Consider the following 55,901-nt stretch of genomic DNA (forward strand, 5'->3'; position numbering starts at 1 on the left):
TTCTTTCCTATTATATGAGATTTTACCATTCAAACAAGATATAAAATCTCAAAATTCAATTCTAAGCCTTAAATTTAAAAAAAAAAATACTTTTCCTCATATTTTTAACAGGTACTTGCTTTAAAATGTAAGTAAATTAAATATGTAGATAAGGTACATAGGTAGATCACGATACTTCCTCAGTATCGGGATCAAAATATACATTGTACACGTACCACGTGCATCGAGCGTGACCAGCTCAAACATTATATTATCATCTATATATGGAAACTAAGTCATGTTGAATTTGGATGGGCATATTGTCCGATATGTACACAATATTTGCTGAACACGAAAAAGAAACATTTACTGTGATGAATCATACAACGGGGATCACGTGAAGCTGTTTATACTCAGAGATTATGGTACGGGTGATAATGTAACGGGTTCAAAATATCGGACAGCGTTCAGCCGGGTAAGAATACCGAGTTTACTGTCTAATATCATAGCGACATAATAATTTGTCTCCAGAATGAAAGTCACAACAAATTCAAGATATCTCTGCAAATAGATCAAATAATCGTTTAGTTTAGATACAGATATCTTTTTATAATCATACATTTTAGTATGACATCCAATTGAGATCTGTATTTAAAGGCAATTGGAAGTACAATTTGTATAATCAGTGATCGCTGTATGCATCTATCTACCTTGATGTTTAATAAATAGGGATACACGTAAACCCCAAGATTATGGTTATATTCGTCCTCTTTTGGAATGCACCCCAGAAAGATCTCTTGCATTTTATACACTAGCGTCTTCTGTTTTTAGACTCTCAACACCAATACTTATAGTCCAGTTCACTTTCAAACATGATCCTCCAATACAACCTCCTGAAATGAAAAAGTGATAAATAACTAAGGTTTTGATATAATTTTCGTACACAGGTTAGAAAAAAAATCAGATATAAGGATATGTATATTATAGGATCGTATACTTCATACTTAATATTATCTCTATCGACATCAGCTTATATAAAAATAATATTTGTCGACACTAGCCAATACTAGTCAAAATCAAAGAATATTTGTAGATATCAGCTAATTATATAATATCAATTGAAATAAAAGAAATTCGAAAATAACGAAGTATACATTTGTATGTCACAAATCATGGCAAAAGGGGTTGGGGTAGCTTGTAGACATCGCTGTCAAATAAACTTATGCAACCCAGCCTATAAGATACATGTATTTCTTGATAATGATAAAGATTGCAACATCAAGCAGTCATGATAATGTGAAGCAATGACTCAATGTCACCTGACCTACTACTGATACTATACTTGGTACTACATTTATTAACTAACATTTCAGGACTCATTTTAAATGATTTATTATAAATAATAACTGTTAATAGGTTACCGAACAGTGACGTATGGTGATTATTGCAGCACACAATGTACAAGCATTCAGTGAACAAACTGAGACACCCCTGTACACAAATGTAATCGTCTGTTTTGTATAGTCAATGGAAAGGTCAGGGAAAGGGGTCACCTAGGTTGACGTATACTATACGTTTACTGTCGTAGTATAAACATCATAACTCCCACCGGTGTAGAGCAGACGTCAACAAGACAGACAGATAGAGGTACAGTAGGTATTGGTAAGTATTACACATATATTATTATGGTTACAATTGAACGTGTCAGTAATATAATATACTTGTTACAACGTAGTGTTGCATGCTGGCAACTCCCCTCGACAATTAGTTAGTACATGGACATGTATAAGGCACTATGCTTGACTGAAATAGCATAAACCATATACTGATATACACTGTATGGTACAGTGGGAAGTTATAACGAAGTGTTACAAATTGTTTACTCAAGGGATTAACCATGAAAGCAATAGCAATTAACAATGAAGGTTATGTATGTTTTGTTTTTTATGTTCTTTAATTTTGGCCAAAGAAAATGACCATCATACTGAATTGATGAACAAAACCAAAATTACTTTTTTTTTTTTTAAATCTTTCAAAAATTGTAGGATATATAATTCATTGCACAATTTATGCCATGCTCAATATTGCATCATGCTAGTCTATTTCAAGAGAATAATAATAATGCAAATCAACATTATGTAAGAATATAAATAGGACCATTTATAATAGATATTTGTAAAATCTTATGAGTTTTCTTTTTCCGAGTTTTAACATGTTAAATCTATCAAACAGTGTCATAAGTTATTTTGATTGGTAGTGAATTTTTTTCTCTGGGTAGCTACGATAGTAATGTACCTACTTGACCTTGAATGCACGATAATTGCATGGCTATCGTGTGTACCTGCGTTAGTCCCTGTTTAGATAATGATATTTTGTATGTTTTTATCTATATTTTATTCTGGGTGTACTAGAACTAAGTTGATAAAAAGAGTGTATACATACATCAGGGCTAACATTCGGTAGTATTGTTGATTCGTAGATGGTTGTGTTGCTTTTAAATTTAGACAATTTTGACAAAAATATAACAATACATGGTAAAAAGACCACTGTTAACAAATTAACAAATAATAACATTAATTACCAAAATTGACGACTAGTACTATAGGTAATCCGTCATCATATTCACCGATCTCTATATTCAACTTCATTTGTTTAGAATTGGATAACTAAGCCGAAAAAGAAAATGGCACAATCCCCGGTTGCGCGTCACCTTAAGAAACTTCTGGAAACGGCTAAAACCCAAGGAGCTGCAGGAGACATTTTAACACAGATACAAAACTGTTTGGACTGTGAAAAGGTGAGTTTCGACAGATTTGTACAATATCTATCTTAAAATGTCTACATTCTGATTCAATGTAGCAAATTAAGCAATATCTATCTAACACACAGGAATCTGAGAATCAGTAACAGCGTATATCAATACGGACCCAATGAGTCCTTATATATCATTGGTGTTTTCAAATCGACATTCTCAGATCCCTGTGAAACATTGCATCTAAGTTTCGAAATTTGTATTGCAACACCCAGACCTAATACAATAGGATTAACGTGTATAGTGGGTGTCCTGCAGGTAGAGCATTACCATTGTACCTGTTGTCCCATTGTATGATTATAGAAGCCGACTTCATCGATCTCTTCTTGTTTTCCTAACTGATTTCTTCCTCCTCAAGTCGTTCATGTAAGGGAGACTATTGTTCACAGCGAACCATAGTCGATCAAGGTGGCAGGTAAATGAAGATGGACGATTGATTTATCAGTATAATGGGGTGTGCTGTTCGATGTATTTGGCAGCATGCCCCAGTGAGCACTATAAGGAAAAGACAACAATCTCCTAAACCATAAAACATCATATTGTATACAGGAGAGACCTTCCTTTAATTACATTATGACAATTAGCCTAAATAAACCAATCCAAACCGAGTATATATAATAATTTATTCAGTATATGTTATTTACTTGATGCATATTTTTACTGTCTCTGTAGGCACGGGATGACTACTGTGATACTATCACTAGTCCGTCCAGTGAAGCCATCACAAACCTCATTACAGAGACTGAGAACCACCCCTGGCAGCATGCTTTTGAGGAGGGCAAGATCCAATGGAGGGTGGGACCTAGGATGTTATCAGGCGCCTTAGAAGGTAACAACTTCCACTTTAATGTACTGAAGTGCTATATATCAACCCATATTAAACCCAGTATCGGCGGAGAAGATTTTCTTCTTATTATTAATATTAATGAAAGAAAATACATTTATAAGTACATGTTGAAAACAGAAATGTAAAGCAGCAATAGAGAATGTTTTCTTGAGAAACTTCTCCAATATTGTAACCATGGTCAAATGCTATTATTTTCAGGCTCATTCTTGAAGATGCTCACTGGTATGTCTAATGCCAAACGGGTTCTTGAAGTTGGCCTCTTTACCGGATGTGGTGCACTGGCCATGGCGGAAGCACTTCCAACGGATGGTCAGGTGGTAACTTGTGAGATAACAGAGTATGTTGCTGACGTTGCAAGAAAATTAGTCGACCAATCACCACATGGGAAGAAGATTCAAATCATGGTTGGTGGGTATATTTTAATTGCTGATCACTTTTTTTGCAAACACGTAAAGGTTTATATATTTTCTAAACCAATCACGACAATTCAATCTAATCTCACCATTATTGATTTTATATGATTTTTTAAACCAAATTAATCCACAACGTTGGTGGTTCTATTATGACGTCACAATCTATGGATTAATTTTGCATTGAGGTACGAGAAAAACACAGTAAGCTGCAATTGTATATCTAATATCTATTCATATTGTTTATACTAACCGAAACACGTGTATATTTTGATATTGCTTTCATGATAATAACTTGTTTGTAGGCACAATAATGCTTCCATAAAAAACACCAGTAAATAGAACGAAAAGGAGACGTCACTGGCGTCATGGTAAAGTCCTCATAGAAAAGTTGACGTTGCGCATTTATTTGGAAAAAAATCCATTAATAAATTTAGAAGTCAATAAAATCAGATACATTTATAAGGATATGTTTTCACTATCTTATTTAATATCAAAGTGCATTTCTTCGAAACTCTTTTTATATAACTTAATAAAGTAAAAACAAATATATCTGGAGTGAAAAATTCAATTTTGATATTTTCACTCGCTTTTGACCAATCGGAATGCAGTATTGACAGTGAAAATGTCATTTTGATTGTAACGTCATAAGTTTTTGCACAAAAACGACGTCAAAATTTTGTATAGAAATATCACGTTATGCTCACAAAATTACGAAGTAATAATCTCAAGAGCAAATAACTCTGTGAAATACAATGGCGGAATAACCTTGGCGGAACTAGTAGTGATGATCTTCTATAAATGGAAGCCAAAAAACAAATGTAATGAATAGAAAATGCTTTGTTTCTTGATGAATACCAGTAATATATAATCTTTTGAGGTGGAAACTTTGGTATTTTTTCACCTCACTCGATGAAATATAACTGGTATTGTTCAAGAAACAAGGGATATCCTGTATTGACTGTTATAATATCTTGAAAACATCACTGCATGTATGTAATATAAATATTTTCACAGGTCCAGCTACAGAAAGTATCGAACAACTGGCGAAAGAAAAACAGAAGTTTGACATTATCTTCATAGACGCAAATAAAGAGGGATATATAGATTACTACAAGGTTTGTAATTTACATTAACAGTTAACATTAACCTAGACATATTTTGATCTACGAGACATTTATCTTCTAAAATGCAGTTAGGACTTGTTTGTTTGATTATTTTAACGTCCAATTAACAGCTATGGTCATGTAAGGACGGCCTCCCATGCATGCGATGTGTTGCGTGTATGTTGTGTGAGGTGTGTGTTTTAGGAGACTGCGGTGTATTCATGTTGTGTCTTCTTGTATAGTGGAACTGTTGCCCTTTTTATAGTGCTATAAAACTGAATCATGCCGCCGAAGACACCAAGCAACACACTCCACCCGGTCACATTATAATGACAACGGGTGAACCAGTCGTCCCACTCCCGTTATGTTGAGCGCTAAGCAGGAACAGAAACTACCACTTTTATAGACTTTGGTGTGTCTCGGCCAGGAGACAGAACCCAGAGCCTTCCTCACAGGGTCGAGCGCTCAACCAAAGGCCAAAAGTGAGGTGATGTCAAGGGAGACGTTAGGAAAAATAAAGTCAGTTAGGAAGAAAGAAATAAGATCCTAAATTTAGTCGCCTTTTACGATCATGCAATAGGGGCAACAGGTACAATTTTAACGCCCTACCTGTAGGGCAGTTAGGACACAAAACTACTTAACCACGTTACTCTTTAATACTTATCAAGATACAGATTCACAAATCACTTAGCTGTTGGATTAGTTTGACAACTATCATGAATCAAAACAGGTAACGACACATGTAAAGTTATATACAAGATTTACTGGTAATAAGGAGGTTATTTCTCAGCATTCGATTTCGATTCGGCCTGAAATTCTGCAGGTTGTATAAGATTAGAGATTATCCGATATGTCGCGAGCGTTCTTGATATGGAGCCTGATGTGAAGAACTATGTAATTAATTAGTACACTTATATTTATAGTTATACTTATTCTTTGTATGTAGCACATTTTAAAATGCGCGATATCTTACAGATGATAATGGATAATGACATGCTGGCCTCCCGTGGAACAATACTCATAGATAACGCCTTGAATGGTGGTACGGCATATCTACCTAAGGAAAAGTTACTGCTGGACGAAAATAAGCTTGCTCAACATGCCGTGATGAAGGAGTTCAACGATTACGTATACAAGGACGCCAGAGTGTCCCAGGTAACGTTTTAAATGAACATGTTGTCATGGAGATAGCAGTACAGCATTATTGTATTTTATTAAACTTAATCATTATGCAGTTGCCTTTGATTGTGTTGTAAGGGGGATGAGAGGAAGGATCTAACTGTCTCTTGAAGGCAACCTTAGAGTGAAATGAAAATCAAATACATATTTTTTTATTTTTTTTTCTTTTTGTGCTCAGATATTGGCTCATTACACCTGTATCTAATCTCATTCATATAGTCTCATGCGTATATAGAACAAGTATCATATTTTCCGTTTTGACTCTTGGATTTTACACATTCATGTTCAATACAATTCTTATACATACATCCCAGCATGCTCTCTACTTATCTCTCTCCTCTCATTCCAACTAACATCTCGTATATGTATCAACCATCATCTCATCATTTCATTTTAGTCATCCCGTCTCAGTCGCCATATATCACTCCACCATCTCGTCTCAACCGCTATCTCACTTCTCCCGCCATATCACTTCTACCACCATCTCGTCTCTACCGCTATCTCACTTCTGCCGCCATCTCACTTCTACCATGCACCATCTCGTCTCAACAGCCTCTCACTTCTACCATCATCTCGTCTCAACCGATATCTCACGTTTACCACTATCTCGTCTCATCTACCGTTTCACCTCAACCACCTTCTCTCCTTTACAACTATCTCTTATCAACAACTACGATCTTATCTCGACCACCATCTTTTACATTTAAAATCTATACATTAAACTGTTATAATTACATTTACAAATATGATAATGTTTGTATATTGTATAGCCAATTAAGGACAAAAGAACATTAAATTCGCTGTAATTCTGATCAGCAATCTTATAGCCTATAACAATGAACATCATTTTCCTTAATTGTACATTGTAGTGATATTTTTCTAAAAATATATGAATTGAATTCCACAAAGCATCTACACATCGACATTCAATAAAATAGTGTTTATAATCATCCTTAATTTTACATATCAAACATGTATCATCCTCAATAATATTCCATCTTTTAAGCAAAATTCCATTTGGAAGGATATTATTAAATAATTTCCATTTGTATATTTTTTCATCATTCTCTATGATGTTATTATTGATAAATTCAAATAAACCATGATAAATCGAACCAGTATTTTCTAGCTGAAAAATACCTTCCCACATACCTCTACAGTACGAAAGAGAATTCTTTTTTCTAATAAAAGTAGAATAAAGAAATTTATTATTCACATTTTGCAATTTAACACCAACACCTTTATCAAACACCAGAAGATCAGAACATGTTTGTACAGTCGTACGTGCGTTATCTCCCTTCAGCTTATCTTTCCATTCTTTCGGAATAGCTTTCTTTACCTGAATTACCTCACTTATCCAATTTTTGTTTCTTTTAATTGTCGATAAATTTTCAATTCATCTATTCCGTCATTACCAATTATATCATTAATGAAGATTAGGTTAGATTCAATCCATGTATTGTAGATAAGGGAACTTCCATTAATTTTGATGTATTTGTTTCCCCAAATGACCTCCTTACAAATATCTCGATAATTATAATCAACAAATGGTTTATTACTTTCCCTGAGTTTCAACCACGATTGCAATATATTGATGTAAAATTTTGGAACATCGTTTTTTGGAAGATTGCGTATGTGTCCCGGAAACATTTGAAACAATATTCTGGTTCCACCTAGTTTGTCTAAATAATAATTTGGAATCACTTTCCAAGACGAATCTTCAGTAGATAATAACCTTTTTATCCAGGATACATTTAAAACATCAATATGGGATTCAACATCCCGAATAAATAGACCACCTTCCGATTTATCACCAATCATTACACTACGTTTAACCCGCTCTGGTCCATCGTTCCAAATAAATCGATAAATCTTCCTTTCAATTTCCTTAATTTGATCGTTACTTATATATTGGACACTTGCTAAGTACGTAATTTGTGGTATCAATAAAGACTGCACCACAACAGATTTTCCTAACATTGACAGTTTTCTTTTTTTCCAATTTTTAATTAGGGCATCAATACTTGTTATTTTGTCTGCCCAATTAAGATTTGAACATACCTTTAAGTTTGTACCAAAGTGTATACCTAAAGACTTGATTTGCTTAACCCAGTTTATACCCATAAAGGTATTATTTTTATTTTTGTTACAACCCAAGTATAACCCCTCCGTTTTAGATTTGTTTAATTTTAAACCAGATACTTTCCCAAACTGTTCAACAATATCTAATGCTCTATTGATATCTCTATACTTCAGAAATAACGTAGTGTCGTCGGCCAGTTGAGAGATTATTATTTTCCTACTTCGTATTTTGATACCACTAATGTTTGCATCAGTTTTCATTTTCTGAGCCAGTATTTCCGTTGCTAGGACGAAGGTCAAACATGAGAGGGGGCAACCTTGCCGGATACCACGTGACACCACGTAACTTCCGGTTAACCAGTTATTATTTTTAACACAGCCTTTGATATTGGTATATAATACCTTAACCCATTTAATAAAAGATTGGCCCAAACCGAACTTATCTAAACATCCAAACATAAAATCCCACTCTATCGTATCAAACGCTTTAGTGAAATCTAAAAAGAGCAAACACGAATCAATATTAAATTTCTCGGAATAATCTATAATGTCCTGAATTTGTCTTATGTTATAACCAATAAATCTGTTTTTAATATATCCGTTTTGATCTGTACTTACCAGGCGTTGCATCAGTGGTTTAAGTCTTGTTGCCAATACATAAGCCGCTATTTTATAATCTAGATTTAACAAAGTAATTGGTCTCCAATTTTGTAGCAATTTTGGGTCATTCTTCTTATAAATGAGAGTTACAACTCCAAGTTTCTGCGTATTACTTAACTCACCTTTCCTGAATCCGTCATTTAGAGACCCCAAAACGATATTTGCAATGTCATTCCAAAAAGTTTTATAAAATTCACCAGTAAGACCATCACTACCAGGACTTTTGTTCAACTTCAAGTTCTTCACTGCGGCTGTACATTCCTCTAATTTCAACTCACCTTCACATGATAACTTTTCGTGTTCCGATAACGTATAATTAACATCACAGCTATCAATGTACGTAGTTATCTCCCTTTTATCAATACATGAACATCAAATACATATAGCATGCGTAGCTTGTAAATGAAGATCACACGTATATAGAGGTTTGATGACCAATTTTAAAATCTTTACATGCTTACCCATTTTGCTGATGCTTTTCCTGTATTGTTTTTTTTCAGGTGATGGTGCCAATCCGTGATGGCGTTATGATGATCAGGTGGAGCCAGGACTTTGAAGGGAAGGCCTGAGTTTGGAGTGGACAGGAGTATTCAGAAATCGAACAAAACCCACAATGTGTTTCAGACTTTACAAGCAGCTCACTACGAAGTCATATTACTCCATAACAGTGTAAAGGAGATAGTGCTATTATTTATAACATCATTTCTCGTTATATTTAATGTACATTATACATACGATTTCTAGTTATGTGTTTAAAATTGCATTAATATATTCCACATGCATCAGCAATACGTAGCTTCAGATTCTAATAATTATAAAGTATTGAAAGAAATCAAACCACAAAACACATCCATGTTTATTTTAACAATGAATAACCTTTAATGCGAATTACATATTCACATAGTCGCCGAGCAGTCAATAAGATATATTTATAAAACCAAAACTGTTTTTAACAAATTCTTAATGTCTACTTTATACATTTATATAAAGATCTCATTAAGATTTAGTCTCGTGAGAGCCGAAGTGGCTAAAGCCAGGATAGCTAAAGACAGGGGAAATCAGTCTAAATGTGGCGATTATGTAAAGATGAACATCACATCATATAAATTATTCCAAAAATAATATGAAGATTCTTTATAAATGACTTGTGTTACGAACGAGTTTATAATGATAATGATGACAAGAAAAATAAACATGATGAAATATATATTTACCATTGATACTTCAAATATTTTCATGAGTCATTGGTAATACTCCTTTTGCCTCAGCAATAATAAAAAAGAATTAACTTTACATTGGCCTGTTTATGTAAAATCGATAATGATTAATCAAACGGCAAATTACGACACCGTGTACATAATGCTTAACTGAGATTAATCGCATATAATGAATATTTGCATTAAAATGTTACTAACAATTGGCATCGAGTGGTTGGACTTATCTTCTTTAAGTTAAACTTTGAACACTTCAAATGGTATTTTATCCCCCGCGACACGCGTTTGCAGGGGATATTGTTTTGGGCTTCGTCCGTCCGTCCGTCCGTCCGAGATCCTTTTCCGGGTTATAACTAAAAAACCGTTCAATGCAGCTCCTTGAAACTTTCTGTATACATCAGACACGTGTACTAATTGTGCCTTTTGCTATTGAGGATCTTCACTTTTGGGATTTTTTTTCTGTTACCATGGAAACTTAATAACAAATACAAAATTACTGTTTCCTTTTGTTTCCGAACTATAACTCCAAAACCTTTTAATGCAGCTCCATAAAACTTTCTGAATATATCAGACAAGTACTCTTGTTGTACTTATTGCTGTTGCTAACCTTCAGTTTTTTTTGTTTTTTTTCTGTTACCATGGAAACTCAGTCTAAAGTACCAAATTACAGTTTCTTTTTGTTACCTGCTATAATTTTTTATTCTGTTTTACAATACTCGCATACATTTAAAGTTATACTGGAATAATTGTTACTTTGACCTTTTTGTATTTGGGTTTTATTCTGACTGCGGCCAAAACATGGCCAAAAAGATTTGACCCTTATTTGACCATATCTGAACCGTAACCAATGACTAATCGCACTTTTGATAGTATGGTGGAATACTTGCCTTAATCTCTAACCGTTCTATTATATACTGTTGTGGAATAAGAACTGTGTTGCAAGCGTTTTACCACTGTCCATCTATGCATACTGTCCTACCGGAGAAAGTTAAAATAATGAATAAATGTTGATAAATAAGGTATCGATATTTCACACACCTTGTGTTAGACTCATAAAAGGGGTCGCTTTAAATGTAAATAAATTGCTTTCTGTCGCCTAAGATTGGCAGTTCAACTGTCAATTTTGCAGAGCAAACAAAACAGGGTCCAAATGTTAGTAAATCATATATACGTCAAATCTAATCCCTGACAAACCATGGCCAAATGGTTAGTGAACTATCGGCCACGGGGTGTACAGACTATGTTTAATGCATATTCATAAGATGATTTGTGTCGTGAGCAGATGATAGTATATATGAGGTACATGTAGCAGGCACGTTAACCAACACTAGACTGTACACACGTGTACAACCATCTTAAAGTGTATTTACACAGAACGAAGAAAAGGTACGTACGATGTTAAAGCTTGCTTATGTGTTAGTTTGGAGCAGTTTACAAATGTGTGTATTATATAAGTCATTTTTAGTTATAATTTGGGTGTTACCTTAGAATACCAGCTTACATCGGGTACCTCGGTACACATGTGACCGATTTAAATCACAGCAGAGTACCTCGGTATGTAATAGTCGGTTGTTATTTAGATAGCTAGGTCTGTTGAAATCTGGCGGTCGTTCAGAGTATATAAATTCTTCTTGGCAGCACTTAGACTGACATGGCTTCCCTTTTATGAATATAGCAAATTTATTTGTGTCCAAAATAAACTAAAAGTTCTTGTTTTATTGGTGTTCGATCCCTCCCTTCCATCTTTTTGGTATCTTTGTGCAGATCAAATGATACATTGTGTACATTATAACAAACTACAATATATGTTCGTTAAAAAGCCCATCCATGTTTACATGTTACCACATGACTCAAAAAGATACAGTATATGTTTTAACATGCGAGATGCATGACTAGCCATTTTGTTAGATAACAACCAGCTTTTCACACTATAGCTATCTAATCTATCTTGTAGCCCGGAGTTGAAATGGCAAATTATGAAACCATAAAGGACACAGTATAACTTACCAAGTGGTACAGACGTATCGGCTTCAGATAACATCATTTTTGAGGGTTGATAAATATTTATTTTGTATTCACAAATATCATAGAGATTATTTCATCGAGCAGAGGCGCTACTCTTAATAATTTGCAGAAGCTGAAAATTTTGAAAAGGAAAATGTAGAATGAGAATATAAACCAAATAGAAACAAAAACCATATTCTGTAAAAAGTGTTTACTTACTACATCATGCATTTGAATAATTCAATTTTGCTTGTAACGTCCATATTCTTAAAAAAACAACTTAATCATAGAAAGCCTATCATGGAAAAATGGCGTCGTCATTTGTAACGTCGCTTCTGATTGGCTAATATAACGGCGTAATGATTTCATAGAAAAAAAAATCCAAAATTAATTTCAAATTTTGAAGAGATTATCTATAAAATGAATTATTTAACAACCATTTATTTTTACAAATATAAGACATTCATGCAATCATAAAATCAAATGTAGAACGATTTTCTATAACGAAATGTGTATACCAGTGGCAATGTAAATCATGAGTGACAGTGTACAAAAATGAAACCTATAAAACATGGGCTTTTTAACTTGAGAAACAACCAACGTCTGCTATTGTACAACAAAACACAAATGCTTGTCATCACAGCGGCCGTCCAAAGGTAAAGACACCATGTCAAAACAAGGTAACGACACCATGTCATAACGAAGCCACACCAATTAAAAGTAACGACACATCGACATAACAACACCACGTCATAACGACAACACGACATAACAACGCTACGTCAAATCAAGATTAAGACACAACGTCAACGACGCCACGTCATTAAGACGCTACGTCAATACAAGATAACGACACCACGTCAATACAAGGTAAAGATGCCACGTCAATACAAGGTAACGACATCACGTTAATACAAGGTAACGACACCACGCCATAACGAAACCTCGTCAATACACGGTAACGACACCACGTCAATAGAATGTAACGACACCACGTCAATACAAGGTAACGACACCACGTCAATACAAGGTAACGACACCACGTCAATACAAGGTAACGACACCACGTCAATACAAGGTAACGACACCACGTCAATACAGGTAACGACACCACGTTAATACAAGGTAACGACACCACGTCAATACAAGGTAACGACACCACGTCAATACAAGGTAACGACACCACGTCAATACAAGGTAACGACACCACGTCAATACAAGGTAACGACACCACGTCAATACAAGGTAACGACACCACGTCAATACAAGGTAACGACACCACGTCAATACAAGGTAACAATACAAGGTAACGACACCACGTCAATACAAGGTAACGACACCACGTCAATACAAGGTAACGACACCACGTTAATACAAGGTAACGACACCACGTCAATACAAGGTAACGACACCACGTCAATATAAGGTAACGGTAACAACACCACGTCAATACAAGGTAACGACACCACGTCAATACAAGGTAACGACACCACGTTAATACAAGGTAACGACACCACGTCAATACAAGGTAACGACACCACGTCAATACAAGGTAACGACACCACGTCAATACAAGGTAACGACACCACGTCAATACAAGGTAACGACACCACGTCAATACAAGGTAACGACACCACGTCAATACAAGGTAACGACACCACGTCAATACAAGGTAACGACACCACGTACGAAATACAAGGTAACGACACCACGTCATAACGACACCACGTCAAACGACACCACGTCAATACAAGGTAACGACACCACGTCAATACAAGGTAACGACACCACGTAATACAAGGTAACGACACCACGTCATAAGACACCACGTCAATACAAGGTAACGACACCACGTCAATACAAGGTAACGACACCACGTCAATACAAGGTAACGACACCACGTCAATACAAGGTAACGACACCACGTCAATACAAGGTAACGACACCACGTCAATACAAGGTAACGACACCACGTCAATACAAGGTAACGACACCACGTCAATACAAGGAATACAAGACGACACCACGTCAATACAAGGTAACGACACCACGTCAATACAAGGTAACGACACCACGTCAATACAAGGTAACGACACCACGTCAATACAAGGTAACGACACCACGTAAACAAGGTACAACGTCATAACGACACCACGTCAATACAAGGTAACGACACCACGTACAAGGTAACGACACCACGTCAATACAAGGTAACGACACAACGTCAATAAGGAACGACACACTCAATACGTCAGTAACGACACCACGTCAATACAAGGTAACGACACCACGTCAATACAAGGTAACGACACCACGTCAATACAAGGTAACGACACCACGTCAATACAAGGTAACGACACCACGTCATAACGACACCACGTCAATACAAGGTAACGACACCACGTCAATACAAGGTAACGACACCACGTCAATACAAGGTAACGACACCACGTCAATACAAGGTAACGACACCACGTCAATACAAGGTAACGATGACACCACGTCAATACAAGGTAACGACACCACGTCAATACAAGGTAACGACACCACGTCAATACAAGGTAACGACACCACGTCAATACAAGGTAACGACACCACGTCAATACAAGGTAACGACACCACGTCATAACGACACCACGTCAATACAAGGTAACGACACCACGTCAATACAAGGTAACGACACCACGTCAATACAAGGTAACGACACCACGTCAATACAAGGTAACGACACCACGTCAATACAAGGTAACGACACCACGTCAATACAAGGTAACGACACCACGTCAATACAAGGTAACGACACCACGTCAATACAAGGTAACGACACCACGTCAATACAAGGTAACGACACCACGTCAATACAAGGTAACGACACCACGTCAATACAAGGTAACGACACCACGTCATAACGACACCACGTCAATACAAGGTAACGACACCACGTCAATACAAGGTAACGACACCACGTCAATACAAGGTAACGACACCACGTTAATACAAGGTAACGACACCACGTCATAACGTCACCACGTTAATACAAGGTAACGACACCACGTCAATACAAGGTAACGACACCACGTCAATACAAGGTAACGACACCACGTCAATACAAGGTAACGACACCACGTCAATACAAGGTAACGACACCACGTCATAACGACACCACGTCAATACAAGGTAACGACACCACGTCAATACAAGGTAACGACACCACGTCAATACAAGGTAACGACACCACGTCAATACAAGGTAACGACACCACGTCAATACAAGGTAACGACACCACGTCAATACAAGGTAACGACACCACGTCAATACAAGGTAACGACACCACGTCAATACAAGGTAACGACACCACGTCAATACAAGGTAACGACACCACGTCATAACGACACACGTCAATACAAGGTAACGACACCACGTCAATACAAGGTAACGACACCACGTCAATACAAGGTAACGACACCACGTCATACAAGGTAACGACACCACGTCAATACAAGGTAACGACACCACGTCAATACAAGTAAACAAGTAACGACACCACGTCAATACAAGGTAACGACACCACGTAATACAAGGTAACGACACCACGTCAATACAAGGTAACGACACCACGTAATACAAGTAACGACACCACGTCAATACAAGGTAACGACACCACGTCAATACAAGGTAACGACACCACGTCAATACAAGGTAACGACACCACGTCAATACAAGGTAACGACACCACGTCAATACAAGGTAACGACACCACGTCAATACAAGGTAACGACACCACGTCAATACAAGGTAGACAACGACACCACGTCAATACAAGGTAACGACACCACGTCAATACAAGGTAACGACACCACGTCAATACAAGGTAACGACACCACGTCAATACAAGGTAACGACACCACGTAATACAAGGTAACGACACCACGTCAATACAAGGTAACGACACCACGTCAATACAAGGTAACGACACCACGTCAATACAAGGTAACGACACCACGTCACGTACAATAACGACACCACGTCAATACAAGGTAACGACACCACGTCAATACAAGGTAACGACACCACGTCAATACAAGGTAACGACACCACGTCAATACAAGGTAACGACACCACGTCAATACAAGGTAACGACACCACGTCAATACAAGGTAACGACACCACGTCAATACAAGGTAACGACACCACGTCAAAATACAAGGTAACGACACCACGTCAATACAAGGTAACGACACCACGTCAATACAAGGTAACGACACCACGTCAATACAAGGTAACGACACCACGTCAATACAAGGTAACGACACCACGTCAATATAAGGTAACGGTAACAACACCACGTCAATACAAGGTAACGACACCACGTCAATACAAGGTAACGACACCACGTCAATACAAGGTAACGACACCACGTCAATACAAGGTAACGACACCACGTCAATACAACGTAAACAAGTAACACCACGTCAATACAAGGTAACGACACCACGTCAATAACAAGGTAACGACACCACGTCAATACAAGGTAACGACACCACGTCAATACAAGGTAACGACACCACGTCAATACAAGGTAACGACACCACGTCAATACAAGGTAACGACACCACGTCAATACAAGGTAACGACACCACGTCAATACAAGGTAACGACACCACGTCAATACAAGGTAACGACACCACGTCAATACAAGGTAACGACACCACGTCAATACAAGGTAACGACACCACGTCAATACAAGGTAACGACACCACGTCAATACAAGGTAACGACACCACGTCAATACAAGGTAACGACACCACGTCAATACAAGGTAACGACACCACGTCAATACAAGGTAACGACACCACATCAATACAAGGTAACGACACCACGTCAATACAAGGTAACGACACCACGTCAATACAAGGTAACGACACCACGTCAATACAAGGTAACGACACCACGTCAATACAAGGTAACGACACCACGTCAATACAAGGTAACGACACCACGTCAATACAAGGTAACGACACCACGTCAATACAAGGTAACGACACCACGTCAATACAAGGTAACGACACCACGTCAATACAAGGTAACGACACCACGTCAATACAAGGTAACGACACCACGTCAATACAAGGTAACGACACCACGTCAATACAAGGTAACGACACCACGTCAATACAAGGTAACGACACCACGTCAATACAAGGTAACGACACGTCAATACAAGGTAACGACACCACGTCAATACAAGGTAACGACACCACGTCAATACAAGGTAACGACACCACGTCAATACAAGGTAACGACACCACGTCAATACAAGGTAACGACACCACGTCAATACAAGGTAACGACACCACGTCAATACAAGGTAACGACACCACGTCAATACAAGGTAACGACACCACGTCAATACAAGGTAACGACACCACGTCAATACAAGGTAACGACACCACGTCAATACAAGGTAACGACACCACGTCAATACAAGGTAACGACACCACGTCAATACAAGGTAACGACACCACGTCAATACAAGGTAACGACACCACGTCAATACAAGGTAACGACACCACGTCAATACAAGGTAACGACACCACGTCAATACAAGGTAACGACACCACGTCAATACAAGGTAACGACACCACGTCAATATGTCACCACGTCAATACAAGGTAACGACACCACGTCAATACAAGGTAACGACACCACGTCAATACAAGGTAACGACACCACGTCAATACAAGGTAACGACACCACGTCAATACAAGGTAACGACACCACGTCAATACAAGGTAACGACACCACGTCAATACAAGGTAACGACACCACCACGTCAATACAAGGTAACGACACCACGTCAATACAAGGTAACGACACCACGTCAATACAAGGTAACGACACCACGTCAATACAAGGTAACGACACCACGTCAATACAAGGTAACGACACCACGTCAATACAAGGTAACGACACCACGTCAATACAAGGTAACGACACCACGTCAATACAAGGTAACGACACCACGTCAATACAAGGTAACGACACCACGTCAATACAAGGTAACGACACCACGTCAATACAAGGTAACGACACCACGTCAATACAAGGTAACGACACCACGTTAATACAAGGTAACGACACCACGTCAATACAAGGTAACGACACCACGTCAATACAAGGTAAGACACACGATACAAGGTAACGACACCACGTCAATACAAGGTAACGACACCACGTCAATACAAGGTAACGACACCACGTCAATACAAGGTAACGACACCACGTCAATACAAGGTAACGACACCACGTCAAATACAAGGTAACGACACCACGTCAATACAAGGTAACGACACCACGTCAATACAAGGTAACGACACCACGTCAATACAAGGTAACGACACCACGTCAATACAAGTAACGACACCACGTCAATACAAGGTAACGACACCACGTCAATACAAGGTAACGACACCACGTCAATACAAGGTAACGACACCACGTCAATACAAGGTAACGACACCACGTCAATACAAGGTAACGACACCACGTCAATACAAGGTAACGACACCACGTCAATACAAGGTAACGACACCACGTCAATACAAGGTAACGACACCACGTCAATACAAGGTAACGACACCACGTCAATACAAGGTAACGACACCACGTCAATACAAGGTAACGACACCACGTCAATACAAGGTAATGACACCACGTCATAACGACAACACGTCAATAAACAGTAACGACATCACGTCAATACAAGGTAACGACACCACGTCAATACAAGGTAACGACACCACGTCAATACAAGGTAACGACACCACGTCAATACAAGGTAACGACACCACGTCAATACAAGGTAACGACACCACGTCAATACAAGGTAACGACACCACGTCAATACAAGGTAACGACACCACGTCAATACAAGGTAACGACACCACGTCAATATAAGGTAACGTCATAACGACACCACGTCAATACAAGGTAACGACACCACGTCAATACAAGGTAACGACACCACGTCAATACAAGGTAACGACACCACGTCAATACAAGGTAACGACACCACGTCAATACAAGGTAACGACACCACGTCAATACAAGGTAACGACACCACGTCAATACAAGGTAACGACACCACGTCAATACAAGGTAACGACACCACGTTAAATACAAGGTAACGACACCACGTCAATACAAGGTAACGACACCACGTCAATACAAGGTAACGACACCACGTCAATACAAGGTAACGACACCACGTCAATACAAGGTAACGACACCACGTCAATACAAGGTAACGACACCACGTCAATACAAGGTAACGACACCACGTCAATACAAGGTAACGACACCACGTCAATACAAGGTAACGACACCACGTCAATACAAGGTAACGACACCACGTCAATACAAGGTAATGATACCACGTCATAAAGACATCACGTCAATACAAGGTAACGACACCACGTCAATACAAGGTAACGACACCACGTCAATACAAGGTAACGACACCACGTCAATACAAGGTAACGACACACGTATACGACACCACGTCAATACAAGGTAACGACACCACGTCAATACAAGGTAACGACACCACGTCAATACAAGGTAACGACACCACGTCAATACAAGGTAACGACACCACGTCAATACAAGGTAACGACACCACGTCAATACAAGGTAACGACACCACGTCAATACAAGGTAACGACACCACGTCAATACAAGGTAACGACACCACGTCAATACAAGGTAACGACACCACGTCAATACAAGGTAACGACACCACGTCAATACAAGGTAACGACACCACGTCAATACAAGGTAACGACACCACGTCAATACAAGGTAACGACACCACGTCAATACAAGGTAACGACACCACGTCAATACAAGGTAACGACACCACGTCAATACAAGGTAACGACACCACGTCAATACAAGGTAACGACACCACGTCAATACAAGGTAACGACACCCACGTCAATACAAGGTAACGACACCACGTCAATACAAGGTAACGACACCACGTCAATACAAGGTAACGACACCACGTCAATACAAGGTAAACGACACCACGTCAATACAAGGTAACGACACCACGTCAATACAAGGTAACGACACCACGTCAATACAAGGTAACGACACCACGTCAATACAAGGTAACGACACCACGTCAATACAAGGTAACGACACCACGTCAATACAAGGTAACGCCACCACGTCAATACAAGGTAACGACACCACGTCAATACAAGGTAACGACACCACGTCAATACAAGGTAACGACACCACGTCAATACAAGGTAACGACACCACGTCAATACAAGGTAACGACACCACGTCAATACAAGGTAACGACACCACGTCAATACAAGGTAACGACACCACGTCAATACAAGGTAACGACACCACGTCAATACAAGGTAACGACACCACGTCAATACAAGGTAACGACACCACGTCAATACAAGGTAACGATGCCAAGTCAATACAAGGTAACGACACCGCGTTAATACAAGGTAACGACACCACGTCAATACAAGGTAATGACACCACGTCAATATAAGGTAACGTAACAACACCACGTCAATACAAGGTAACGACACCACGTCAATACAAGGTAACGACACCACGTCAATACAAGGTAATGAACACCACGTCAATACAAGGTAACGACACCACGTCAATACAAGGTAACGACACCACGTCAATACAAGGTAACGACACCACGTCAATACAAGGTAACGACACCACGTCAATACAAGGTAACGACACCACGTCAATACAAGGTAACGACACCACGTCAATACAAGGTAACGACACCACGTCAATACAAGGTAACGACACCACGTCAATACAAGGTAACGACACCACGTCAATACAAGGTAACGACACCACGTCAATACAAGGTAACGACACCACGTCATAACGACACCACGTCAATACAAGGTAACGACACTACGTCAAGTCAATACAAGGTAACGACACCACGTCAATACAAGGTAACGACACCACGTCAATACAAGGTAACGACACCACGTCAATACAAGGTAACGACACCACGTCAATACAAGGTAACGACACCACGTCAATACAAGGTAACGACACCACGTCAATACAAGGTAACGACACCACGTCAATACAAGGTAACGACACCACGTCAATACAGGTAACGACACCACGTCAATACAAGGTAACGACACCACGTCAATACAAGGTAACGACACCACGTCAATACAAGGTAACGACACCACGTCAATACTAAGGTAACGGTAACAACACCACGTCAATACAAGGTAACGACACCACGTCAATACAAGGTAACGACACCACGTCAATACAAGGTAACGACACCACGTCAATACAAGGTAACGACACCACGTCAATACAAGGTAACGACACCACGTCAATACAAGGTAACGACACCACGTCAATACAAGGTAACGACACCACGTCAATACAAGGTAACGACACCACGTCAATACAAGGTAACGACACCACGTTAATACAAGGTAACGACACCACGTCAATACAAGGTAACGACACCACGTCAATACAAGGTAACGACACCACGTCAATACAAGGTAACGACACCACGTCAATACAAGGTAACGACACCACGTCAATACAAGGTAACAACACCACGTCAATACAAGGTAACGACACCACGTCAATACAAGGTAACGACACCACGTCAATACAAGGTAACGACACCACGTCAATACAAGGTAACGACACCACGTCAATACAAGGTAACGACACCACGTCAATACAAGGTAACGACACCACGTCAATATAAGGTAACGGTAACAACACCACGTCAATACAAGGTAACGACACCACGTCAATACAAGGTAACGACACCACGTCAATACAAGGTAACGACACCACGTCAATACAAGGTAACGACACCACGTCAATACAAGACACCACGTTAACGACACCACGTCAATACAAGGTAACGACACCACGTCATAACGACACCACGTCAATACAAGGTAACGACACCACGTCAATACAAGGTAACGATGCCACGTCAATACAAGGTAACGACACCACGTCAATACAAGGTAACGACACCACGTCAATACAAGGTAATACAAGTAACGACACCACGTCAATACAAGGTAACGACACCACGTCAATACAAGGTAACGACACCACGTCAATACAAGGTAACGACACCACGTCAATACAAGGTAACGACACCACGTCAATACAAGGTAACGACACCACGTCAATACAAGGTAACGACACCACGTCAATACAAGGTAACGACACCACGTCAATACAAGGTAACGACACCACGAATACAAGGTAACGACACCACGTCAATACAAGGTAACGACACCACGTCAATACAAGGTAACGACACCACGTCAATACAAGGTAACGACACCACGTCAATACAAGGTAACGACACCACGTCAATACAAGGTAACGACACCACGTCAATACAAGGTAACGACACCACGTCAATACAAGGTAACGACACCACGTTAATACAAGGTAACGACACCACGTCAATACAAGGTAACGACACCACGTCAATACAAGGTAACGACACCACGTCAATACAAGGTAACGACACCACGTCAATACAAGGTAACGACACCACGTCAATACAAGGTAACGACACCACGTCATAACGACACCACGTCAATACAAGGTAACGACACCACGTCAATACAAGGTAACGACACCACGTCAATACAAGGTAACGACACCACGTCAATACAAGGTAACGACACCACGCCATAATGAAACTTCGTCAATACAAGGTAACGACACCACGTCAATACAAGGTAACGACACCACGTCAATACAAGGTAACGGTAACAACACCACGTCAATACAAGGTAACGACACCACGTCAATACAAGGTAACGACACCACGTCAATACAAGGTAACGACACCACGTCAATATAAGGTAATGACACCACATCAAAACAAGAAGAAAATGCGACAGTAAAATTCGTCAGAGAAAGATAAGAGATGACACTGGTTGACGATGCTCGAGGGCTAGCAAACTTTGATTCCAGCCAGGGGTGCGATCCTGATACCGTGACAAAAAATGTTTATCTTCTTAGATAGTGCATTTTCATGAACATGAACGGCGATGGATTCCGCATCGGATGATTGTGACACGTATAAAATAAAAGCATTGGAAGACCTACCTTCAAGGTATGGGATGGGATTTGCCATATAAGCATTTGTTCTGGTAAAAGGCTGCAGATAGCAGATCTGCGCTGCAGTTGTCAGGTTGTGAGGTTATACGTCCAACGTCAAACACCACACAGCGAATTCTGCAATGAAACTATTTAAAGAATATTTTGCGAGAAAAAAAAAGAAAGTCAATAGTTTTTTTAGTGTGAATCTCATTGATCGTCCCTGAAACGAGATCCAAAAACAAGTGAATGAAGAGTAACCAATGGCATCATTTGCTGCTACATTTGGTATGGTATTTTTGAATATTAGACATGCTCTGATTTTTCCAATTCTCATTGTCTAATACATGATCATATGGACATCGATATTTAGCATATAAAATGTAGACTCGATATTTCCTTTTTTTAGCCAACACTCGTCAGATGGTGGACTATTCAAATCACTTTTCGTCCGTGGTCCGTCCGTCCTTTGTACCTCCGTCCGTCCTTCCGTCTGTTAAAAATTCTTGTTACCGCTATTTATCAGAAAGTACTGAAGGAAACTCAAATTTCATATGGATGTTACCCTAGGGCCCAAGCTGTGCATATTGGATTTTGGGACAGATCGGTGACTAAGATGGCCGATAGGCCGCCATCTTGGATTTTGAAAATTGAAGTTTGTTACCGCTATTTCTCAAAAAGCACTAAAACGATATGTCTCAAATTTCACGCACAGGTTCCTCTAGAGCCCTTGTATTGCATGTTTCATTTTGGAACAGATTGGTGATCAAAATGGCCGACAAGCAGCCATCTTGGATTTTGATAACTGAAGTTTGTTTTAGCTATTTCTCAAAAAATACGTTCTGTCTCAAATTTCATGTGCGGGTTTCCTTAGAAGCCTACTTTGTATGTTTCATTTTGGGACCAATCGGTGAACAAGATAGCCCACAGGACGTCATCTTGGATTTTGATAATTGAAGTTAGTTACCATTATTTCTCAGAAATCACTAAAGGTATCTGTCTAAAATTTTATATGTAGGTTCCCCTAGGGCCCTAGTTGTATATATTGCATTTTTGACTGATCGGTTCCCCTAGAGCTAGGGATGGGTATCGCGAAAAATTTTGTATCGCGATATATCACGATACATCATAAGTGTATTATGATACATATCATGATATTTTGGTATTATTTTTGTATAATAAGAATTGCATGTTTTTTTCTGTCAATCACCTAAAAAGAGTATGAAATAAATGTTTTGTCAATATATCACTTTTATTCTTGTTTTTATCTATAAAATGCGAGATAATGTCTGTGTTACCTCCGCTTGATGTTTTGCAAACACTTAACGTTACTACTGGACGGGACTCAGTAGCTGGGTGATGGCGACGCAAGCGAGTCGTCAGGTTCCTTGTTCCGCCACTACATTTAACAATTGCCGTACACAATCGACATCCAGCGATGCTTTCCTCGTTATTTCTTTCCCCTTTACGTACTGTAAGGCCAAAATGCTGCCATACAACCGCCTTTGCTTCGGATTTTTTACGAGGTTATCATTCGTGCCTATGAAGGCCGCCATTTTGAAACGTTACTAAGCACAAGATCAATCATAATCTACGTATGATAACATCCCAAAAATCCATCTTAACCTGTACATTTGTCTGAAATGTTGTTAAAATATAATATATATTTTAGTTTTAATTTTTATACAAATTCTCAATTTAAAAATATTTCCCGTCAAAAACGAAATTTTCACTGAAATATACGGAAAATCCCCGAATGATTCCGAGTGAACCGATACGACTAAATCGTACCGCGATACGTATCGTTTTCAAAATGAACCTGGATATATCGGTATACCGATAATACCGCACACCACTACCTAGAGCCCTAGTTTTAAATATTTCATTTTGGTATAGATCTGTGAACAAAATGGCCGACAGGCTGCCATCTTTGATTTTGATAATTTAAGTTTTTATAGCTATTTCTTAGAAAGTACAATCAGTCTCAAATTCCATGTGCAGGTTTCCTAAGAGCCGTTGTTTTGCATAGCCGACAGGACGCAATCTTGGATTTTGATAATTGAAGTTTATTACCACTATTTCTCAGAAAGCACTGAATGGATCTGTTTCAAATTTTATATGTAGGTTCCCCTAGGGCCCTAGTTGTGCATATTGTGCATTTCGGGACTGATTGGTAACCAAGATGGCCGACAGGATGAATGAGTTGCGCATGCGCGGTGAAGAGTCGTGTTTTCTTCAACAGTCTATGTCGACCGGAGAAAAATGTGAATTAATCAAAGTAATGTCAATTAATATGATGTGATACTTACCGGAGAACATTGTAAGTGCGTGATGATGTGATTCTGTGTAAAGTTTTTGTGATGTGAGAGGTATGTTCTGGAAAAATGTAGGATTTTTGTGACGTGAGTGAACGCTTTACAAAACAAAGATGGCGGCTATCGCGGCAAAATTTGACTTCTGTTAATATTAATAAAACTACGCAGTGCAGATGAACGAATCAAGCAGTAACAAATACTTAACTGAAAATAATGTATGTGGTGTTTCTGGAAGTAGTGAGAAACGGAAATTAATATTCATTGCCGACAGTAAAGGAGTAAAAATACGTAACAACGTTGCGGATAAAAATTTTGAGATGGAGTAATTTGGGCGTGCCAGGGAGGCAGAACAACAAAGCAGGCCATAGAGTATGCACTGTTAAATCTAGAACACTTCATCATTCGGGAATTCGGCAAAATATTTATATTGGTATGGACAGGTACTTGTGACCTGACAAGGAAAGAAAATATGGACATATCGAATTGAGTGAATTGCTGCCAAAGGATGTAATAGTTCAATACGAGAGACTTGTTGGTGAAGCTACCAAGCACAAAGGGAAAATTTCCGTTGCGATATTAGAATGCCCATATTATTCGATGTTGATATAGAACAAATTCAAGAACAGAGAGGCGCCAAAACCACAGCTGGATGACCAGAAAATTCTTAATGACAGAGTAAAAGAACTAAATAGGCTTATAAGAGATCTTAACACAAAAAATAATCTGGATACTCCGAAACTGTCTCTGGATTTAACAAGGAAGGTGAAAAGCAATAAAAGCCGCTACAGAGAGATTATATGCTTCAAGCAAATATATGATGGGATACATCCTAATAACTTAATGTGCAAACTTTGGTCAAGGAAAATTGCACTGAGGATTTGGAAAAAATATTGTAATTAAAAAGACCAGAACAAATAAAACCAGGATGGCCATGGCGAGGGTAGATCTAAAAAGGAAACGTAATGGTAGCGATGGGGATTCAACTGACCATCATGTGGAGTTATAGTGAAAACAGACGAACTCGATATGCAATGTGAAATGTGCAAAATATGTTACTGTTTGAAATGCACAAAACTCCGTGCAAGCACTTTAAGGGCTATGATGGAGGGCGAATCTGATGGAGGTCTAATGTGGGTTTGCCGTGTATGCAAACATAACTTTCCTCGAATGGTCAATATGGATAAAGGGATTCAACAGATTAAGGAAAATACAGATAAAGGGCTGACAGATGTAGAAAATAGGCTAAATATCATAGAAAACAGAGTTCCAGAGAATACAGAAAGTCAGATACAGTCCATGAACGGAACTATCCTAACAGAAGTCAATGAGAATCTAGGCCAAGCGGTGGATGAAAGACTTCAGGAAAGAGAGGATCAAAAGCGTAGAGAATTAAATCTCATGCTGTACAGCTTTCCAGAATGCGCATGCGAAGATCCTAACACAAGGAAGGTGGAAGATCAAAGTAAACTAAAGGAATTCTCAAAGTCTCTCGGTATTGAAGACTTAATGTACAAACATGTCATCAGAATTGGCACTCAAAATCAGAGGTGACAAAGTAGTCACAATAGGCAATAAAGAACCAAGTGAAGGCGGACAAGGGAAACAAACACCAAAAGTAGGAAGTCCTATACCGACAGATCCATCAAAGAAAGTAAAATTATGGAATAGGTTCATTCAGCAAGGTATTGGTATGAAACTACAAGAAGATAAACAAGCCAGCACCATGAATTTAGACTTGATGAGTGGCAACTGTGCTACCTCAGGTCTTCATGGTGAAAATATCAGGAAAAAAGTTAACATTACCAAGCAAGTGGTTCCACAGGGAACTCCGGATTGTGTGGAAAGAATGATACCTGATTCAGGACAGTATATCCATGGGTTAGATCTGATGAGATGAAACTGTTCTACCTCAGAAAACCTATTGGATCAATCAAACGACACAGATCCATTCATGGCACAGACGATTGTGGATGAGAAATGTGATGAAGGGAACATATCAAATATTGATAGCAGCGACTTGGATAGTGCGAATTCTCAGGATGGAGACGACGAACCCACAATTATCTATTCTCAAGACACGGACATCAGTAATCATGAAACTGAGTAGGAAGCAAGTTTTATTTTTAACAATTCACACATCATAATAAATTCGGATGCAGGAACACAAGTTCAGATTCCGGTACTTTATAGCAATGGAGATTCACTCCTTAACAAAAGAAAGGAACTGAAAACAGTCATAGATTATACAAACCCAAGAATAATAGCTTTAACAGAGACTCTACCCAAAAACAATCCGGGAAATATGGAATTATGTGAATTTGAAATTAAAGACTACGACATGTTTACCACGTCTTTGGATAATGGAAGAGGAGTAATAATTTATATAAAAACAGAACTTCATGGTGATATCGAAGAAGATTTCATGACCTCTAGTTTTCAGGAAATGATGTGATGTGTAATTCCCCTGAAAAAAAAAGATGAGAAATTAACTTTAGGTTGTATGCACAGAAGCCCATCTAATAGCGAAAATAACAACAAAGACTTAAATAAGGTAATATCGGATGTGTGTAGTAAAAGGGAAGACGTATTCATTGTCGGCGACTTTAATTACAAGAAAATAAACTGGGATCTAGAAAGTAGCATCGATGCAGAAGGATCTATGACATCAAAATTCCTTGATTGTGTTAAGGAAAATTATCTAATACAGCATGTACACGAATATACAAGATATCGACATGGAAATGACCCATCTATTCTAGATTTGGTGCTCACAAAGGAAGAGTGTGATGTAAAGGTACACCCAAAAAAGGTATTGCATTTACCGAGGAAATTACGACAACATGAATGAAGAACTCGGTTCTGTGGAATGGGAGAATAATATGGAAGATAGGGACATTCTAGATTCGTGGAGCTACTTCGTCGAAAAAATAAATATATGTATGGAGAAATGGATACCAGTGACAAGAAGTGGTCGAGGAACCAGATGTCGAAAAGCAAATATAAACCTTGAAGCAATTAAGTCGCTGAACGAAAAAAAATGGCATACCTACAAAAATAATTCAACAGCAGCAAATTTTGAAAAATACAGGCAAGCAAGAAACTCGGCAAAATCCTTCTTAAGGAAAGGATCAATTGAGTATGAATCCAAGATTGCTAAAGAATTCAAATCAGATCCTAAAAGTTTTTGGAAATTTGTAAAATCTAGAACCAAATCAAAAGGTGGAATACCAAACCTGGAATTAGATGATGGGACTTCAGTAGCAAGTGACAAAGAGAAGGCAGAGGAATTTAATAAATTTTTCGCCTGCATATTTACCAAGGAAAATATCAACTCTGTGCCAGATATTGAAAACATACTCGATGACACAATAAATCCTCTTGAGAACATTGACATCACTCCGGATTCAGTATATCAAAAATTATCTAAATTAAATACTTCAAAATCACAAGGACCAGATGAGATGCATCCAAAAGTTTTGAAAGAAACAGCAGCGAATATCAGCACGCCATTATCAATAGTATTCAAAAAGTCTATCAACGAGGGAATCTTGCCAGATATCGGGAAGAAAGCAAGTATCACACCACTATTCAAGAAAGGAAACAAAAGAAAATCAGAAAATTACAGACCTGTGAGCCTAACAAGTGTGATAGTGAAGTGTCTCGAGTCTATTATTAGGGATTATATAATGAAACATCTGGAGGAAAATATTCTTTTGTGTGACGAGCAATTTGGTTTTAGGAAAGGAAAATCTACAACTTCACAACTCTTAGAAGTAATTGAGGACATTACTAGTAAATTAGATGAAGGCAACAACATTGAAATTATTTATCTTGATTTCAAAAAAGCGTTTGATACGATGCCGCACGAGAGATTAATAAGGAAAATGAATTCATTAGGAATACAAGTGAAACTAGGTAGATGGATTAGATCATTTCTGGACTCGAGAAATCAAAGGATAGTGGTGAACGGAGTAAAATCAGATTGGGAAGACGTGGAAAGTGGCGTCCCTCAGGGAAGTGTATTAGGTCCCATTCTCTTCCTAATGTACATCAATGACTTACCAAATTCGGTTAGAAGTAACATTAAACTCTTCGCGGATGATACAAAAAATTATGGAATTAGTAACACTATAGAAGAAAAAGGTATGATTCAAGAGGATATAAATAAGCTTGGAACATGGTCAGAAAAATGGCAGCTACATTTTAATGTTTCTAAGTGTAAAACTCTGCACTTCGGGTCTCGGAATCAAGCACATGAATATTCAATGCGAAACGAGGATGGAAATATAACCATAAAAAATGACACCACAGAGAAAGATTTAGGCATAACATTTGACACGGAGTTGAAATTCAGCATTCACGTTGCCAATTGCGCAAAAAAGGCAAATAGATTGATTGGATTGATACGACGCACATTCACAATTATGGATAAAGAAATGTTTATACCAATTTACATGTCGCTTAACAGCGTGGTGCCCAATATTAAGGAAGGATATCCTGGAACTGGAAAATGTACAAAGAAGGGCAACAAAACAAGTCAAAGGTCTCCATGACAAAACATATACGGAAAGACTAAAAATACTTGGAATTCCAAGTCTACAATATAGAAAAATAAGATATAACATGATTCAGGTATTCGGGATACTAAATAAAATTGACGTAACCAGTGTAACATAAGAAGGCTTATTCATTCGCATTGAGGACAACAGAACAAGGGGTCATAGTAAAAAGCTGAGAAAAACAAGGACTAGGCTGAGATGTAGAACCAACTCATTTGCGATTCGAGTTGTGAATGTGTGGAATAGTCTCCCGGAAAATGTTGTCAGTGCAGAAACAATAATGCGTTTAAATCCAAACTAAACAAGGAATGGAGAAATCACCCGCTGAAATTTAGTCCGGATTGCTGCTGATGATACCATGTGAGGTCAAGATCACATCTGCCACCAAAGGATAGGGTTTGGATGTAATGGACATCGTATAGTGCATCCATAACCATATGGGAAATATAAGTGTTGTATACACAGGTTTTTATTTAAATTGTGGACAGTTATTTTTAACTTTAAATTGAGTATGTGGGCATCTATGAGTGTGACTCGACGATGTATGCACAACAAGTGAAAATCAAGTGACTCAAGTTTAAATTGGTAATTGAAGTTTGTTACCGCTATTTCTCAGAAAGTACTGGAGCGATATTTCTCAAATTTAATATGTAGTATGCAGTCAAAGTTTGAAAAGCAGAGAAAATATCCCTCTTTCCATTGTCAGACGTAGATCATTCTTTAGTGGGCGCCAAGATCCCTCTGGGAACATTTGTTTCAGAAACGCCGAGTATTATTGTGCTTGATAACTCACGTTGCCCAAGCGTTGGCCGAGGTCTTCATGGTGTTGTTCTAAGACCATCGTTCTTGTAATTGTATTACATATCGAATGATGATAGTGGTATATAACTTATCCAATATAACAAGGGGACTTTTAACTAATTAATATGCACGACTTCTTATGATGCATATAAAGTGTTTTATGTACTTATTAGACATATGTGTCTATTAATGTCATAATCTCAAGTATGGTCCAAACAGTTCTAAAACAGTTACACCAAACCTAATGATTTTTTTATATTCAAATCGTTGACCAATATAATGTGGTTCATTTTTATTACACCTGATTCCTGCTATTTTAGTTTCATTTTCTGAAATTACATGTGTTGTAGCTGAGGTCACCTTGAAACGAAGATGGAAAACACTCTTGCTCTTCAAAGACACTGCTGGGCTCACCCTGTACTTCGTCATCTCATCAAACTACAGGATACAGCAAAGACTGGAGGAGTTTCGGAGGACATCCAGGCACAAATCCAGACGAGCATAGAATGTGTCATTGTAAGTATACATTTCACTTCACTTCATGTAGTAGGGAGTATTTTGTTTTCTGCATTAAAGAAAAGAATAATTTCCATGCAACCATGTTATACTGAGAAAGAAAAAGCATAAGTATTTGAATAGATGTCCCTGAAATACATTTATTTGATAAAAGAAAGTTTCCAATCAACAAATACAACATAGATCTTGGGTTTAACATCCATATATTTGGTACATCTAACCTTTGTGTAACCTTTATAGGCACGGGATGACTACTGTGAGGCTATATCTAGCCCTATCAGTAAGGACCTTGACAACCTCATCACAGAAACAAAGAATCACCCATGGGACGAAGCAAAGAAAGAAGGAAAAGTTAGTCCGCAGATCACGCCTAGGATGCTTTCTGGTTCTCTTGAAGGTAGAGTTAGCATCCATATTTGATCTATGTCGTTTCAGCAGCACAAAACATTCTTTAGTCATTTTTTATTTCATCTGCAAAGTCGTAATCCTTTTGTTGTTTTACCAAATATTTAAGGTATCTTCTTGAAGACAATCACAAGTATGTCGAATGCCAAACGGGTCCTCGAAGTAGGTCTCTTTACTGGATGTGGTGCACTATCCATGGCGGAGGCACTTCCGGTAGATGGAAAAGTAGTCACATGTGAACTATCCCCGTATCTTGGAGATCTTGCGAGAAAGTTGGTGGATGAATCGCCTCAAGGAAAGAAAATTGAAATAATGATCGGTGGGTAAAAGAAGGTCAACGACCGACTGTTTTTATAAAATCAAACCTCAAATAAGATGGCAATCGTTTCTTGTGAGCAACAGGTTTCTTGTATACATACCGATTATTATAATGGAATATCTTCCTTACTCAAAGATAATAAAATTTACATGTATATCTGTAGCATGTTCAACTTAAGTGACGATAGACAATTGAAATTGCTTTAAAGCTTAAAAAGCCAATAGTGTAAGAAAAAAGGAATAATTGTTTTCAGTTAACGAATGAATCAGTTTATTCGAATTCAAGTTAATTTTGATAAAACTTTGTGTGATGAGGTAATTGCTATTCCCTTCTCACATTTTTAACTGATAACTACATTGTATATCCCCTTCATCACTAAAGGTCCCGCTCAGGACAGTCTGGAAAAGCTGGCCAAAGACGGACAAACATTCGACTTGATTTTCATTGACGCAAACAAAGAAGGCTACTTAGATTATTACAAGGTATTGACCGTAAACTACGGCTTTGTTCACATTTAATAGGACATTTTTAGAACAGTTAAATACGCAAACTTTTTTCGACACATCCAATGGTCCCTAATTTAGATATGTTGACTGATGCATATTAAATATTTTTGTTGTTACATTGTCTTTCGCTGCAATGGTTCCAGCAGGTTTTTTTTCATATCGTAATTGGCGGACCATCATAAAACTTTGCACAATTTCTCCGGTAGAGTTTGTATGGAGGATGAGGATTTCCGAACAACATACGCAACATTTCTTATATGATGGTGTAAGAAAAAGATTATACAGTTCATTAGGGTTATATGAGGGATAATTACAACAACTAGACTCACATTTTCCAGAAAATCCGTTGCTGTGATGCCACCAACTTCACAAGCCAAGGATATTCAGTTGGCTAGCTAAGGTGTGGTGCCATTGAATTGTCAATTTTATGGTATTAGTTTAAGATGAAAATTGATAGATTTATTTGGTTCATGTTGGATATCAAACACAATGATAGGTTATTAGGTTGTTCGAAGGCATCAGAAGTGGTTCCAATGTAGCACTGATATTTGTTTATTTTATTCTACAGTTAATAATGGACAATAACATGCTGACTCCTCGAGGAACCATACTGGTAGACAATGTATTTTATGGAGGTAAGGCCTACTTACCGAAGGACAAAGTAGAACTTGGTCCAAGTCAGATGTCTCAATATGAGGTAATGGGCGAGTTCAACGAATACGTCAGGAAGGACAGCAGGGTTTCTCAGGTAAAACTGTGCTTCAGATCTTCGTAAAATATATTAAATATACATTTATGCACTTAACTGATGGGAATTTCAAGCATATTTGTAGCCTGTCAAACTATTGATTATTACAACGTTGTGATCTTTCAGGTGATGGTACCTCTCCGTGACGGAGTTCTGATGATTAGAAGGAAGGAGGCATTCGAAGGGAAGGCCTAAACCGAACAGGAAAAATGTGTTCCAATGGAAGGCCTAAACCGAACAGGAAAAATGTGTTCCAATGGAAGGCCTAAACCGAACAGGAAAAATGTGTTCGAAGGGAAGGCCTGAACTTGACAGGAAAAATGTGTTCGAACTGGAGGCCTGAACCGGACAGGATGAAGGAGAGAGGTCACACACATATATATATTTATATATATATCAAAATTGTTATGGTTATACATAATTAAATCCAAAATCGTTAGATATTACTGTGTTTGCTTGTAAATGTTTCAATATGTTTTAAACTGTCAGGAAAGAAAATGCCCAAGGCGTCTAGTAATCGCCTTACAGCACTGCGGAAAGAGTTAAATCAAATGCAATTTTCAAATGTTTGTACCGAGAACACTTTGGTCAATCTCTACCAGGGTTGATTGTGCTTCCCTCACACACAGCTGAATGACGAACGGCTTCTTTCATTTTGAAATTAAAAATATTTTGATCCATTTTATGTTAAGCTATCGTAATATTGGTGAATGTTGAATAAGAATTTGATCTAAGAGTTTCATAAAATTCGTTTTATTGGTAATCCTTTCCTGTATGTTGTTTCTTTTCGTCACTAACAACATTCTCGTTAAAAAAAACAAATTGTACATATCTCTATGATTTGTTGTTTGTTTGTTGATTAATTAACGTCCTATTAACAACTATGGTCATGTAAGGACGGCCTCCCATGTATGCTGTGTGTTGCGTGTATGTTGTGCATGGTGCGTGTTTTGGGAGACTGCGGTATATTCATGTAGTATCTTCTTGTATAGTGGAACTGTTGCCCTTTTATAGTGCTATATCACTGAAGCATGCCGCCGAAGACACCAAGCAACACACCCCACCCGGTCACATTATACTGACAACGAGCGAACCAGTCGTCCCACTCCCTGTATGTTAAGCGCTTAACTACCACTTTTATAGACTTTGGTGTGTCTCGGCCAGGGGACAGAACCCAGAGCCTTCCTCACATGGGCGAACGCTCAACTCAAGGCCAAAAGTGAGGTGGTGCCAAGGGAGGCATTAGGAAGGATAAAGTCAGTTAGGAAGAAGAGAAAAGATAAGATCCTAAATTTAGTCGCCTTTTACGATCATGCAATAGGGACAGCAGGTACAATTCTAACGCCATACCTCTATGGAGTTACAAACAATTATGTGCCAAGAAGATCAAGCAGCCAGAAAGAATATGCCCATTACCATTCCTATGTACTTAAAAGCAAACGTGTGATTTTCGCGCGTGATCCCTCAACAAATTGTTATATTTATTATAATTCATCTCAACTTCGCTAGCCAAGGGCATTTAGTCTGATTCTCTTCCTACTACCATTGGCATATCTAACATTTGTGCCATTTGTTTATTAGTAAGTTTTTGTGTTTCATGCTTAAGTTCTGCTGTGCCAATTTTGTCACGAGATCGCAATGTATTTTTGAATTGTTAACTTTGTGAACAGAAACCACCCACATATTTACTTTCCTATCTGGTTGGAGAGCAACATATCCAAGACATTCATTTAGCTGGTCTAAAACATTTAATAGTTGATTAAATAGTCAGTAATATGACTTCGCTAGGAGTTGATGTTGACAGGCATGGCATTGCTAATGCATCAATATACAAATGTAGGTCGCTATATCAAAGCATCCAACCATCATATCGAAGACAAAAAGGAACACACCCACCCAGTCACATTATACTGATTACGGGCGATCCAGTCATCCCATTTCCGCGATGCTAAGCAAGAGCAGAAACTATCACTTTTATACACAGGGACGTGGCACGAAAATTTTTAACCAACGGTATCAATATATATATATTATAGTATCAAGGGTATGAACTCGGCGGTCGAGAAAAACGGACCTCTTTTAAACTGTGATTATTTTAATAAATGGGTTCTATATAACATTGACATACATCTTACCTTAAAGAGAAATAATTTATCTTTCCATTGAGTGCTTGATGAACAAAATTGACCAAGTATTGACGAAGCTTGATGAATCGGGAAATTTACGAAAAATATGCTAGGTAGACATTTCCCTGTCCGGTCGAAATGTCGTCTCGCCTCTAATGGGTACCTCAAAACCCATGCCAAAATCAAAAAATCTACGCTTGTGGTGGTAAACAGTACCCATAACTGTGTTCAATAACAATCTCCTTTGGAAGTGTCATGTGCCGTACTTTGTAGATACTCCATTTAAACATCGTGTAGCTAACTTACTTTAACCATCACCGCCATGTTCATTTGTTTTTCGGAACGCTTCTCGATTTTACATATCGTGACTACATTATGCAAATTATGTAGCGTTGTGTTTGTAATCGCTGTACATGTATAGAACCCATTTATTAAAGTAATCACAGTTTTAAAAAAAATCGGTCCGTTTTTTTCGACCGCCGAGTTCATACCCTTGATACTATAATATATATATATATATATATATATATATATATATGTATACTGTTAGTTAAAAATTTTCGTGACAGGTCCCTGTGCTTTTATAGACTTTGATGTGTCTCGGCCAGGGGACAGATTTTTTTGACCTTAAGGGCAAAAGATTTATTTACCTTAAGGGCAAAAGATTTATTAACCTTAAGGTTAAAAAAAGTTTTTTGACCTTAAGGGCAAAAGATTTATTTACCTTAAGGGCAAAAAATGTTTTTTGACCTTAAGGGCAAAAGATTTATTTACCTTAAGGTTAAAAAAGGTTTTTGACCTTAAGGGCAAAAGATTTATTTACCTTAAGGGCAAAGGATCTATTAACTTAAGGTTATTTGACCTTAAGCAAGGGCTAAAGATTTCTTGAATATACATGTAAAGTTACAACTTGTTTATTATAATTGTAGCAATACAAATGAATTATAACTAGATAGACTTCTAGTGTCAATTAATGAACAATTTTGAAAACAATTTTGTTAAATTATTTTATGGGATTTTCAATTTTCATCAGTTGTTTGGTGTTTTCATTGTTTTTTTTTCAACTTTTAAAGGACTTAAAATTTCATTTCCCTAGGTGTTTCATGTTGTTTAGTATGTGGACAAGTCCATTATGTGATTAGGGGTATGAATAGAATAGTGACTTCTACAGATTAATTATTTGCCATTATGTACATTTAACCTTAAGGGCAAAAGATTTGACCTTAAGGGCAAAAGATTTGACCTTAAGGGCAAAAAAGTTGTTTGACCTTAAGGTCAAATCTTTTGCCCTTAAGGTGAAATGTACATAATGGCAAAAAACAGTTTTTGCCCTTAAGGTCAAAAGATTTGACCTTAAGTATTATGTGTATTTTATGACAAAACGGCGTGCCATACAGAAACCATATTGGCGAGCTATCGCTTCAGTTCAGTTTTGTTGGCATAACATTGCCGCGTTATCATTGGTCGCCTGAACCTAGCCGCATCCAATCAGAATTTGAAAGCAAAGACATCGGTTTTGAAGTGAGATATGCCAAGGGTTGTAGCTAGGAAAACAATCGGACTAGATACCCTTAGCTAGCGAAGTTGTATTCATCTATACAGATATGGGATACAAGTACAATTAGGCCTAGTAAAGATTTGCATCAAGAATTTTTAGAGTATTTTTTATTACTATTAGGTACTACTAGAGATTAACCGGAAGTAAACGGGAAGTGGATTTGGTAGTAACTACTGATACACATTCACCTTACTTGTGCAATTCAAATTGTCTTATTTTCGGACAATGACATGTAATCTATATGTAACCCATATATGGGTATCTTAAAATGGTGAATTGTGCCCGTTTAAGAAATATTTTAAACAAAATTTCCAAATTTATGTTTTAGGACAAATTCATCGAAGGTCAATCATTTTTATGCAACATGCCCGTGATCACAGCAGCTAAATAATCCATAGAATTGAAGGGCCACTACCTTTCCGAAACGGCTTTTAATTTTTAAAATGGGAAAGTAAAATGAGATCGATCATTTTGTAGAGTCGCAAAAGTTATCAACTTACAGTAATGTACTGTTAATACTACATTTATGACCACCTTCTGAACAATTTGATTAAAATATATAAAATGTAAATTTTCATAACGCGGGTCGTTTCAGGTTTCCCGCGTCGTCATCCTAATTACGGCGCGTGAATTACACTGGTAGCCTCATTTCACCTTATAACATACCCGGTTTTACTAAAAAAAAAAATCAAGGCCTACCATCCTCGATATTCCAGGGGTTCCGTTCACTTACGATCTCTACACCCCTGGACTATCTCTTTGAGTGAAATTGAAGGCAGCTCAGTGGAAAACATTTGACCAATCACAGGCTAGCAAAGATTTCCTCTGAAGACTACAAAGAGAGCGACGCCTAACACGAAAGCCACACAGTCAACCACAGTGTACCGTTATACGGCTCTTTTGATGTACGTCGTACGACTAAATTACTTGTTCTATTTTGTTGCCTCCAGTTTTACTATGAGATAGTCCATTGTCGAGGGGTGTAGAGATCATAAGTGATCGGAACCCCTGGAGTATCGAGGATGAGTAACTACATGTAGTTATAGCTTAAATTTTATGTTGTCAACTTTGAAATTTTTATGTTTGCAATCGGTTTCTCTCCAGATTTTTTTTTACAAATGTAAAAACACAAAGAGTATATAGTAAAAACATCACTTGCGTACAGTTTTATGACCACTGACTGAACATGTATATCCGTAAAACACCTTACCGTCATGATATGATCACCTGGTTCTAATTTTATGTTAACCCGGAAGTTTACATTAACACATGGAACAGGTGCTCGCAGACAAAATGTAGACAGGTAAAAGTGGGAAAATAAGGGCGGGTATTGAAAATATTGTACCTGTATGCCTGTGACAATTGTCAGCTATGAATATGAGACTCAACACGAAACGCATTGCATGTTTAGTATGCATATGCTTTCTCGCGGTCACGATTTTGTTGATGTATAACTGGAAGCCTAGTCGTCATAAAAGTCCATTCGAAATCGACATCTATGACGATGGTGACTACGATGAAGAAGCAAAAGATGCGATAATGCGTCAACATTTGATAGACTATCCCCTGTTCAACGTCAAAGTGCAGGTAATGTATTGTGTATCAAGCGCCAAATGTTTTATTTTGTCGATTAAAAAGTATTTAATATAAATAAACTGTATATTACTATATTAAGTAGATATATTTATATGTCTAGGCGTATATGGTCATTGTACAAGATACTAAGTTGCAATTGTACAATACAACTTTCAGCGTATATACAGTGTATATAATAATGTTTATATAGAACTTATTATCTTATATATATATAAAAGTTACATAGATGTATACATATGATGTATATAGGTTCTTGTAATATTTTGTGTATGTACGACTGTAGCAAACTTGTACATGTATCTTGTACATATAAATGATATCAAATACTCACTGCACCTTACAATGTAGTACAAAATTTGGAAATACACCTACATGTTCATATACATGTATATACAATGTATATGTTCATGTATGAGTAAGCTTTCAATATTTTATCAGTTTGTAATGTGTGAAAATAAGCTCTTTCAAACGGTCACCAATCTTAAGTGAACTTTTATATATGATATATCCACCATTAAATCATTATTATTCATATCCTAGACTGATTAATTATAATGCTCAATGTATGGATCCCCCAAATTATCTTCTCACCAATAATTTTACTGTATATAATAATGATTATTAAATTTTAATTTATAAAATGTTATATTCTATAATCAAAGAACAATGCAATATATAACGAAAGCCAGCAATTTCATATAAATATATTATATTTATTAATGTTTCATAAATAATACAATATACACTGTCATGGTGATTATGTTATTAATGCTAGCTAGTACATATATAGCACTAGTATAAATACATTAGTAATACATTACACAATCGATCACATAAATAATTAAAACAAATCTTTTTATTTTCACATTAAATTTCATGATGTTTACACGTAGAAAAAAAATAAGAAAGAAAACCATCAAATAGTAACATCAGGAGCAGTTAACATATATTTGGCTTTCAAAAACATGCCTAAATTATAATACACATACATTCACCTCTAAAAATGTGGAAACGACCAAACGCTCATAAAAAATATTTTTTGACTTATTATTTGCATTCTGAACTGTTAAGGTAACATTATTGATTTATCAGCAACAGGTAAGCTAAAATAGATAAATGAACATGTCCTAAATCTCATTCAACTTATTATAGGCACCACAGTTTTACTCGGATACATACATGTAGAGCCTCGCATGTATATGCATACATTCAAAATTATATTTCACACAAATAAATAAAGTCTTAATAAATATGTTTTACATTACACATTTGTTTTACACAGGGATATATACTAGGACACACAGGGATATGTGAAGTCATGCACAGTTTTGTTTTACACTTAATACACATATAATTTAATCCAATCCAATTTTTACTAGGCCTACTTATGTATATAACAGCAGTAAGTTATGTTTTGTTTCACACATACATAGATGTAAATCACATGTATTTGAGTCCAATGATGCAGTCAGTTCAAGTTTTATTTTACACATAATTTACATATATTTGAATCCAATCAAATCTGCATTGCAGTAAACACATATATAAATAAGAAGTTCAACATCCAAACAACGTTGTGTCTTATAGACCAATTTGAGTCCTAATGATTGACTTTCCCCTACACCTGTGGACATATCCAAACAACATTTTGTCTTATAGACAGATTTAAGTCCTAATGATTTACTTTCCTCCTACACCTGTGGACATATCCAAACAACATTTTGTCGTACAGACAGATTTAAGTCCTAATGATTGACTTTCCTCCTACACCTGTGGACATATCCAAACAACATTTTGTCGTACAGACAGATTTAAGTCCTAATGATTTACTTTCCTCCTACACCTGTGGACATATCCAACACCTGTGGACATATCCAAACAACGTTGTGTCTTATAGACAGATTTAAGTCCTAATGATTGACTTTCCTCCTACACCTGTGGACAATCCTGACTAGAGAGACTGGGTTTGGTAGTCTGTGTGTGTCGGTCACCTTCAGCTTCCTAAGTACCCCCTTCACTATAGCTGAGGCAGACAGGTGTGTCTCTGACAGTGCTCGACGTTTTACCTGGAAAAAATAGAATGGTGTAAGAGCTTCACATACAAAATTAAATCATTATGTAATTATACATCTAGATTTGTATATACCGGTAACAATATCAGAGAGAAATGTATTATGAAGCTCTTCTATTGTTGCTGTTGAGTAAGTATTATATTTGTAGGGCAAGAAGTAAAATTTAGGTACAATGTATTACAATGTATCTTAAAAAGTACTATATACAAAGTTTTATAACATAGTTATAATGAATGTCTTAGGACCAAAAAATTTACCTTGTTATAAGCATAGTTCTTACACACATATTAAAAGAAACCTTGACATGAATGAATATGTCTACATTAAAGTCATGAATTTGTTGTAAGTAAGTTTTCTATAAACATTTCCCACTAGACCTATATGTGCATAATAATATGTCTTGGTATGTTTTTAACAATACAGTATACATACCATGCTGATTATGTTGAGTTTCTTGGCGAGGAAACGGTTGGGAGGGTGGATGTGAACTGCAATTCCCCTGGTGAAGCTTTCGCCTCTCTGTGTAACTGAAGCTGAACAATACACAGATTTGTTGCGGACACTGCATCCCCATGTTGTAGTTCCAGATGAAGATTTCTAAATAAAAAAAAGAACAGTTAATTTGTATCAACTAATTTTAATGAAATAATTTCATTTATTCTCTGTTGCCAAGCAATTCTTACATTATAAATACATACATATGAAACTAAAAAGTACATTTGAACTTAATGCTTTGATAGAACCGAAGAAAACCACTGCATAACTTTATATATTGCAATCACAATTAGCAATGAATCAATACCATTTCGGTTTGTGTTTTGGTCATTTGACTATGCACAATTACATCTTTTGTGACCTTGACCTGACCTAATTAACCTGATCACTGACCTGTAATGTGTAGGAATATCCTTCACTTGATATCAGTACCCTGTGTCGTTTGCTGTTCTCTATGATATCGTAAAGGATCCCATCCTCCTCCTCAGTTTCATCTGAACACATGTCTGTCCTCATATTGGAAGTCCTATTTACAATAAAACAATTCAATGAATGGTCTCATAGCTTAAAAAAGGTTTGTTGGTAAGGAAGTTGTTCTAATATTAAAAATTACATGTAGCTTGGGATAGTAATAAAAACGCAAACATTTAAACACTATACGTATGCGTATATCCTTTAGGTTTGTGATGAGGGAAAATTTGAAAAAAATGCAAGAGCTGTGCTATGCCATTGTTTATAATATATTGCATTTAATTTAATTGGAGATGTAATTGAAGATTTCTTTCTTTCTTTCTTACTTCACATATGGTATTGATTAATGAATTACACTCCTTACTTTATTGATATCAGTTTATAAAAAGCAGCTTTGTAACTATAAAACTGATACCAATGCTGTAAAATACCCACAGAGGCAGAAACTGAAATATATTCTACAGTACATACCACGTGTCCTCGTCAGAATCCTCCTCCAGGAAGGCTTTGTCCATCTGTCGCCGAGACTGGTCATCCAATCTGTGGTCATAAAAGCTGCACATTAAAGTCTTGTAATATGTCATGCTGATTACATTCTGATAAACAATTCAAAGTTTGAAATGGATAATTTCACAGCCAAAAGAATTATGGAAGTATGGTGTTATATCAGAAATTTCATTTAGATCTGTTGCCGCTAAAATTAGAACGATGCGACTTATTTGATAGTGGCCTGATTTATCATTATATGCTTTCATCCACGTTCATTTGAATAGAATTGGAAAATTTACTCAGTACTTTCAGTACTTTGACCTGATATTGCTTATTTTTAAGTACTTGAAGTGAAGTTATCTATGTCCTTCATGTATATTCATTACTTTAAAAAATTTCTTTGTATATCCTTAAACATTTGCTAAAACTAGACACCTATTTAGTTAGCACTTTCAGAATGCTACCACAACATCCATGTCCTACTATAATTTGTGACTATCTTAACTTATTATTCTTATCGTCAGACTTATTTCAGAATCTTTACTCTCATTATAATTGACTTACATGTTGTGGTGTTCAGTAGTGTCCTTCCATGGAAAGCGGCTTACCAGTTTTAGGAAATCAAATGGTCTGATAATTGGGACTGTCTTGGGGTTGGTCTCATCTGCCTCGTCACACTGAAATTTGTCAAATCAATTTTTACATATATACACACAAATAGTGAATAGTGAATTCAAAGTGGAAGATAGTTCATCACAAATTTCTTTATATTAATGTGAGATATTTAAGAGCAATATTACAACATCTTCTCATTTTCCTTAATTCATATATTCCAATGAAAAACCATACATAGTGTACAATCGCAAAATTTATTTTATTGTAATTACTGCATTATCTTAACAATTTGTTTGAGAAATGATATGCTACAGTCACATGTTCTGTCTTCTAACTAGAAAATCTACTATTGCGTAATGTTTGGTGCACATGCTTGCTTATAGTTTATATGTCACCTTCCAGAACTTTATGTCATAGCGGCACATACTTCCAGCGGTGAGTCTATTATACCCTTACATAACAAGTTTATCAAAGTGACTCAAAATTGCATGTTGAAAAGTTATTGAAACTGAAGTTTATGCTCATTGAATACGTTGTAAAACTTTACCTCATCTGAACTTGAGCTGGAGTCCATCATCACTAGTCGCTTATCCACAGATGCAGCAGACACGAAAGTCGGTGTAACTGGGCTCACAGAAACTGTTGGGGTGACTGGCCACAGACTCACTGTCGATAATACACATACTGGGCTCACTATTGATAAAACTGGGCTCATTGTCGATGATGACGGGCTCACTGGCGATGATGCTGAGCTCACTGGTGATGATGCTGGACTCACAAGCGATGATGCTGAGCTCACTGGTGATGATACTAGGCTCACTGGCGATGATGCTGGGCTCACTGGTGATGATGCTGAGCTCACTGGCAATGATGCTGGGCTTAGTGGTTTCTCCTTCCATGCAGGCCTGACTGCAGAGCTTTCTGTCAACCTGGGTGATCTCTGTGAAGATGTGGTGCCCGACGTTCCAGGGCACGGACAATGACTGCAGTACCATGTCTGTAAACCACACGGGTCTCCTCTCATAGTAGCTCTGTAGACTGTCTGGGAAATACCTGAATGGAAAGGTTTCTCATCGGAAAAATGTCAAAACAAAATACATGCTAAAACATGCTATACCCATAATCCAAAGGGAAAGACATGTGCAGGTTTATGTACAAGACTGACATTTCAGATGCGTTGAAGCTTTTACATGTACCATACAACCATTCGACAAATCACAACTGACATGGATTTCTACCTTGAGGATGTACACCTTTGATAAGTCAAAATTATTCCATCTTAAACTTTTTTTCTTGTATAGAACTTTAGAAATTAGAGTTCAGAGCATAGAAGAAAATGGAAGAAAAATCATATGTCCATGTGCTCGCTTTTGAGCTACCGTAAAAACTTGTGTAATTTGTGCACTTTTTCTGTTTTTGTTTTAAGTTAGGGTGTGCGCAAATTATATTGATAGAGGAGATTTAAAAATTTCACGTATTCAATGCTACTCAAAGACAACAATATTTGACATAATTTTCCCAACGCGTTGTATGATAAGTATGGATATTTACAGAAATGGTTGTACATGTACAATGGTTTTCTATAATGATATAGCAATTATGTTTATTAAGACTCTAATTTTTTCTTAGAATAGCAATTATTGCTATACCTCTACCCCTTCAGATGCTCTACCGATGACAAACAGTATTTTTTATTTTTTTCTCTATCAAAAACAGGAGCAGACAAATTATTACTTTTCTCCAATTATATAAAAGTTACTTACTTTACAACATTACAACTATTGAAAGGTTTGAGATTCTAATTTTACTTCAAGATAAAGATATTGAAGGCTAGAACTGTCGCCAGAGTGGACGACTTATTAATAGAAACAGATCCATTGATAAGGGACATTGCAGAACCCTATATAGTTTAACTTCTCTATATGCCAGGGTTCTGTATATCAAATTTTATCAAAATCTTTTGAGTTGTTTTTTATACAGGGATTTCAAGGAATGACCCATTTGGCACATTTTGAAAATGTGTTTTTCTTAGCTTTGTGTAGATCAAAATTTTCACCATTTTTTACTTACTTGTTTATACTTAAATCATCAGTGCACCATCATTTTTAGCTGTAAATTTTACTAAGCTTATTTTAATTGAATTATATACTAATGTGGAAAATAATACACTTGAGCACATTTATTTTCACTCTTATCCTTGGGGGAAGGGGAACAGAACTTGGCTCCGACACCCCCCCCCCCCCCCCAAGCCCCCCCCAAGCTTAATGAAACTTTGTATGTAGACTAACATCAAACGAGTTCAAAAATCACTTGATTCGACTCTTAATTAACTCAATTACAGAGTTATAAGCCTTTGCGATAATAATTATTGAACCTTGTGAACACGATACTGTGAGTTAATATGCACCAATCTTAAGTATATCTTTGTATGTAGACCTATCAGATATATGTTCCTATTTTGTGAACAAAAGACATCGGTTGGCTAGTTAATGACATAACTAATATTTATCAAATATGAGGTGACCATTTATTCTGAGAACAAAAAATGCCTACAGAAAGAATTAATAGCCTAGCTAATGACTTAATTAATGAAAAACATATATGTTAATAAAACTTTTAAAGGCTCACTACCTCTCCAAATAAAAAGTAAAAAGTTTCTGAGAGGCAATTAACATGAGAATTTATATTGATGGCCTATGATTGGGTTGAAACTCCAAACAAATGCAAGATTTTCTGAGTAATCTATGTTACCAATAAAGATTCATTTCGCTGTTTTGTCGTCTGGTGCAGTTATAATCAACAAATGCAGTAATTAGGGCGATTAATTAATTACGGGAAAAATAAGATGACCCACTTATGAAAATCAACATTTAGTTTACAATGTATTTTAATTCAATTGTTCAGAATATGATGAAATTGTAGCATTTATAATATAAGCAGATAATATTAGCGACCCTGCAAAATTATCAGTATTGTTTTACACTAATTTTGTTTAAAGAAATAAAATCTGTTTCAGAAAAGTATTTTAAGTATATATATTTCAATATCTTAATATTTAATAGTCAATATTTTAAGTTTGTGTTGCCACAGCTCACTACATGTACCTTTTGGTCTGAGATATGTTTAGTGCAAGGCATCAGTTTTACACAGATTTTTTTGATTGATAATATATCAATTTAGGACCACTCCAAATATTCTCGACAAGATTTGATGTGTGTTAATGGAAAGCAAGCACTGTATGTACATTTTCTTAACATCTTCATGTCAATAACTAAGAGGCTTAGAAACCTGATATTGGGTATATAGCAAGCTTGGATGAAGGATTATCAACTTTGTTCTATGTAATGATGCAGATTGACCTTTACCTTCATTCAAGGTCACAATAAATATAAGCTAATTAAAACACTTTAAAACTTCTCTAGAGACCTGATTGTGGATATAATTAAGACATATTCCAGGATAAATGGTTACCAGGTTTGTTCAAATGAATGTCCTTGGCCTTCATTCATTTCAAAATATTTTTTTGTGTTATACACAATGGGATTGGGTAACTGGCAGTGCCTATATCAACCCTTTCTCATTCAAGGTCTCAAGGTTCAAATTAGCTAAAATATTTAATAGTTTCTTGTCGATAATTGAAAGGCCGAATGATGGGCATGTGAAATGTTGGGATAAATGGCTACTACGTTTGTTGAAATGAATTACCTACACCTTCATTCCAGTTCACAAGGGTCAAATAAGATAAGATATTTAAAGAGGCCTTAATAGACCATACATAAAAAATGTATTTTAGGCATGCAACATAAAGGGAATAATTAAGAACTAGCAAGTGAATTATCTTGACCTATGTTCAAGGTCAGATTGGTGAAATATGTGTATACATTTATAAATCAGAAACTAACTTCTAAATATTAGTAAATTACATATATGTAATGACAAAGTATCTCCAGGTTATAGGTACTTTCATCAAAATGTAACTTTAGAAATGATGAGTAGACAGCAACCTTCATATAATAATATGGTATTGAACAATATACATGTAACAGATACTGTATCATGCATATTAAGTAATTTAATTGAATTGATTAAAATACATTTATTTTAATCTCTTGGTTTTTGAAAAAGCTACAATGAGCAACTTTTCATGAGTAAATGAAATATCAAAATTAATGTATTGTGTTTTTATCTATCATATGACTTTATTTGAAAAAAAATGAATAAAACAGCAATTTACACATATTTAAATCAATATTTGTCAGAATAAGATCAAACAGAATTGTAATTATGTCTTGAAAAGAGTTGATAATCAATGTTCTTATTTGGTAGGTAATATTGAAATAGACTATAACTATACAAAGTTGTGTGTTTCTGATATTTGAAAAAAATATTTGATGATCGGAAGCTTGCATTCTTGTGCATTTTATTAATTTGTTTGATATGAATAAGAAGAAATACATTTGAACACTGTAAAGTAAGCTCAATTAAATACAAAGTAAATTTGCATTGGCCTACCTGTTTTACATAATCGGTGCTGCCATTGGTCACAGCCATCACACTGTAGGGCCTGCTGTCTGGTGGTCACAGGGCGTTCACACTCAATACACAGGGAGGTATCCATATAACAGAATGTAGCACAAGAGTCAATATAACTTGCAGAAGTTTAACACATGTAAAAAATCACAATAAAGTCAAAATGATGTTGACAGCTAGAGTGTTTTATACAAGTGTGATGTATATCTAATTTACTATTTCTTAAGTTACCAGTAAAATTTTCCATATTGAAGTCTGATTGGTTGAAAATCAGCACTCATTATTTGAGGAGCTCCAATTAAACAACAAAGGCCTCAGAACAACACCTTGTAGAGGAGGGGGCTTGGGGTGTGTGGGGTATGTACACCTGTACAAACATGATAGTGTACACTGTACAGTGGATACCTGTAATTAGCGTCGATACAATGTAGTATCTAATTACAGCCCTTAACCTTACAAAAACATCATTTGTTTCTGTGATTCAATATATGTATGGCTTTTTTTTGTGCAAAGAAAAAAAGAAACTTTTGTATCAAAAGAGTTTTGTAATTCCATTGCATCAAAGCAATTGATGGACTAACTTCCAAGTTATGTTTGCAATATAAGACCCTTAATTTACAAATATACATATCTAGAACAATCAAGGTTTAATTCTACACCCAAAATTAGTAATATCTTATATTGGAATTTGGTAAAGAATTTGAATTAAATGTACAATAAATTTTAAGCCACATTAAAGTTAGAAATCTAAAAAACAATGAAACATAAGGAAATCTAAACTTTCTGCACACAGAATTGATTTTATTTTCAAATAAATATTACATAGTATACTATATATGTCATAAAATAGAATGTACATCTTTTACGGGACTTAAAAAGTTAAGATGGTTTTTTGTGTGTGCTATCATTTCTTATTTTCTCATTTCAGAAAGATGTTATGCGTCCCCCGACCATAGTACCACAGATACTGGTGAGGAAGATAGACCCCATTCTCATCACGTCATCCATGTCTGATGGTGAGGTCGAAAATAACTTTTTCAGGTGAGCTGATGTTAAGGTGAACCATTCCTGGATCATTTAACATTTGAATAAAGCAAGAATTAAGGCCATGTATATATATATACATATTAATATTATTTTCTTGAAATCAGATAAAGCCATGCTTGGTAACCTAACACTAAGCATCCGATTTAACCACTTTAAAAAAATTAAAGATATGCTGGTACATGTAATGTATAATTCTTTTTGGATGAACATGTAAATCTGATAAAAAAATCTTACTTTCTGTATTTTAGATAAATCTAAACCTTAATTTGATACTATTAACAGATAAATTTAGAAATTTACTGTAGATAAGTTTATAATATACTTATAGAATTTTTTTTATCTAAATCTTAAGTTAATTGTACATAATTTGACAATAATATTATAATGTATACCATAGTACCGGATTCAGGAAAGGATCAATATAGGCATTGCCTGTTATCCAATCCTTTTGTTGATCAATAAAATATTTTGAATGGAATTGAATTTTAGATAAAACTATCAACATTTTGTAGCAATAACACTGTAAGCTTTAATTAGACAAGGTAGTTGAATGTTTCAATTAATCATATTATTCTACAAAATCTTGTTACAGGTACATTGAGACGAAGGATGTGATCTGTAAAAATGACAAGCGTCTAGGATTCCAGCACGATGGCGGGTACAATGTGTGCTTCGCTCCACCCTTTGGTCTCAAGAAGCCGTGTATAGTGTATTCATTTGGGTAAATACTCAGTTAAGTGAGCATATATGAATGGGAAAGGGCTATGTATTTTGATAAGTTGTCTATAATTTGTAACATTGAAACTGCTGAATCGTTTAAAAGCTTGTATGGCTATACATGTAGCTGATGACTAACTCGCAAAGCAGTTAGGGTGATGTCTTGCTTATATTAAATATTGACACATGCAAATGTACCGATACTGTAACTGAGAGGTGCATTGGCTTAAAGGTACATGCCAGTAAGAAATGTGTAGTATGTTGCATACATGTATATACAGAAATGACGATTAAATGAAGAGTACTGGGGACATGTAAATGTTTGCACCAAAGACACATAAAGAAGTAATATACATGTATACTTTTTCTCTTCTCTAGAATTTATGATGACTGGAATTTTGATGATGCTGTGTCTAAAATCTACAAATGCAATGTTTTTTCATTTGATCCATCGTAAGTATGAATGCCAACACTTGAGATATTTTCTCCTCTACAATGCAGTCTGAAGAATGACCATCAATTAAAAAAAAGAAAAATCATTCTTATGTTTATAATGTACACTGTTAACTATTTTAACCCTCAACAGGATTTTAACCTTATGCAGCAAATATCCATTGTTGTTTAATATATAGCTTCAATGCTGCACTTGATCCCTAAGTACTAAACCATGACTGATCTAAAAGATGATATACATATGTAAAAATGCTTCTAACAAAACTTCTATATTTTGTGCTTTACAGAATTGACAAACCTGACCATAACCGGAGTTCATTGATCAAGTTCCAGAAGATTGGCATCGGAACTAAAGATGAGGTCAATAAGAAGGGCTGGAGGCTGAAATCCTTGGGATCTATCTTACGTAGCAACAACCATGAAAAGGTATCACACAGGTGTAGGAAGTGATGATTATGTATGGGGAGTCTAATATTATAATGTCAGGTTACCTAAGCTTGCTTTATGTCATGAAACTGTACATGTTTTAAGAGGAAAACCGATTTGGAATACAGTATATTATAAAAAAAAAAAGTAATTCGACATTGATAGCTACGATCTAGTTTTTCTGCCATCTATACATTTATACTTTTATTGTTTTACCAGGCGGTCATCGATTACCTGAAGTTTGATATTGAGTTCAGTGAGTGGGCAGTGCTGGTGGCTTTACATGAGGAAGGTGCTCTTTGGAATGTCAAACAAATCGGCTTCGAGATCCACACACGAGAGTTGTTCCGCCGAAAAGAACATCCAAATCTGAAAACTTCTAAAGAGGATTACATCCGTATGTACAAGATCCTTCGCACTCTGGATAGGATGAACTTTAAACAATTTAATTATAGAATGAATCCATTCGGGATGTTTAAATCCAAGGTCACGAACATGTCAAGGTCGTGTTGTTATGATATACATTTTATGAATATGAACTTTGTTAAAAAGAACCATACTCTTGTTGAAAGCTGATAAATGTTATAGTTATAGTTTATAGTTTATTGTATAGTTAAGGATGATGTTTTTTAATTGTAATAAATTAATTTGTTTTAATGTTTCATTCCAAAGGTTATGCAAGCATTGTTAAATTTGATTGCTATAATTCTATTTTGTTTGAATTTTGGTTGAAAATTCAAGTTCTGCTAGTGTATTTCGGATCTGGAAACAATTACTGATAGGGTTGTGAGATTATTATTTGTGTAACAAATGTATGTTATTGTATAGATTTATCGTAAAAAAACACATACCAATTTTTCATGCACTTTTTTGTATACATAAATGTTTTCCAATCAATCTACAATTTTACAATTTCAACAAATTTTATTTCATAGAAAAAATATGAAAAGAGATTGAACAACAGGTAAAGCCTATAACACAGTGATTTAATATCATATACATGTAATTTAAGAAATATTCTCTTTTAATATAGATTTATAGTATCTGAAGTATCTGTTTTCCAATCAAGGGCTTTCTGAATTTATATTACAGCTAGTACCAGATATTTGTTATTTGATTGGATTATGTTACCAATTATATGGCAAATTAACGTTGTGACATGTTCATATATTTATAAACAGAATTTTTCAGGTGTAATGTTTTGCTTTAGGATATAGATATTATAGCTAAGAGCATTTTAAAGATAATTTAAAACAGATTTGATCTGGTTTGATGGTGAATATGTATCATGATAAAATTAAATTAGCACTACATATCAAGCAATAATCAAAAGTACATATCTTAGAATTTTATGATCACTTTTAGACAATGTTTAATAATTATAGTCAAGATGATGTGTTTATTTTTTTAACTGACAGTTAATACAAAGGCATTGATAGTTACTTTTTTTCAACAAAGTATTCAAGGCTTTCAAAATCAATGGCAACCATGTTTCAATTAAGGAAATATTCCTTTGCAAAAGATGTGACAAAAATGTGCATTGGAATTTTACACATTAATGGATCCAAAAGTGCTGGCTTAAATTAAATTGGTCCTAACATTGGGTCTCCTGTTTCTTTCTAAAGAGGTGTAAAGTTGACAAAAGTTTATTTATGGATTTTCCTTGTATTATTCAATGAAGAATTAGAGGTTATTATATGTCAATTTTGATATCGCACCCTTTATCAGCTCGTGACCGCCATATCAGCCCAAGGGCCGCAGGCCCGAGGGCTGATATCAGGTCAAGGGCTGATAAAGGGTGCGATATCAAAATTGACATATCATAACCTTTTTATCACACATTTTGAAAAAAAGGAGAAAGAAATTTTAACAATTTAAAAACATGTATAAAAACGTATTGATCAATGACCGATATTCCACTGGTCATATTGTAGGCCAATTTAATGTTGAAACAGTGGAAAAACTTCATTACATGTACATGTACACAGTATAGGTTTTTTTACAAATACATAATCCCCGGTTCAATGGACGAGCTGAAACATACATTTTAAGGAAAATTAACAAGATCCTAGTGAATGTTAACTATCACTTTAAAATGATAATGTTCAACAAATTCCAGCAAAGCTGGTTCATTTCAGAATGATCGGTTTTACGACGGACAAGAAATAGGAATTATGAATTCGACGGGAAAACTGCACGTACATGTATTAAACTGTCTAATTTATTCCTGTGTCTCTTCTTGTTGACGAACGCATGTCGTTGATTTATTTATACCGAATACATTCTTTTTGTGTTATAATTATGTGAATTGCGATGCTTTGTTTCCGGCGCTGTGGACAAAACTCATTTCAACCTGATCTTAGTGAAGACATTTATCTCCAGTAAAATCATCACGAAACAGACCATTTCTGATTTCTGATATCTTTCTCAATACGTTTACCCGAGAGCTATTTTGATATTGAAAATTGTATCCGTTATTCAACTTATCGTCTGTAGGAAACTGAATCGAAGCGGCAACTCTAAAATCCGGACTGAAAACTCCGGATGACGTGATATCAGCCCGGGCCGATAACTGATATCAGTCCGGGCCGATAACTGATATCAGCCCGGGCCGATAACTGATATCAGCCCGGGCTGATATTAAATTATGACGTCATAATGTGATATCAGCCCGGGCGCTGATATGACGGCGCGGACAGCACCAGTATCGCATGGGCAAAACGTTCATTATCAAAGACAAAAGTGTGATAATGAGTTTTATACTCCTACATTTCTAATAGGGAAATACCATATTCAACCCATAAGCCCCCAGGATGCTTAAAAAATTGATAAAAAATAAGGGGATGCTGAATAGGACCAAATTTGGATAAGCTGAAAAAATTATTGCAGAAAGTAAGCAATAAATCGATTTGTAAAAGAAAGCAAATAAAGAAACAATTGGTCTGTATTGCATATGAGGATGAGGCCTCATAGAGGGGAAGGGGTTCTTATAGGGATGGGAGTACTTATTGGCTCGAATATGGTAATATGGTTGTTCTTGTCACTAGGGGTTCTTATAGGGATGGGGGTACTTATTGGCTCGAATATGGTAATATGGTTGTTCTTGTCACTAGGGGTTCTTAGAGGGATGGGAGTACTTATTGGCTCGAATATGGTAATATGATTGTTCTTGTCACTAGGGGTTCTTATAGGGATGGGAGTACTTATTGGCTCGAATATGGTAATATGATTGTTCATGACGCTAGGGGTTCTTATAGGGATGGGGGTACTTATTGGCTCGAATATGGTAATATGATTGTTCATGACGCTAGGGTTGCGAGGTACACAATGTAAATTAGTTGTGTAACAAATTTTTATTGGTTAAAGACATAATTTTGTAAAGATGGGCCAGTTTGGTTATACATTTAGTATGATTATATATATACTTGTATGTCATATTTTCACTGATGAATGCATAGCCTGGGTGATAGTTGCCAAGTAGTCAAGATGTTAGACTTTAAACCACTACATTTGTCTATCTCGGTGTTTTGAGTTTGAAACCTATGAGATTGAAGCAGGTCACTGCTGCTTCTCTGAGTATACTCAGGCATTAGTTCACCTGGCATCCTTAAATGACCTAATTTAATGTAATTTATTACATGATGAGAAAAATAAGTCAAATTGGATGATGTGTTTTAGAACCTCTGTGACGTTGAGACAGTAAATACATATATAAGACCCTTTTGGTTACTTTACAAACAATTTACAGTTAATGATGTTATAAACAAAATCATGTGTTCTGTGATAGACCTTGTGATGGGTAATTTCATGCTTTGATATTCTATCACACTGATTTGAATATTACTTGTCTATTACGTCTTTGCATATTACAGTTATTTTACTTGCAAGAAGGTATTGATTCTGACATCAATATTTTGTGAGGAAAATTCATGTTGTTTTTTTCTGAAAAATATGACATAACACTTGAAAACACATGACGTCAGAACTAATTCCTTTCTGATGGGCAGATAACTCTGTAATAGGCAAAGATGGATTATCATCATCAGTCATGCATGGGTTTTTTTCTTGTTCTTTAATTTCAGGTTTGTTTCATAAAGGATATAACAATATCCCATTAAAGGCAATCCTCTATATAATGATCTTCACATTCACCGTGAACTTTGATATACTCCCCGTGCATTGTCTCTAATTTGCTATTTTCACCTGCAGAGCAACTTTTGTCACAGCATGCATAATTATATACATTGTACTTGTATACTTGTTTGGCAATGTTGGGCGAGATTGACTTTAGATAGATACTGCAAACTCTGTCGACACGCTTTAGAAGATGTATGTAAGATAGGCACTGTTTTGAATTGACAATCCAAAATGTCACTTTAAAAGTGGTGCCTGATAACAAACTCCGAGATCCTGTATGAAGTGAAGTGTGATTTATTTAATCTGATTAAAACACAGATCCTTATAACCACTCAGTACAATAGAGGATCTGATAATACCCCATAAGGGGTCACGTCCAGATGACCTTTATACCACGTGTACTTCAGAGCAAATGCAGTTTCTACGACTTACAACATCAATTGAAAATGTCATTTCGCCCCAGTATACATATACAATTAGCTTTGTTGTGCTCTATGGGTGAGAGGACGAGTAGGTCCACGAACATAAATCTGACAGCTTTTTCATACTATTTCGTCCCCTGAAATTCAGTCAAAATTTTGCAAGTAGCAATTTGATTGGCTATTTTCAAAGGTCACCTGGACATGACCCCTAATGGGATTTTCTCAGATCCTTTTACCCAACGTAGTGATAATAAGGATCTGTATTTTAATAAGATTGGGTATTATTCTTCTTTGTTATATTCATTATAAGGGGAGATAAACCTGACCATGGCACGCTAGCTGTGTCTCTGATTAAATTATCATCTTTTTGTTATCATTATTATTCATATAGAGCTATTTAATGTCATGAAATTAAAGGCAAGGTACCGTAAAGCATTTTATGCATTATCTTCCAATTTTGTTTATCATTTATTGCTATTGTACTTCCCAGAAAGCTTTGAAAGGCATATCATATTTTTATATAATTTCAATATTGTACAAATGTATATCATATATGTATTAAAATGTATCCTGAATACTCCAGGGGTTACTTTCACAGACATTAAGAATGTAGTCTCATGGTAAAGGAGACAGATCATGATTTTTTCATACAGACGCTTGAGTTATGAAAGTGCCCCAAGCTCTTCAAGCATTTGAATGACCGCGATTTGATTAATACCCCTTTTCTGAAGTTTGAATTTATGAATAAATTATTTTATTATTTTTAAAAATAATAACACAAATAATCCTATTAATCTTAAATTGCTATTTCATGGTAAATATATATTGATTAAACATTGTTAATCATTTTAAAACTAAAACTATTGACATCTAGACTATATTGTAACAGAAAATTCTGCAGTGAATGTATAAAAAATATACATAATAGGGGAGATAACTCTATTGTGAATCCCTTCTTTTTCAATGAAAAATGAAGGTTTTTTGGTGCTAAAAATGCTCTATCTTGACAAATTGTGGTTCAATTTTCTTGAAAATTGACTGATTAAAAGCAACTTTGTCACTTTTTAGTCTGTTATTTTACTATAAAAATTGAACTTCATA

The 55,901-nt window shown here is 36.4% G+C and overlaps 4 protein-coding genes across 6 annotated transcripts; 3 read left to right on the forward strand and 1 right to left on the reverse strand.

The window, feature by feature from the left end:
- The first annotated feature begins 319 nt into the window (after nt 1-319).
- Nucleotides 320-10,498, forward strand: LOC138318919 (probable caffeoyl-CoA O-methyltransferase 1). 3 transcript variants are annotated; one of them, XM_069261736.1, is made up of 8 exons: nt 320-454; nt 1,504-1,641; nt 2,636-2,776; nt 3,464-3,620; nt 3,837-4,046; nt 5,066-5,166; nt 6,130-6,309; nt 9,576-10,498. In XM_069261736.1, exons 3-8 carry the CDS (start codon nt 2,663-2,665, stop codon nt 9,642-9,644), a joined length of 831 nt encoding a protein of 276 aa, XP_069117837.1. In that variant the 5' UTR covers nt 320-454; nt 1,504-1,641; nt 2,636-2,662; the 3' UTR covers nt 9,645-10,498. The 3 variants fall into 3 exon arrangements, with proteins under 3 accessions (XP_069117837.1, XP_069117836.1, XP_069117835.1); XM_069261735.1 differs by lacking the exon at nt 320-454 and having other exon boundaries at nt 1,379-1,641; XM_069261734.1 differs by lacking the exons at nt 320-454; nt 1,504-1,641 and adding an exon at nt 1,884-1,904.
- Nucleotides 10,499-11,541: 1,043 nt separating this feature from the next.
- LOC138318920 (uncharacterized) lies at nt 11,542-34,089 on the forward strand. Its single transcript, XM_069261737.1, has 7 exons — nt 11,542-11,675; nt 31,503-31,668; nt 31,909-32,065; nt 32,183-32,392; nt 32,774-32,874; nt 33,467-33,646; nt 33,773-34,089. Exons 2-7 carry the CDS (start codon nt 31,525-31,527, stop codon nt 33,839-33,841), a joined length of 861 nt encoding a protein of 286 aa, XP_069117838.1. The 5' UTR covers nt 11,542-11,675; nt 31,503-31,524; the 3' UTR covers nt 33,842-34,089.
- A 4,502-nt stretch (nt 34,090-38,591) lies between these two features.
- Nucleotides 38,592-51,211, forward strand: LOC138318922 (probable methyltransferase-like protein 24). Its single transcript, XM_069261738.1, has 6 exons — nt 38,592-38,917; nt 48,527-48,639; nt 49,238-49,366; nt 49,741-49,815; nt 50,103-50,241; nt 50,461-51,211. Exons 1-6 carry the CDS (start codon nt 38,702-38,704, stop codon nt 50,815-50,817), a joined length of 1,029 nt encoding a protein of 342 aa, XP_069117839.1. The 5' UTR covers nt 38,592-38,701; the 3' UTR covers nt 50,818-51,211.
- LOC138320153 (uncharacterized) lies at nt 40,788-47,686 on the reverse strand. The gene is made up of 7 exons (XM_069263205.1): nt 47,581-47,686; nt 43,616-44,121; nt 43,018-43,130; nt 42,436-42,504; nt 41,887-42,019; nt 41,431-41,595; nt 40,788-40,992 (listed from the first exon to the last, which is right to left on the reverse strand). The coding sequence occupies exons 1-7, from the start codon at nt 47,684-47,686 to the stop codon at nt 40,837-40,839; spliced, it is 1,248 nt and encodes a 415-aa protein (XP_069119306.1). The 3' UTR covers nt 40,788-40,836.
- Nucleotides 51,212-55,901: the final 4,690 nt, after the last annotated feature.

Source organism: Argopecten irradians, chromosome 3, assembly GCF_041381155.1.
Source record: "Argopecten irradians isolate NY chromosome 3, Ai_NY, whole genome shotgun sequence".
Taxonomy (NCBI): Eukaryota; Metazoa; Mollusca; class Bivalvia; order Pectinida; family Pectinidae; genus Argopecten; species Argopecten irradians.

Coding starts and splice junctions, on each gene's coding strand:
- LOC138318919 (XM_069261734.1), top strand. Junction 3,621..3,836: donor GTTATCAGGCGCCTTAGAAG/GTAACAACTTCC, acceptor TATTATTTTCAG/GCTCATTCTTGAAGATGCTC. Junction 5,167..6,129: donor GATATATAGATTACTACAAG/GTTTGTAATTTA, acceptor GATATCTTACAG/ATGATAATGGATAATGACAT.
- LOC138318920 (XM_069261737.1), top strand. CDS start 31,525: ATGGAAAACACTCTTGCTCTTCAAAGACACTGCTGGGCTCACCCTGTA. Junction 32,393..32,773: donor GAAAATTGAAATAATGATCG/GTGGGTAAAAGA, acceptor TCATCACTAAAG/GTCCCGCTCAGGACAGTCTG. Junction 33,647..33,772: donor AGGACAGCAGGGTTTCTCAG/GTAAAACTGTGC, acceptor GTGATCTTTCAG/GTGATGGTACCTCTCCGTGA.
- LOC138318922 (XM_069261738.1), top strand. CDS start 38,702: ATGAATATGAGACTCAACACGAAACGCATTGCATGTTTAGTATGCATA. Junction 48,640..49,237: donor GTCGAAAATAACTTTTTCAG/GTGAGCTGATGT, acceptor ATCTTGTTACAG/GTACATTGAGACGAAGGATG. Junction 49,816..50,102: donor GTTTTTTCATTTGATCCATC/GTAAGTATGAAT, acceptor TGTGCTTTACAG/AATTGACAAACCTGACCATA.
- LOC138320153 (XM_069263205.1), bottom strand. CDS start 47,686: ATGGATACCTCCCTGTGTATTGAGTGTGAACGCCCTGTGACCACCAGA. Junction 42,020..42,435: donor GATTCTGACGAGGACACGTG/GTATGTACTGTA, acceptor TATTGTAAATAG/GACTTCCAATATGAGGACAG. Junction 41,596..41,886: donor GATATTCCTACACATTACAG/GTCAGTGATCAG, acceptor TTTTTTATTTAG/AAATCTTCATCTGGAACTAC.